At 37.6% G+C, this 60721-nt stretch overlaps 2 protein-coding genes across 3 annotated transcripts; one reads left to right on the top strand and one right to left on the bottom strand.

Annotated features, from left to right (window-relative positions):
* Window positions 1-8153: 8153 nt before the first annotated feature.
* LOC129761797 (microtubule-associated protein futsch-like) lies at window positions 8154-47007 on the bottom strand. 2 transcript variants are annotated; one of them, XM_055759569.1, is made up of 5 exons: window positions 46706-47007; window positions 46442-46609; window positions 44677-46385; window positions 33943-37019; window positions 8154-8518 (listed from the first exon to the last, which is right to left on the bottom strand). In XM_055759569.1, exons 1-5 carry the CDS (start codon window positions 46746-46748, stop codon window positions 8455-8457), a joined length of 5061 nt encoding a protein of 1686 aa, XP_055615544.1. In that variant the 5' UTR covers window positions 46749-47007; the 3' UTR covers window positions 8154-8454. The 2 variants fall into 2 exon arrangements, with proteins under 2 accessions (XP_055615544.1, XP_055615543.1); XM_055759568.1 differs by lacking the exon at window positions 8154-8518 and adding an exon at window positions 13591-14303 and having other exon boundaries at window positions 46706-47006.
* Window positions 47008-50620: 3613 nt separating this feature from the next.
* On the top strand, window positions 50621-52591 carry LOC129763240 (nuclear pore complex protein Nup98-Nup96-like). Its single transcript, XM_055762113.1, has 3 exons — window positions 50621-50765; window positions 51895-52007; window positions 52062-52591. Exons 1-3 carry the CDS (start codon window positions 50627-50629, stop codon window positions 52149-52151), a joined length of 342 nt encoding a protein of 113 aa, XP_055618088.1. The 5' UTR covers window positions 50621-50626; the 3' UTR covers window positions 52152-52591.
* Window positions 52592-60721: the final 8130 nt, after the last annotated feature.

The following is a 60721-nucleotide window of genomic DNA, read 5'->3' as shown; positions in this document are numbered from 1 at the left end:
GCGGTAACGTTTGAGTATGGTATTTACAGTTGATTTTGGAAATTTGAGGAATTTTGCAATCTTTCCTCCCGTCGGGTTCTCAATGTGATTCTGCGAATTTTTTTCGCCTTTGGCGTTCTGTCGTCGATAACTTTTGGGTGTATCCTTCAATCTTGACGAATTCTGTACTACTGAATAAACAAACCACCGGATCAAAACGCTGTCAATAGTTTCTCGATGTTACTTGGGCTGAAGTGCATAAAAATAAGCGACTGAATTCCAACTGAAACACACTTTATTTCTTAAGCTGCATTATTAGAACGCATACTTCTAAATAATGTCTGTGTGTTATTGAAAGGCAATCTATAAGCAATTTTTGTGCTGGAATGAAAGAGCTTGCTAGTCTGGTTTACACTAAAATAAAAATGGCACAGACTGCGCATCGTGCGAACACACTTTCAGCAATCGAAAATTGATTGAAAATTATCTGCGTTCTCAAATGAACCAAGACCGACTCAATGGCTTGGCATTTTTTTCCGATCGAAAATGAATCGCTAGCAGAAATGCAATTGAGGATCATTTTGCTTCAGTTAAAGCACGCAAGATGAAGATTTGACTAGAGAATAAGCGAAGCTGGTAATGACTTTTTCTATCCTTCTGATACGGATAAACAACTCAATGTTAACTTTGGTATAAGTGAGTAGCTTTCTCAAAATATCAGAAACTCAAAATTGGGGCGCCATTTTCATAGTTTTCCGGGGGCGCTGTCTACCCTCACTACGTCGCTGTTCTCATGCGTCCTAAAAATGCTTGAATCATTAAAAAATACATGTATATGAGAAACACTCATTGTCATGATACTACTTTATAAATTGAATCAATTATATAACTATTTTAGACAATTGATAATCCCTTAATGATGCTGAATGATACCTACCTGATGATGATCAAAAGCACATAAATGCATCAGTGTTATTTGAAGCATAAATAGGACAATTTTTTGTGATGTGTTACAATTTAAAAAACAACACATTTACGTGCATTCAATCGATGGTCTCAAAATTATACCTTTGTTTCTTTACCTATCACTACATGAACTGAGTGGGGAGTAATAACCTGTTATTTTACTTACTTTGTGCGGGAATGAACTGTCAAAATACACAGTGGAGCCGTGTTAAGCAGGTTCAACCGGAATACATTTGATAAACAAAGAAACTGAACCGCCTCACATTTCTAATGCAAGAATTGGAATTAAACATTCATCAAATCGAATTTAATCTTAAGCGGACCTTACACCAGGGGATAGTAACTTCAAGCAAAAAAGTGGGACCGAATCGAGATTGGTTTTATGTAAACAGTGAACTTTTTTTACACTCTAAAAATTGGACCGACTTGCACTGACAACTGAATGATATTGTCAATTTGTGTGAGATGGCTCAGAACAGCTGGGAATAAATATTGTTTATATACAGTAAGTTACATTTAATGCGACGTTTAGATTATTGGACAGACCTGTAATGTGACACGTTTAATTAGACATTTTTGTAAACATCGAGTTCGGGGCCTAAATTATGGCGCCACATTAAAGTTGCCACCAGACGTCGACACTGTACCACTCACATCGCCAATTTTCAATTACAGGCCAAAATCGCCTCTAAAGCGACACTGAGTGGTGCCTCGGCATGTCGTATTAAATTTAAATTACTGTATTATTTTGTTATTTATTTTCGCATCATAAGTAACGAACACACATTTATTTTCCACTTGCAACAGTATTCACGATGATTGGATGGATGAATATACGACTCCTACATGCATCTAGTACGACTATTGTCATGCTTATACCAAACAACAGACAACCAAAAAACGAATGGCGGAAAACGTTTTTGATAATAATGATAATTATTATAGATTTTTGTAAATACATGTATGTTTGGAATATTACGTTAAAAATTATTTTTAAGTCAGAATATTTCCGGTTTCAAGAAAAGTGAAAGTTAAAGTTGCTTTTTTTATTTTTAACTTTTAAGAACGAAAGATTATCTGTTTGCCGGTCTTTTGAGTTCTGATAAACAAGGTGACAAAAATAAATTAGTTAAACTTCGTCATTCAATTGCACTTAACTCAAAACTGTAAACATGAGATTATGAACTTGACGAATTAAGCTGTCCAGTATGCCATTAAATCGTATAACTGTCGTATATAGAGCATCGAATAGCTGATATTTTTGGCAGTATATAATGCGCCCAAATAGCATATACAGTAAGTTACCTCTAATCCTCGACATACCGAGGCACTAACTCAGTGTCGCATTAGAGATGATTGGCCTGTAATTGGACATTAACGATGATAGTGGTACAATGTCGACGTCTGGTGGCGACTTTCAATCTGGGGCCATACTTTGGGTACCAAACTCGATGTTTACAAAATATCCAATTAGAGATGAAAATGTCCAATTATTTGTGTTCCATTACAGGTCTGTCCAATTAACTAAATCTCAAATTAGAGGTAACATACTGTACATGCAAGGTTATTAGGCAATACCTAATAACATCATAAGTCTGTTGTCATACGAATATACGATTCATCACTGCCATAAAAAAAAATGGCGGAAAATATTAAAGTAAAATGTTCGGCCCGGGGAATCACCATTTTTGTATGTATATAGAACCTTTATAAACATTTATGTTTGTAGAAATAGGAATCAATCAATTCACTTTTAGTGACATAAATGTTTGATATTAGTGGTGGCGACGGTTATAAAATTGCTTTTATGGGATTTGAACTCCGGTTGTTTGCATTATCAAGCCGCAGCTATCTCGTACGGCTATCTGAAATATGATTCTAGGGCAATTAAAGCTCTTACATATGATACGAAAGAGTTGCTTTAGTGGAAATATCGCAAAGTTTATATAGAAATGATTAAATAAAGTTCAGTACTACATGTTTCAAGTAATCAATAACATGAAGTAAAAAATTTCATTCAAATTTTAACAATTTAAAACTTCCTTCGGGCCTGCCCAGCAAACATTAAATCGTAAAAAAAATTCGAGGGGTTGTATCCGAGACACGACCGCTTGGAACGTAGGACTAAGGAATCTTTTTTCTTTTGAAATTTGATGATTTATCGTTTCGAATATTATTTGCGAATACGTCGAAATTTCATAAATAACTCTTTAGTAAAAAGTTCCGGGAACCCTGAAAAGGTTTAATGGCTTGCGTAGTTTTGTAGAATCATTTCGAGAAGCAACGATAATTTTTTGCCTTTGCGAGAACAATACACTAATTGGTCATATGTCACAATTCGTTTCTTTCAATCAATGCACGCATTGCACTGAATGAACGAGAGGCATCTTCCGTGCATCGCCATCAAAGACGAATGAACTCTCTGAGTTTCAAGTATCTATAATTCAAAAGAAGAAGAAGAAGAAGTGCATCGCCATTCAACAGGCATCAAATACGCGTCTAACAGATGCACACAGTTGCAGTGCTAAAAATGAAACATCGCGAGAATGACCGTTCATGAAAAATCGTTTCTCGACTCTCGGTCAAAACCGTCAACAAAGTTTCTAAGCTCTAAGTTTTGCGCAATGAAAACAAGCTACACACAAAAACCAAACACTGATGTTTAGAAGCGACCTATAATCATTTGTACTCTTCTCTTTTTTCGCCTGCTTTGCCATGATTCGGATGGTTGTGTTAATTGCAATGCCAGATGCACTTCAAGTGAAATATTCACTAGCGTTCACAGCTCGAGGGGAAACATTAAACACACAACGAGCAGAATAAGCGACCTTTGTTGTTTCGGCACAGAAATATTCTGAGAATTTTCCTCAGAGGAGATGCAATACTTATACAATACTTATTCGATTGGTATACAAAACGTTTAAATCCGTTCGTAGCAACGTGAACTGTTTTCTAATTCGGCACCCTTAATGTAAGACGTAGTCCTACGTCAAAAATCTAAATTTGGAGGCGATATACATACATCTAAGACACATTACTTGTATGATGTGTATAACTGTAATCGGTTACATATTACTAACATAGATAATAAGAAAAATTGTCAAAGTATTGGACTCCATATGAGCCATATGAGCCTTGATAAAAATATATATTTTGGAAAAAAATGTGTATAACTGGCATATGCATATGAAATTGGAGGCCATATACATGTATATGGGGTATATGATGTAATATAAACGATAATTATACGTTTTTTGTTTTCTAGGATGTATGTATATCGCCTCCACGTTTGCATGTCATATACATGCTAGGCGCATCATATACATGCAATTTATATTGATCATACTTGCATGTTTGAGAATATAATCCTCAAAATAAAATCATTACACTAAATCTTCGTTTCAAACAACTTATACAGCTACCAAATCACGCATTAAACATAAAGAATTGCTGGGAATCTCTTATCAATATTTGTTCAAATTTAAAAATGTGCTTAACTCCAGTTTTGTTGGTAACTTTTATGCATTCAATTAAATCGTACGATAAATCATATATAAACATAAACATTCCCACCTTTCATCCTACATTAAACACCTCGTAGTAGAAATCTGTCAGTATGCATACACTCTCCCAAGGCGCGTAGAAGTATATCCTAAGGTGGGCCAACTTGCTAAAACCACTCTTCAGCCATCTTGGAAATCTACTGTGTTTTGTTTGTAAACAAAACACAATACGCTAGTGCCGAAGCTCGCTCCTGATCAGTCTGTCTCTTTCACGCTTCAAGGAAATAATTCCCCTTCTGCTTTCTTCCGTACTGTTTTCATATACCGCTCCCCTAACCAACTTAGTGACGAAACGGCCTCACCTAGTACCATAGACCCGTCTTGCACTCTCCTACAAAACATAGTGGAAAAAAATATATTCGTCGATGTAAACAAGCGGTGAAAAGGAGACACTTTTCGACGAGTGATTTGTATGAAGTTCCACTGCCGTGCTTACACGGTCAACTTTATTGACAATATGATGACATTTGAGAGCATAATGACAGCTGAACATGGCCGACAACGCAGAAATCTGGATTTTCTGATTTTCGGGCATCAATATCGTGACATTTCACATGGATGCATGATGTTGACGTTTTACCTCACGGACTTCGAGACTGAGTTGCCAGATTTGGAAGCGGACATTTTATTTTTGTTAGTCTTTTTTGCGATTGCAATTAAAATTTATAAACTTCTGAAATTGTAGGAATCAGAAATGAAAGCATTACAGGTCTGTCCAATTAGAAAAACATCGCATTAAATGTACTTTAAATAGCAAAATACGGCACTTTTCACGATACAAATCAAAAACTCAAAGTAAGCTGACAATGTGATGGTGAGAGAGTGAATGAAAATTAACAACCTCTTAGGAATTTTTTAACGTTGAACTCGGTCATTCTTTGCGCTAGCGAATGCACTTCAGTCTAAGTTGTGTGAATGAAAATGAGAAGATCTGGGAAAATCACAGGTGAAAAAACATTACGTGTTAATTAAAGTTACAGCAGAATCCCGAATATCCGTGGAATAGTCGGGTAAACTCACCGCGAATAACGAAAATCGCGGATGACCCTTTAAAGAACCAAAAAAGAAATGTAAACACGAAAAAAGATGTTTCAACATAAAAACTATGTTTAATCAATACAGAAATCATTAAACTATTCATCTATAAGGTCGTGTATGTCAGTGGCTAAATAATGTGAAAGCCATGACCACAACAAATGATTATGAGTCTACCACTCACTAACAAATTCCGGAAAGGCCTTTTGTTTTACTATGGAACTCGCGAAGTCGCGAATAATCCGCACGGCGGAACACCCGCTCGCGGATAATCGGGGTTCTACTGTCATAGTCTTATGAATGGAAATTAACTTTCAAATTAGTGTTCTAAGTGAATACAAACCACTTTTTTTTCTCCAAGTGGTGAGAAAATCCCATACAAAAATTGTGTCCGAAATTGACGTTATATTATAATATTAAATTTTAGTAGAAATATCTGAAAATTCAGAGGAAATAGGTTAAGTTAGGGTTAGGACTACGCGCTTCAACTAATCAAATAATATCAAGTAGATATTTTCATTCAAATTTTACCAATTTAAAATTGCCTTTTAGCCTTCTAATCTGATGGAGAATAGTTTGGATCCCAAACTCGAATGTCACCACTAGCCATCGCGGATATTTTCGTTGTCTCCTGTTGAGGGCGATATTGACCGTGTAAGGTGGCAAAATATTGATTGAGGTTAGATCGGATGTCGAGAGCCTAGCTGTCACGATATTGAAGACACTTATTGTCAATAATTTTGATCGTGTAAGGTGTCCATTATGCGAGCTGCATTTTTCGCAGAATATTACCATCCAATTCAATATTCAAACATCAACTGGATTACTTCAAAATGATACAAATAAAGAGGATTCATTATAAATCAAGAGAACAGATTGATACATACAAGGTAGTTCGTATCAATGTACAATTGGAAAATTGAACAAATTATAGGGTAGAGCGGTCCCGGACAGACCCGCTTAATTGTGAAGGCCATAAAGTCTCTAAAATATTTATTTTTATGCGTTGAATTGCATAGTAGGACTCTTATACTATATTTTCTACCCGTTGGTGTAGCTCATGGAAGAAAAATGCAGACCAAATCCGAAGTGCCTTTTTCGACATTTTCGATAAGTTTGGTTCTAACAGAGCATTGATACTCAAAAGGAAAGACGAATTTTAACCCTATTTTATTCATTTTATGTTTCCATTGCTTCAATTGACGAACGGAATACCGCCGGATCTCTTTCTGTTGGTTTTCATTTGAATGTTCGTCAAAGCAGTCGAAATTGCCTACCTTCGGTTCATTTTTCACAATCTTGGAATACATTCGACTCAACCTCCAAACAGACCAAAGATCAGTGTCTTAGTTGAATCACCAGAATTAGAAGATAGCGCTAAAACTCTAGATGTTGCTTTTGTTAATCAGCAAATAACCCCAGTTGCCTGCGTTGTACACAGAAGTTGTCTCCATTCACTTCGGTCCATAGTTGTTTGTCGCCATCCGCAAGTCGGCTTCTACTCGGTCGAGCCATCTTGTCCGCTGCGCACCTTTTTTCCCTCGTCCCTGTCGGGTCGTTGTCGAGAATTATTTTCACTGGGGTGTCGTCCGACATTTTTACGACGTGCCCAGCTCACTGCAGCCGGCCGATTTTCGCTGTATGATGGGTGGTTCTCCCAGCAACTGGTGCAACTCATGGTTTGCCGTAGATGGTGCGCAACACCTTCCGTTCGAACACAGTAAGGGCGCGCTGGTCCTCCGCGAGCATAACCCACATCTCGTGGCCGCAGAGGACTACCGGTCTTATCAGTGCTTTATAGATGATTGACTTCGTAATGCGACGAATTGTACTCGACCGCAGTGTCTTCCGGAGTCCAAATTAAGCACGATTTCCTGCCATAAGGCGTCTTTGAGTCTCTCTGCTGGTATCATTATCGACGGTCCCCAGTGAGCTCAAGTACACGAACTCGTCTACCACTTCAATTTCGTCACCGCCAATCTGAATTCTTGATTGGAGGCTAACACTTGTCTCAGTCTTCAGTCTGATGTAAGTCTCCGTCATCGTCTCAAAGTTTCGTGTCACAATGTCGATGTCGTCTGCGAAGCCATAGAGCTGGACTGACTTTCAGAAAATCGCACCACTCGTATCTATCCCCGCTCTTCTCATCACACCATCTAGGGCGATATTAAACAGCAAGCAGGAAAGTCCATCATCTTGCCGTAGCTCACTCTGAAATGCGAAGGGACTCGAGTGGATCTCCGATACTCAAACCACACACATTACTCGGTCCATCGTCGTTTGACAGCGTCAACGGAAAGGAGCCACTCCTTCGACATAACAAATTCGTTCAGTTCGTTTCCTGAAAATGGCTTCAAGGCCGTTGTGAATGGTTCATTATGGTTCAGAGAGTTTGTTTTTTGCATTGAACCAAGAGAGAGCTGAACTGCTGAAAAGCTTAATTGGGAAGAATGGCTTCATCGTTGCAGGGATTGAGATTTCAGCTCAATTTCCTTCAAAATCGCGCAATTTCTTCAAAATGAAATTATAAAATTACTTGGAAGACGTGAAAAATAAGTGATCAGCAATGGACAACGCTCGTTGAAATTTTAACAAAAAAAAAATAACGAATAGAGTGAAGTATATGGCAATATTATCAATGAGTTTATAAAATATATATGCTTGGAAGTACTTCAGTAACGAACACATTGGTTCCGGTTTGCGGCATGAAAACTTTGTCTAAAGTTGTCTACCTATCGTGCGTTGCATAATCTTCTCACAGTGGTCGATCTAGTTCATGTGGAATTCCAGCCCGCGAAAAATTGTTCGGTTCATTTAGATCACATTAGTAGACAGTTGTATTACTCTCCGTTCTGTGCCAAATTTTGCTCTTTTTGGCATCTTCCTGGTAGTTACCTGATAGCTTTCTTGCTCAGAAATCCTCCTGAAATCTCTGACAGCAGATACTGATTCGCCTCTTCGCAAGAGTTTTTTGCCTGAAAAAAAGATTTTAAAAATTGGAATAATAATCCGAGAAAATCATTTGTAAAATGAAGAGTATATAATCTGCAGAGTGGAAATCAAAAGACAGGTTTATGGTTGAAAAGTTTACTTTATTTATCAGTATATGCTTCCATTACAATTCTGCCAGTAATAACTCAATTAATGTATCCCCTTCCAATAGCGATTTTTAGGAAGACCTTCAAAATGCAGAAGGCCTTCATTTGATAAAAAAGGGTCTACGCGTAGATTTTTTATTTTTAGTTTTGGGAACAGATAAAAGTCGGAGAGAGACAATTCTGGTCAATGTGATAGATAATCAAAGCGTTCACTCTTTATTTCAACCAATTGCGCCTTTACAAAATCACTGATATGGGGAGGAGCACTGTCTCATTAATAAATGATTTTTTCTCTACAAAAATCTCACTAACTATGATACCGTCGACCAGATCAGAAAACATCTATACAAAATGCCCATGTTTTTGAAATGTAAATTGCAAACTATGGTATGATGACGGTCCCTACACCTGCCTCACTTCTACTTCAAATAATAATGCCTTCGCAATGATGGAGCGAGTGATAACCTGGCTGTACCATGATCTGCACACTGGTTCTTCAATTTTCGGACCGTGTTGCCGCTGACCATAACTGATGGGCGATTTTGTCTAAATGAACTTTCCAGTTAGCTTTCAGTTAATGAATCCAGAATTCGAACAATTCGTTAGAGGATTCGAGTAAATCATTCAAGTTGTTCTGATACCTGGTAACCGAATAGTCAACCTAATCTCCGCGCGTCAGTGTATTGATGGGTGCTGTAATTATACGTATCAGCAAAAGATCTTTGTCTTCGGCCGATTGTATGATCTGGTCCAGTATGTGGGTCCTCTGCTTCCGAAGAATATATTTATTTATTTATTCATTTTCGTTAAACAAATGTAGAGTACATACTTATATGTTAATGTTATAATTTTTTCGAATGCTAAATATTCTCCCTACGGTACATGTTTCTTTTTAGCTGTTTTTTGCTTTACTGAAGTCAGTGTAAAGAGCTTTTATGTGTTTGCCATTTCCAATTGCATTCAAAATAAAAGTCACAAATATGTCGGTATTTCATTTGGATATTCCGGTAAAAATGAAAAGTAGTCCCGATAGCGATTTTCTTCGAAAAATGCGGTATATATTGAAGGAAATTTGCAAAGAGATTACATATTTCGTTCGAAGAATTCCCCATATCTTCAGCGAGATGCATCTGCGATGGGAAGTTATTGATTTTGAGCTTACACTTTACGTAAATAAAGAAATTTATTCAGACATGATTTGACTTCAGTTTCGACCATTCTATTGTACTCTTCGTGTGCACTTTTGATGGCATGGGAAATATTCTAACAATCCAGCAAATTTTGATGACCTTTGTCTATTTTGTGTGCCGTTTGTTTTCTATTCTTTGAATTTCTTATTTGGTGGTTAAGCCAAATAGGATGTTTGCTGGTTGAATTTCTACGTCTTCTTTTCTTCGGCACAAATTTTGATATTATGTTATTCAGAATTTCTTGAAGAATATGTACGGATAAGTTGACATCTCGTTCGCTGTTTGATAAAGTTTGCCTTTCTTTGGCTTGTATCCGGTACTTCTTCACACTACCAGTCGATGGGCAAGTGTCTGTTACAGTGTTTGCCAAATGATCCACTCATTGAAAAAATATGATCTTTCAGGAAACATTTCCCCCATCGGTATTGCACACCAGCATGCAAGCAAAGCTATCATATACGCTTTTGGTCAGAAAGCTTATTTTCTTCTTTGCCTCTAACATATGCATATCGACCTCTCCATGCATCATGAAACAGCAGGATCGTACGGACCACGCAAAGCGAAAGATTAATATTCAGCTAATGTAGCAGATCCTGATCTTTAAGTCTCGGAGAGTGCAAACTATATGATTATTTAGCTCGATAGAGGCTAAGGGAGGGTAGCCAGATTATATTTTCCATTTTTAACGCCGCTATCCCTTGAAATATGTATATTCATATAGATCGCATAGTTTTACTAGCAACACCGCTCCAGTGAGAAGCAAAAACTCTCGCGTTTTATCTCTTTTCCCATTCGCTGCTCTCCGCAAATGGTGACTGAATGATGACGTAATTTTTCTTGTATCATTTATTGCTTTGCACTTTTCTGTGCAGTGGGTTTCGCTATAGTAAAATGGGACGATATATGCGGTTCAAACTTGTATGCAGGCTTCGAAAATGGTATGCGATGTTTGATACAGATCGGATATGCAATCAACAGTCTTCGTTCCTCTCTTAGTTTAATCACTAAATGTTACACAAGTGATTACTGACATTCATACAAGTATCTGAATGATCCTCTCATATTTGGTTATATGTTCGTGAGAGTTCACTTGCATGACACATTGTGTATCATTCGATTTTGATCGAAATCCAAACACTGGTCTGTTATGTATGAAGATTGTGTATTCAATTGCTGTGTGAAATTTTTCATTTTTCCAAAGGGGAGTCACGGACTCATTCACACAAAAGTCGTCGGTGTGGTTAGTGAATAATAGGTCTAAATAATAATTTTAGGATTTTGTCACGTGATTTATTTGATTAAAACCGAAATGTACAATTTCGTCCAATATATAATGAAGGGTTTCATTTTTCCCGATGACTGGAAGTAGAATACATTCATTATCGTTATCGGGAATGAAGTCTACTTTATTTTGATTGAAGTCGTCATAGATATGCAATTTCACTTCTGGTTCTAGTTTTTCTGCAGTTCGATTTGTCGTCTGAAAAAATAATTCATACCACTTTTTATTTGCATGTGGGAAATACGTGGAAGCAAATATGTGTACTTCGCCAACTATAGATAATTTTGCCCAAACATGTTCAAATTCTTTATGCTTTTCGGTTATAAGTTCTTCAGTAGTGAAATTTGCATTAATGACAATGAGGACCCCTCCTCCAGACTTCGTCTGAGGTAACGATAAGTTGCGGTCGTGCCGGAATACGTTAAAATTATTTCCAAAAATTTCTTCGCTTCTTACGCTTTCGTCCCAGCTAGTTTCAGTTGCAAGAATTACATTGAAATAAGTGGGTAAAAGATTTCGATAAATTTCATTCATGCTGGGCGTTTCATGCGAATGAAATTTTGATAATATTAGGCTGTCAAAAAAGTCCTGCGGTATTTCGCGAAGTGTCGTTGTAAGCGCGTAGTTCTAGTTGTATTCATTGTATCGAGTCATACTATAGCTTGTTGGAAAGGTATTTTTGACAGTGTTTTTTTTTGGTTAAATCGTTCGTGAGTTATAGTGTCGCAAATATGGAGCAAAATAAAGAGAAAATCCGACATATTTTACAGTACTACTATGACAAAGGCAAAAATGCATCTCAAGCTGCCAATAAAATTTGTGCAGTTTATGGACCCGATACAGTTTCCATTTCCACCGCACAACGATGGTTTCAACGTTTGATTTGATGAAACTAGGTCTCCATAGGCATCACACAGTATTCCATGTCTTTCTGTTGCTCTTTTGTTCAAATGGATACAAAAAAAGTTAAAAGAATGCCCCAAAAGGTAGTTTAATGAGACAAATTTCCCATAAAATATATTTTTATTGACCATGTTACAAAAATATGTCGACGCCCTGCCGGCAGTTAGCCGGAACATTCGCTATTGCTTTCGAAAACTTACTTTTTAGCATGTTTCTCAGTTCTTTCCTTGCTTTATATATTAATTCCTTCTCCGTGTTTGTCACGAAATTGTTGGAGTAGACCCTTCGCTTCAGGTTTGCCCAGAAATTCTCGATGGGACGCAGCTGAGGGATGTTCGGCGGGTTGGCGGACTTCGAAACAACATCCATCTTCAAGCGGTTCATCTCCTTCAGTGACTTTTTCGCGTAATGAGCAGAGGTCATTACCGCAAGTATCGAACGGAAAAAGAGCGGCTTTGACCACCCCTTTTTCGCTGATGGTTAGCCACAGAAGCACCTTCTTTGGGAACTTGTTGTGGGAGACGTACTTCACGTCGGAACTTACCTCCTTTTTGGGGGACGTGAAGTAGCTGGTTTCCTGCTAGTCATTGCCATTTAGCGTTAAATACGTTTCGTTGAAAATTGTTTTCCATCACTTTTGGTTTCTGGTTCACAGCTTGCTGCTCCAACACGGCCGTTCTTGACTTACATTTCCGCATGATGATATCCATCTCTGCTAGGTATTTTTCACTGGTCCGTTGCTCCGGCTTCCCGACCCAAAGCCCGGAGCGATGGTAGCCTCCTTTCCCTCCATCTTCTGCTTCGGTTTCAGCTGCAGTTTACGATCGCGTAGCACCGTCGGACGACCGGAATCAGACTTCCGTTCAATGGTGAGACATTATTCCGTTCAATGCTAGGGATACCATAGATACCAGAACGGGTGTATCCGGCGGACTCAAAGTCCACTTTCTTCGCAGCGAAATGAAGCTCCCAGTACGCGTAAACCATGAAGCGCAGTGTTTTACTGTTTTCGCCATAAATACCGCAGCTCAATTGATAGCGCTGTCAAATTTTGTTCGAACACTCATAGGTTACTATGATTGACGATGTACAAATGGTCTCATCACCAGATGTTAAGGTGCACGCATGAAAAATTTAGTTGATATGTTACCTTCAAACATTGACAAAAGTATTGATTGCAATCTCAAAGTCAAGTATGTAGTTTATTAGTCCCTATTTAAGTTCCAATTCGCTCCGTCAAATTAATCACAGATGTTGAATTGATGGGATTAGTACTGCACTTAATTTATACGGCCTTGGTAAACATTTCGTCCCGGGTGTTCGGACCTTTCGAGCGCAATAACACAAATGGCACATTGTACAATGTTTTGCAGGTTAGATGTCATGAATAGAATGTCATGAATATAATAAATCATTCCTTTTTGAACGTTTTTAGTGAGAGTCATCTTCAAGGCATGAACAAACACGTTAACCCAATGCATTCACCGTATTTAGTTGTGAATTTTCAGGATTCGTTGAGTGAAAGATATTCTCATATTTTTTTGGATGTTTGATTTCATTATCGGACTTGTGATATTAATAATTCTCTATGATGGGTCGTATCAGTAGTATCAGGCAAATTCAAGGATTTCTCTAGTATTCAAACTAGTCAATCATCGTGCAATAGTTGATATTTATAAGTCCCTACTTAGATACATGGTATTGATCTCGTATTTGGTTGATCATCTAACGTAAGCATGAATTTGTTTGAAAAAATATCCTGCGGTTTTATTTTTCCTAATACTCTCATGACGAAATGAATAACGATCGAATGGATGAGTTGTTTGAATTATTTTAAATAAAGTACACAATATCGGGAATTGACCAACAGCAACAAAAAAAAAACAATTTAAATCAACCGAGAGATAACAGTGAGAAATGGGTGTATCATTGCGTTTCCAATTATGCGACTTGGAAAACCTACTCTATCGACACTATTTACAATGCTTTCGCGAAACCTTTCCCCGGGGAACGTGGAATCCCTTTTTACGATCCATGAAGATGCGTCAGAACCGCCGCGATGTCGTCCTCCTGGATGTCTTCCTTCTTCTTCGGTGATGACTCTCCCTTCGAACGCTTCGAAGGCTCTACCGAAGCAACTGGCGTCAGTGGCAGGAGTCGTGGTGGCGGCTGCTGCTCTCGGGATGACTTCTCGGGAGATACGACGCGGCTGCTACTTGTTGTAGACGACATGGTCTGCTTGCTCCTCTTCATATTGAGCTTGAGCGGCATCTTCGGAACAGGTGACCTGTGGATGGGGGGACATTCCGATGAGATCCTGGAACTGCTTTCGGCCATTTGCGTTGAAAATAACAAAGGATTATACAAAAACGGGCGAACTGATATGAATGAGAATCAAACCGAATTTCATCTACCTGGATATACTTCAACCCTTAGATTCAGTCTTTTTTTTTCATTCATCTGTAAAACTAAGTAAGAGAATTTTGTCGCTTGACGGCGGAAGTCGAAGATATTTTGGACGATGGTTTTTCGTTTTTTCTTCGATCCGTTTGAGAAGAATAATATTGTCTCAATGAAAAGAAATACCAGGGGAAGACCCCTCAGTCAAGTTAGTAGGTCTATCCAGAAGATGCACCTGGAACTGGCTTTTGGATTGTTTTCTTCAGGCATAACCCCAATGGAAAATCTCTGAAGGTCATTGCAGGTCGCGAAAGATCTGACAAGGTGTATCTCCGTGGCTAGACTAAACATTTTACGAGTTGTGATAACCGAAATGGGTCTGACGTGCGAAAACCTTACTAGTAATGGCGTTGGCCATTCGAAAAAAAACTACCGTCGATGACTGTCAAGATTTTGGACTACCGCAGCTATATTCCCATCAACATTTTACGATAGACGGGCAGTGGCAACTATAATGCCACCAATTTTTCAATGTTTTTTTTTACTATTTTGCGTATTGAAATTTTCTGTGTATTTTTGCAAGTAAACATGTCGTTGTATTGTAGTTTGCGTTGATCACATGCCTAGTTCTCACGTCCCGTTAAAGAGTTAATGCATTGTCAACTTAGAATCCGTATGCGATGTATATTTAGAAGCGGCGCGCTACGGCTAATTTTTGGACGGCGGTTTGTTTATAAAGTAGCCATCTTCCGGATGGCGAAAGTTATAGCCAGGCCCCGGCTAAGAAAATATGATCCGCGTGTCAAGATTGTGCCGTCAATTTTGCTGTCATCGCCATCGGTGAAGTCGAGACGACTATATGGTTCATGGTGCGAGTGTTTAGTTGAAAAGTGTATTGAACAGAGTTCACAAAACCGTGTACAATCGTATTGTGTTTTGTGTACCAAAAATTCTCTATTTTGACGTAGGATTACGTCTTTCGGGAACATATTGGGGTACAAATTGAAAATCGAACAAATCGTGAAAATTGTCCAATTTCAAACGCTTATTGCTTAGTCATTTCATGATGGATTGATGAAATTTTTGCGTCAACCGATTTCGGCACTCCATAACAATTTTTTATATTGAATAAAATAATATATGTCATGAAACTAACTATCGAACAATTGAAAAATCTCAACCCCTATCCTAACGAAATATCCACTTCTAATTGGTCGAAATTGACGAGGCATGCGGCGGTTCCCTAACAGAGACATCAAAGCCAAGCTGCCTGGGGGAAATCGGCATTGCAAATATATGTAAGTCGGGGGCGTTCTTATAATGCAAGTAGCGTGAGTGATACAATTAGTTCTAGCAAATAGAATTTAAACTTGGAACTTTAATGTAGATTGCTTCGTGAAATTTCATATCAATGACCGATCGTGTATTGTGAAAAAATTAGCACAAGTTTAATTGTAAAATTGTATATTGTGTGTTAAAAATCACTTGATATATGAAACGATTTATTTCAATTTTCATAAATGAAAACCATGGTGTGTTTCCGTTTGCGAACGGGTCGTTCGGTTTAAGCTGTCTGTTCTGTTGTGTTCATTTTCACCCAAGAAAAGTTCATGCGACGAGAAAAAATTGGAAAAGTGAAGAAATATTCGAATAAGTGATTTTCCATATGCTATACATATAGTATTAGTTGTTGTTAGTCTTATTAAAATTCGCAGTGTTTATTCAACTCAGATAGTAAAAATTATGAAAGAAACATAGCTTGTCCATTTCAAATATGTTTTCTCTATATTAAAGTAACATGTTTTGACGTAGGACTACGTCTTTCATTTCTATACCGGGGTGTAAAATCAAAGTTTCGAAAACGAAAGCGTTACGCCGGAGACCGAGATTTTGAGCGTTAATAGCTCCTAAACAACTGAACGAAATGGTATGATAAACACTTCATTCGAAAGATAAAATGTCTACGCGTTCTATACTTGTTACTTTTTGATCCAAAAACTTGTTTCAATAGTCTTAAAATTGCTTTCAAAACAGGCTATTGAAATCACCAATCGGTATATAAGCGAGCGCCGCTCGGAAATCCACTCAGTTCTAATAGAACAGCGATTGGAACATGTTGTCGCTGTTGTGGTGAAGCTCTTCGTTTATCATGAAAGCGCTGATGAACGGTGTCACCAAGAGCCTGTTTGTGCACCCTAGGCCAGAAGGGAATCCATCAGGAGGAGAGTGATGCCACAAACGGTTCCCCGGGAAGACATCGCTACACACACATACACGCGCGGAATTGTTTCCGTTTGGATGCCATTCAGCATCGAGAAAGTTCCGGAAAGATCTAATCATTTCTGGAAAATAATCTGCCAGTTCCTCTGGGAATTTAAAAATACATTCATGTGAAAGAGTTTATTTGAATGTTTTCTATCCATGTAACACTGTGACCAAATACATTTGGTTTTGTGATTTTTAAATCAATCGCAATTAACAGGATAGCTTCTGAAGATTATTCTTCCCCATCAGTAGGATACTTCCGTATCCAATATTGTATGCGCCCGCAATCGATTATTGCTCAGTCGCCGAAAGTTCCGAGCTCAGAGAGTTCATTCCCCTCTAGTTTGCCTTCCAAATTGCCATCGTAAACCACACCTTCTCTCGATTCAATCACACACAAAAAGCATACTTAAGCGATATTCTGGTGGTGAGACACATTCATTTTTCGTGAGGATATCGACAAGCCAACATCGTTGCCTAACGTGCTGGAGGAGGTGGACGGCGAAGGATCGACACATACATGCGCAGAATTCTTTCCGTTTGGATGCCATTCAGCATCGAGAAAGTTCCGGAAAGATCTAATCATTGCTGGAAAATAATCTGCCAGTTCCTCTGGGAATTTAAAAATACATTCATGTGAAAGAGTTTATTTGAATGTTTTCTATCCATGTAACACTGTGACCAAATATTTTTCAATCAAGTACTATTAACAGGTGTTATCGAGTTAGTATTAACCACTGGTGGGCTTCCAGTATCGAGGAAAATGTGGAAATATCTAATCGTTGCTGGAAAATAATCTGCCAGTTCCCCTTGGAATTGAAAATAACATTCAAGCGAAAGAGTTTATTTTAATGTTTTCTATCCCTAAAATATCCATATAATACATTTGGGTTTGTGATTTGTCAATCAAGTACAGTTAGCAGGTTAGCTTCTGAAGATTATTCTTCAGAGCAAGGTTTTTCGTATCCTATATTGGATGCATAAAACCTTGTGCCTCCAGCGTAACGCTCTCGTTTTCGAAGTCCCCCAAATATTCATTTATTCATTCATTCAGAATGGATTTAGATTCAACTTCAAACAAATGATCTCTAAATCAACGATAGTCCTACGTCACCCTTGCGGTTATACCATAGATATAACCCACTTCCTGTTTTTACTGATGAGAAAAATTGATAATTGTGTTCGGTATTGGTAATTAACTTATATTACATTGGTGAGTTTTCTAACACAGGAGGCATCTGGTCTAGGATCATAGAGGGCAGTTTTCATCATATCTCGTTCCACTTTGGTATCTTTTATCTGATACGCACCATCCAACGACTGTTTACCGTCCTTCTATCATCATCACTCGGTAAACATGATCCGGACATGTCCGGACACGGGTTCAAACTCGGGTTCACCAACACAACTATAAGGGTGCTCATACACTGTTTGACCGAAGCCAAATATTTGACTTCTTTTGACAGATAAAATTTGGTCAACGTGTACTGATCAAATATATTCTACACAAAACACGACAAGCAAATATTCAATTATTGGATGCCTAAAACATTTTTTCAGTCTGTTCTTCGAACCTGTCGGTACAAGGTTAGGTTAACTTGAATATTTCAGTTGATTTTTTCCATGTTCGGTGTTTGATATTGTTTACTACTGTTGAAAATTGAAGAGTGGCAAACAAAAAAGTGTTTGTACAAACATCAAATCAAACCTTATCTGTCAAAAAATAACAAATATTTGACCTCCGGGCAAACAGTGTACGGCCACCTTAATGAACTGTCAACCCAGCAAACATTGCATCGTAGAAAATCGAGATGAAGAATAGAAGGTGGGAAGATTCACGGGTTTTGGTTGTGTTGAACTTTGATTGTGTTAGTAGCCAAGAAGATAGGAAGTTCACATACCAGGCATACCAGTCAGTTACTCAAATGGTACAAAATTGAATGTGTCAACGAATAACGATGAAAGAGGATATACAAAAGCTAATTACAGATTTCCAAATCATATTTTTCGCATTATGAAAAAAAACAGAACATATCACGAACTAAAATGTTTAATTTTTTCTTCGATTTCAGAAATAGTATTCTAATATCTACTATGTTTGGATTCTAGAGCAACTTCATGGTTAAATTTATTTTTCAAGTTCATTTTACATGAAAACAACTTGCAACCTTTTTCCCATGCACTGTCAAATGTTTATCCGTCAAAGGAACAAAAGATTGTGTGACTCTGACTTTATTCGTTAACGTTTTTGGTCGACGTAACGAGAAGTAAAATTGAATTGAAATCAAGTTTAGAACACTTCAAAAATACTGAAATTTCAGTTTCTTTTAAAATGTCGGGCCCTTATGATTTTGAACGCTAGCATTGATTTCGGAAGAAAAAAAAACTAGTTCGTTCATTTCATTTGCTTATTTTTACTTTTAATAACAACACTTATCCTATGTAGTGGACTATTATAAGAAAAGTAACATACATAAACAAAATCTGTGACGTCACAGATTTGAAAAATCTTCCCACCTTTCATTTTCCATCTCGGTATAAAATGCCATTATTGGAGACAATATACATACACCCAAGTCAAATTTGAGTAATATATGATGAGTATAACCGGTACATACATGCAAAAGTGGAGGCAATATACGAATATGTCATATTATATTTGTATATAAGGCCACACATAATGACATACGATGCTAGTAACATTCATATGCAATATGCAATTCATATTGACCTGACAATCTTATATAAAATGAATAGAAGGTACAGTAGGACGTGGTGACTCCGCCAGATTATTCCGCGGATAATCGGGGTTCTACTGTACGTATATAACACCACATATCGCGATTTTAGGAAGATTGTTATACCAATATACGACTTGATCTATCAATGATACACATGATGCATCCCTTGATTGATATTTCGTTCGATTGTAATTTGATACGAATTCATATGCGACCTAGCCTATGTAAACGTTATACGATTTAATGTTCGCTGGGAAGTTACGAGTATTGTTTTGGAAAATCTAAAAATAAAGACTATGAAAACAAAGCTGTTACTTTTGCTATCGTATTATTGCAATCGGAATCCAATTCGGATTATGATGTTGAAGAGTATATTCGAGTAGACGGGTTTATGCTTCGCGTGCTTCCACTGGGAGGCGAAAATGATTATGGATTTTCAGGGGGAATAAACATGCTTATACAATAAAAATCATGAATGATGAATGAAATAAGAGTTTTTTTTCGAAATTGCAAAAACATATTAAACGAAAGTTGTGTCTGATGATGATTTTAAATTATAATGATAAGTGTTTGTGGAACAGACAGGAAATGGGTAATCAAACAACATGAAGTAGAAAGCGGAACAGCGTAATTAGGGCGGCCCTAACTAAGCATCGTAGTGGAACTTGCGTTCGTCAGTTGGTCACTAGAATGTGTTTAGAAGCATCAAAGCACAAGTCGCATAATGAGATTGCATTAAAATGCAATGTCGCTTCCAAAAATCCTCTGCGACTGGATTTTGTTATTAAGGCTGGATTAGAGCTACCGTGGACGTGAACAGGTGGTGTAATAGTACGATAATTTCACGGTAAACAACACTGCGAACAAACAACATAGAAAATCGTGGGGAATAGAATGTTCTTGTTCTCGAGCTTCAGGAAATTAATTCGGATAAAATATACAGTTGTTCACGAAGCAACCCGAAGCAACGAAGTTGTTCGACCCGTGCAGAGATCCAGGTGGATGAAATTGCATCCTTATGAAAATTTTCGTTGAAAATATCACGGCTAAGTTCAGTACAGTTCACGGCGAAATAATGCTCAGAATGCCTTGGGACCAGCACTGTCCTAGGCGGCCATGTTTTTGGTGCCATAATCTCGAGAACAAAACAGCTGAGATGTATGCGGTTTTGAACCCGTTTTGTACAGGGGTACGCCTAAAACGTCAAATCCCTCATATTGCCAGTGTACCCAATATTGCTGCGGTTTACTGACATTTAAGTTCAATCAATTACTGTTGTGTACAACTCGGTGCGGTTATATAGTCGAATAGTGGCTAACTTTAAACTCCATGTTAAATGTGAACACCTCCATGTGAAACCGGAATATGAAAATCGCTCATGCAGTTAGAATAAAGCAGCGCATTTTTCGATTTCAATCCTCGTAAATGATATGTTGATAAACAAATGACGCCATATTGATTTTGATTTTGGGTAGCCTATATTCAATTGATGTCTAACCCCTGGTTTTGTATCCTACTGACAGATCTGTCAGCTCAAGTGTAGACACTATTAAAGTTTTGAGCCATGAGATGTTGGCACCATCCGAGTACATAGGAAGAGATAGGCGGTAGCATGACCTTGCTTGGGACATTCGAACGTGAACATGAATGGGGAAATATTTTGACGTCTATATTCACCACTGTTTTCGCGTTTACGTCCACCAAAGTGGGTGAACTAGGGTGAATTCACCAACATTTCGATTCCACGGCGGAAATCCAGAATCGTAGTGAAATATTGAAATATTGAAACCTGTGCATCATCGTAATGTGCGTTCGGCCGAAAATATTGCTGCTGTTGCTGCCAGTGTGGAGGATGACCCGAATGTTTCGATTCCACGGCGTGCTCAGCAATTGGGCTTGTCAAACACATCATTGTGGCGAATTTTGCATTTGGACTTGCGCCTACATCTATATAAAGTCCAACTGGTACAAAAATTAGAGCATGGTGACCATGGAATGCGTCGGGCATACGTCGTTTGGGTGAACGAACAACAGCAGCAAAATGCTGAATTTTCGCATCAAATTTTCTTCAGCGATGAGGCACATTTCGAGCTCGGTGGCTATGTGAACACCCAAAATTTCCGTATATGGGGCTCAGAAAATTCACATGTGATTGTTGAGAGGCCATTGCATCCGCCAAAAGTCACTGTTTGGTGCGCATGATGGTCTGGTGGAGTCATCGGACCGTATTTCTTTGAAAATGAGGACGGCGAGACGGTAACTGTGAATGGTGAGCGCTATGGCCGCATGTTAACCGATTTTTCTTTGCCACAAATTGAAGATATGGATACGGATGACATGTGGTTTCAGCAGGACGGCGCCACGTGCCACACAACACGACCGAACATGGCCATATTGCGAACGAAATTTGAGGGACGCATCGCGTTTTGGTGATGCAAATTGGCCGTCCAGATCATGCGATTTGAACTCGCTAGACTTTTTTTTGTGGGGTTATGCGAAAGACCGTGTCTATCCGCTCTCCGCAAACTCTTGAACATTTGAAAGACAACATTCGTGAAGTTATGACCGAAATACCGCCACATATGTGCCGAAAAGTCATCGAAAATTACCTGTTCCGGAACAAGGTTTGCGAGGAAGCCCTAGGTGGACATTTGAATGATGTTGTATTTCACACATAATGGCACAAACCAAACTTTAATTTGAAATAAAAGTTTCATCGAAATTCGAATTCTAAGTGTGTTTTATTTCAATTTACTTTCGTAAATTTAAAGTTGGAAAACCCTGTACAAGGTATGACAGATGACTTTTGACAAAAAATAGGGATTCACACTGGATGTTTTGAAAAATATCAATTTAAAAAAAAAATAGGTTGAGCAATCATATGCATTGTATCAACTTGTCACGTTGAGTGGGGTAAGTTGGAATGCGGAACTATCATGAGTTTAATTTTGCTTCTCCAACTACCCACAGCTGATTTATGAAACACTAAATTGAAAGAAGTACATATAAACATTTGGAAATAAGGGTTTTGGTACACGTGAGATATGGGGGAGAAGTCTGATACACACAAAATGGATTCTACATACTAGAATTAATATTCGAAACAATAGCATCAAGAATACTATTTTTGACACTTTGATGTCAGAGTGGAATCACTAAAGAGGTTTATGGAATCAAATAATATTAAAACATTACGCAACGTAAAAAAATTCAGTAAAAAAATTGCACGTACACTCTGTCCAACTTCTATAAGACCAGGCTTAGAATAAAGTATGTTTAAGGTCAATGTCGTTCAAAAGAGTCATTTGTTTATTTAGTGTGCTTAAATTGTTGCACTGAATCTCGTCCAAACCATGCACGAGCCTCCTCCAACATTTCTGGTTGAAAAATAGTGTTCCTCATTCTGTAAATCACGCCAGTACCAGGGTTGCCATAGTAAAATCTGTGTATTTGGTCTCAAAAAATCTTTTTATCTGAGTTTTTTCTCAGAAAATATGTATAGAATTAACCCTTTGCGGTCGTTTGTCTGATCTCTGCCACCACAGCAAAGAAGTATACAGTAGTATCCGTTTATTATAACTTCGTTTATATTGATCAGCCGCTCATTATGACATAATTACACAACGAAGTTTGGTTTCTTTTACAGGTTTTTTTACAGAGGCAAGTCGCCTATTATGATCCATTTTTAATAAATTATGTTATATTAAAACGCTTTGCATGACGTCTGCTTATTACGACGCGTTTGCCAATTCCCTCCGATGTCATTATAAACGGATTTCACTGTACTAATATTATAATTTAAGTAACAATCTATCAGTTCACACTTCTTCTAAACGAATTTTAATGTATTGTGAACTTATTCACCAACCAAAACGGTGCTACTATGAATAATAGATAACGGTTCTCACTATAAACAAAAGTTGTCATCCGTGCTAGAGGAAAAGATTAATGGAAAACTCCATGTATTGCGGCAATGTGTAGATGTAAAGAGCATATTTGTTAGACATAAACATAAAAACATTGATTAGTATATACTTAACCTGTAAACTTCTAAGTTTACAAAAAATGAAGGAATCTTGTTCATCTTCCATGATCTCACAAAGTAGCAGTGATATATTGCTTTTTCAAGTAAAAATTATTGCTACCAGTGCGACACACATGTCGAAATTTAAAACGACCGCAAAGGGTTAAATTTATAAGTTCAATTGAAGCATAATCTTAGCTTTAGTACCATTGGTTGGCATAGTTATTATGAATTTAGACTCGCCGATGACGCAGACTTTTGCATCTTTTCGCCTTAGATTTAACATGAGAAAGCAGTGTGGTATCCACCTCAAAATTCGCATCCATTGTGCTTTAGTACAAAACAGACAAAGTGTTATTTATTTATTGTAAAACTCGCCGATGACGCAGACTTTTGCATCTTTTCGCCTTAGATTTAACATGAGAAAGCAGTGTGGTATCCACCTCAAAATTCGCATCCATTGTGCTTTAGTACAAAACAGACAAAGTGTTATTTATTTATTGTAAAACTCGCCGATGACGCAGACTTTTGCATATTTTCGCCTTAGATTTAACATGAGAAAGCAGTGTTACACGCTACATATGAATACCAGAATTACTCTCATTCAGACTGATTCGAATGCTATCTGAATAAAATTGGTGAGTTGGGGAAAAATATTATTGAGATCGAGTCATGGCTAATACAGTAATCGTTCGCTAACTGGTCCTGGTTTAACTGGTCTACTTTTCAACTGGGCGAACGTTAACTGATCCTTGGCCAGTTGAAAAGCAGAATTTCGTAAACAATCGACGCAATATTCAAATGAAAGATTGGCTGTGAGGGGCATTCGAATGTAATTTGAAATCTTATGAATATTGTCATTACTTTCGCATGACAAAAACATTGATCAAATTACAGAAAAATGATTTCCTCAAATTATATTTCATACCTGTTGTCTCACTCAAAGCGAAACTTCCATTTGAATCCTTTTATTTATCCAGTTTCATGATCAACACGAATCAAACAATTCATTGAAGTTTCACTTGATTTTATTTGACGTTTAACATGCCGGACCAGTTAAAACGCGAATGTCGATAACTGGTCTTCCCTTTTCGCCCAGTTAGTGAATGTTTACTGTATTGGCTCGTTATTTAGAGAAATCTGTAATTCTGTATGAAAACCAGAAAAAAAACCTGTAATCTGTATCTGCAGACTCTTAGTTTCAAAGAGTTTGAAAAATCTGTATAAATACAGATTATTCTATAGATGACCAGTCCGTTCCAGTCCGTTAAAACCATCAGGACCATCCAAATTGAACTTATTTCCGTATCTGAAGATAACCTATACTTTGAATAACTTTTCTTTATTATATATAGCAAAATGCATTGTTTTGAATACATTTTTTGTCATAACATACCATGTCCCACTGTCGGTTCATGTGAGCTTTGACAAAACTCAGACATCTTTCGATGTGAGATGGTGTAAGATTAGGGGCTTTAACCTGTACGGACTTTTTACCAAAACTTGACGAATTGTCATCCGAAGGACATTTAAGTTCAAAGATTGCTTTATTTGCATAACCGATTTGGAGGTTCTAACTATTTCCCGCTTATTTCGGTCAGAGAGCTTCGACGTACGTGAAGATCTCTTCTTCTTACCGTAACCTTGAGGATTCGCCAAATAATTGAGCTTGCCTTGATGAGATTGTTCAATCCGACAAGCAATTACTCTGATACCAACATTTTGTTGGTGAAATGCATCGATTTGTCTTTCTTCTTTCTCCGTGAGTACTTTTCCCTTCGGAATTTTTCAGATTTTTTGATCAAAACAACTAAAACAACGGAAAATGTAACTGGTCTTATAGAAACAGTTGAAAAATACGAAAACATTCGTTTACGCTCAGCGCTTGCACGCACCCATGTGAAATTCATGCAGTGTATGGTAGTCACCAATATCTATACACTAGAATACAATGTCCTGGAAAAAAGGTAATGAAGATGGTCGAGTTTCGAGCGACATAGCATGCGCTGCCATAACTATTTCGCAAATAGTGACGTCAGTCGTTGTGTTTATCTTTGATTGTCCACCGCATCTATGTAAAAATGCTAATTTCAAGAAGTAATTTATCAATTAAAAACGTACATTTTTGTAGAGCCCCCCTTTAAATATGAGGCTAATGTGATAGTGTGAAGTGAATATTTGTGAAATGACGTCGAAAAAGACGGATAAAAGTGATATTTCCATGTGCCTTTTTCACTCCCCCACGTTCATAGAAACAAATGAAGTTTCAATATCTTACCGTTATGAAGTTGATGTTTCGAAGGCTCTCAGTGTCGGTGTGTATGTTGTGAGATAATAATCGCCAATTAATCAAAATTTCACCGAAAATGTTACTGCTTTCGAGAACTAAGCATACGACTGCTCTCTGGACCTTTTTACCACATGAATAATCGAAATAAGCCACGATATAATTGTCATCTGTTAAAAAAACAACCAGTTGAATGATTTCATGATAATTTTGGCTCAAATTATCATGCAACCGTGAGTGTTTTCAACATTGTTTTGTTTCTTCCATATATATTCCATATTGAATGCAAATAATTACGACACGATATTTGGCTTGCCAATACAGATATACTTCGCCTACTGCTCCACCTCTATATGTACCTCATTGACTAGAATATAAATTGAAGCATTGTTTGTTTACAATGACACAAAGCAGCAAGATTATCACCTGGTCTTATAGAAGTTGGACAGAGTGTACTCAACTGTCTCGCTTCGTTAAAACAACCCCGAGATAGAGCTGATTTTTGAATACCGAGTTCTCATTGAATCGAACCCTGAACACATGGGCATGCCCAACCCACGTCTTGATACTAAATAGGGTATACACCAGTGATTTTCAACCGGTGGGGAATTTGGTCATCAAAAGGGGGGGGGGGGGGATTGTGCAAGGGAATCTTGCATATTTACTTCGCTTTTAAGATGACAATGATTAGCAAAAATTGCTACAAGACCATCTTTAATATGGTAAAATTTGCGATCCTCGGCAAACATTTCCAAATTTGAAATGTAATGTTCAATTGAACAGTTTCACAATGTTTGAAAGAATTTCTTCAGTGAATGATGATGGAACAGACGACGAAACAGTACAGAAGACCATTATTAGTAAATTGTACAGCATTTGCCCAGCCCAGATTTTTAACAACAAGTTAAACTTGAAACATATTTTTCTTATATAAAAGAACGCCGATTCGGACAAGGTTTGAAATCCCTTCCGACTGGCAGTGACCAAAGTTTCGGACCGAATTCAGAACAAACTCATCGATCTACAAATGGTCGACCTTCATCCTTATATGCGGAATAACGCTTATTCCGCGTTACGAGTGTTGTTGTCTTTTGCGTAGTATTTATGTGGATTTTCTACAATGCTGCTGATGGAAACATCATAACAGAGTGGATATCGAAGACAACATGAGATGTACTTTTCGACAACGCTCTCAAGAATTAGTTTTTGGCGGAAATCGTTCAGGCGCAGTTCAGGTGCCATAGCTTCTCTATATACCTTTTTTGTAATCAGATACAAGTACAAAATCAAATTTGTCGGGAATATAACATGAAAACCGTCTATATTCTATTATTTTACTGAGCATAAAGACTTTCTTACAAAATACTGATAAAGGGGATGCACTGGGATTAACTTTCGTAAAGGGGGGAACGGAGCAAAAAAGGCTGAAAACCACTGGTATACACAATCTACTCACACGATAAGTCTTGAAGCTCAACGATTTTATCATCGCCGATCCGGCTCCACCCACATACATTGGAGATCGAAAACTGTGAGAGATTTATCGATTTGAACCACCCACTCGTAAAAAAGGTAACAATTAAAAACCCTGAACTAGAACACTGTCCACTCAGAATCCGAACGCATTGCATGTTTTACACCGGCACGCTCAGTGATCGCCACTCGAATTTTTCGACAGCGGTTCATTTATAAAGTAGCCCTCTTACGGGTGGTGAAAGTTTCAATCCGTTTTCGTGCTGCGAGTCAGAAGTTCTTCCAACTGGAAGACGAGTGATGAACATGGTCTCTAGACTCTGGACTGTCAGATAATTAAATCGCAATGAAATATGGTGCCGCTCGTAGTACCAGTCGGTGAATCCGTCTTGTTGTGCGAGCAAAAAACCGAACAGGACGTTAGAGCAACATCCAGTGACCAATACTTGCGTTCGGAATTTTTATGATTATGTTCTGATGATGCACCAAGGATGCCTGCTCGTTGACGATGAAACTTTTATGAGAATAGCAGCTTCCTGGTAAAAAAAATACCTAACCTCGGTAGGGGAAGTCCGGGCAAAACGCCCCTGTTTAGCAAAATAGGATGAAACATGTATTTTTACTACATATTTCAACGTTTCTTCTTCACATCCACAACGTAGCCACGTTTGTTTTCTTTGTAATGAAATGAGCAATAACGATTACGAATAGACAAACCAACAGAAACAAAGAGAATTCTGAACGCATTCATTTTACACCATTCTCAAATAAGCAAGGTAAGACGCCCATATGCGTGTCCAAAACGGACCACAACAACAATGATTCAATATTTTTATAATTTTATTTTGGATAACTCTTGATTCGCTGCTTGTATCTTCCGCTTCCGTTATGTTTCTACCAGTTAGAATCATCAAATGATCTCGAGGCATTTTCGTTACCAAAAGGCCGAAAACGCCAAAGGATTCTGAATCCTATATTTTTGTTTACAATATGTGCCGCTGTCCATAAATAAATTGCTACGTACCGCTGTTCACAAATGTGCTGCCAGACTTTTGGCCTTTGTATTTATGAGTTTTTATTTTGATTCTATGGTTTGCATTATTCTTAATAATGGATGGATTTTAGTAGTCAGAATCATTGAAATAATTTTGTTCGTTCTGGTTCTTATGAAATAATACAAGAAAAGATATGTAGAAATGGTTCCATGCTTTTCAGAAACCATCTGGGTATAAAACAATAACAGGAAATATCTGAGTGAATTGGTAGCACTGGAACTGACTAACTCTTTATTAATCTCCATATTGGAGCGATGTGCCCCATTATGAGATGGATTATAAAATTGCATTTTGATAAAAAAAAAAATGAATTTTCAACATGTTTTTATTCAAACTCAATTGATAGCTCTGGTAACATTTGAGAATGTATTGGAGTTTGTAAAATTTAAATAAGTTTTTAATGCTCCAAAAGTCTTATGACAGAAGCGGTCAAAGTTGCATGAAATCATGCAGTTTTTATTATATTATTATTTTGTGAAGACAGACGTGGTTTTTGGTGCTACAATAAATTTAATTGTATTTGGTCCGTGTTAAGTCAGACCGGACCATGTGACATTTTTATGATTTCGAGAAAAACGAACATAAAGTTTAATACTCTGCAATTTTTAAAGCATTCAATTTCTTCGTTCAGTATTGTTTCTCAGAAATGTTAGCTACTCTCTGGCAATACTTTGACGTATGATAGTTGTAAAAAAATATCAAGTATCATGCCATAAAAGGCAGTTATTTGGTTGCCTATACGTACATGGTCCACTCTGACTGAACCAAATGAAGCATTTTGAGGAGTTGGCTCACTATGACTGAACAATTTCGAAATATTTCTTAATCAGTCAACAGTTGTGAGTCAAAGTGTGCCATTCTGTTATAAAAACAGGAAGTGGGTTATATCTATGGTATAACCGCAAGGGTGACGTAGGACTATCGTTGATTTAGAGATAATTTGTTTGAAGTTGAATCTAAATCTATTCTGAATGAATGAATAAATGAATATTTGGGGAACTTCGAAAACGAGAGCGTTACGTTGAAAGCTCAAGGTTTTATGCATCCAATATTGGATACAAAAAATCTTGTTCTGAAGAATAATCTTCAGAAGCTTTCCTGCTAACTGCACTTGGTTGACAAATCACGAAACCAAATGTATGTGGTCGCATTATTATATGGATAGAAAACATTAAAATAAACTCGCATGAATGTATTTTTCAATTCCCAGGGGAACTGGCAGATTATTTTTCAGCAACTATTAGATTTTTCCAGATTTTCCTCGATACTCGAAGCCCTCCAGTGGTTAATGCTAACTCGATAACCACCTGTTAATAGCACTTGATTGAAAAATATTTGGTCACAGTGTTTCATGGATAGAAGACATTAAAATAAACTCTTTCGCATGAATGTATTTTTCAATTACCAGGGGAACCGGCAGATTATTTTTCAGCAAAGATTAGATCTTTCTGGAATTTTCTCGATGCTGAATGGCATCCAAACGAAAATGCTCCTTTCAGTTTGGCCTGCAAAAAACTTTTCTGAACTCTAATCCATCAAATTTGAAGCCCTGAAAAGGGCCGTTGATTATATGCTAAGCTAATATAGCGCGGTCCTCGGATTCGACGGGCCAGCTGAATGTCCATGATGTGATGCGTTTTGCGCGGATAGCACACAAATTGGTATCTTCGAATAGGCCTCCTGCAGCGTCATAACCGCGGAACTTTGGAAGCGCAAGTCGGTTTTGAAGTCCTAAGCAATTCCACGAACCAAATGCTGCAAAGGTAGCTTACGGATCAGTAATTCGGTCGACTTCTGATAGCGACGAATTTCACGCAAAGTTCCCGGTCGATAGCGATGTGGCATATTCACGCTTCCTGCGGCTGGTGCGCATATCCGAGCTGCCTTCGTGGTGCCTCACCACCGAAATACTAACGAGATGTCTGCTTGGTCCCAAACAAACGAGTCCTCACGGTGCGAGAGTAGAGTAAGAAATGAATGAAAGCAAAGGAAGCGTCATTTTATAAACCATAAATGCATAGAATGTAAACCCCACCCTTATTATATTCGTTGCTTACTCTGAGAGAGAAAAGAATAACATCGAAGTAAGTATACAGTAAGCTTGTATAATAAAGAGGGTGGGGTTTACATTCTGTACTTTTATGGTTTATAAAATGACGCTTCCTTTGCTTTCATTCACGGTGGTAAGGCACCACGGTGGATATGGATAATATAAAATATATGACATTATGTAGTGAATATATCCCCATACCGAAGAAATCACTTTGATGAAACTGCATTATGAAATTATTTGTGTACAAATGCCGCAATCGATAGTCGACTCAAATTTGCGCTGGGTAATTTCCTCGGAGGACTCGATTCCTCCTTTGAGCATTGATAATCTCTTTCTGGCAAGACGAAGTTTTCGAAAGATAAAATGAAGATGTTTTCTGCCAATTTCCTTCAACCTCCAAACATTTCTTTCTTTCGTTTGTCGTTTTTGCGTTCGCTAATCCTTTCTCACAATACCCATTTCTCGTTTGAGAAATTGTTGAGTAAACATCGTTTGCCAGTGCGCGTAAAGCGGGAATTCCTTAAGATTCATTGCACCTCTAATAAATTCCCGAAAGACGTGGTCTTACGTTGATCGCACTTGATTGAAAAATCCAAAACGAAATGTATTTGGTCGCAGCATTATATGAGTAAGAAGCAAATAATCGCTCGGAAATTACATGATTTTCGCGATGTGAAACATTTTCCGTTTTTCATGTTATGCATCCAATATTGGATACGAAAATTTTCTACTGATGGGGAAAAATTATATTCAGAAGCTTTCCTGTTAATTGCGATTGATTGAAAAATCACAAAACCAAATGTATTTGGTTGCAGTGTTATATGGATAGAAAACATTAAAATAAACTCTTTCGCATGAATGTATTTTTCAATTCCCAGGGGAACTAGCAGATTATTTTTCATCAACAAGAGTTTCGCGCGTGTAGGTGTGTGTGTGGCGGCTGCTCCGATGTTTCAAACGGAACCGTGGCATCACTCTCCTCCTGATGGATTCCCTTCTGGCCTAAGGTACACAAACAGGCTCTTGGTGACACCGTTCATCAGCGCTTTCAAGATAAACGAAGTTAGCTTCATCACAACAGCGACAACATGCTCCAATCGCTGTTCAATTATAACTGAGTGGGTTTCCGAGCGGCGCTTATATACCGATTGGTGATTTTAATAGCCTGTTTTGACAGCAATTTTAAGGCTATTGAAACAAGTTTCTGGATGAAAAAGTAACAAGTATATAACGCGTAGACATTTTATCTTTCGAATGAAGTGTTTATCATACCATTTCGTTCAGTTGTTTAGGAGCTATTAACGCTCAAAATCTCGGTCTCCGGCGTAACGCTTGCGATTTCGAAACTTTGATTTTACACCCCGGTATAGAAATGAAAGACGTAGTCCTACGTCAAAATTATTGGAAGAAGGATTGTGAGGAACTGCATAAACATTTGTTTGCGTTCAACATAATAGTCTCTGCCATCTACTGCTGGCATGAATATGTTCGCACGGCAAACATGTTAAGCATAAACTTCCCAATTTCAATCATCTTACACAGTATTCGTCAATAGAATCGTCAAATTTGAATTCATTGTCATCGGTACAGCCTAAATCGCACTCTTAAAAATAGTATATTTTGCGATCATTCACACTGAAGACCAGCATTTTTCACTAATCCGTTCAGTCAGAATGGACAAAGTTTATTTTCTATTATACTCAGAATGTGCACATTTTACACCAACGGGTTCAAGCACACTTCAACAAGGTACCTATTAGATTCAAGGTTTTGTAGGTTTGAATTCGACGCTTGGATATTGTTTAAATTCAATATACAAATGATTGTCACATGGTCCACTCTGTCTGAACATGATATAGAACCATTTCGCCATGGTAAATAGTACATGGTCTGCTCTGACTGCGTACTATAAGGGGTTTTCATTGATCAATCATAACAATTTCGATCCTTTATTCCTGCTGTATGCGTGATTTTCCAAATCTGATAAATGTGGTATGTAGCTTACATAATGCTTAACCAAATGTAATCAATAACTCGAAATTTTCAATTTTGCGACTTGGTCCCCTCTGACTTTACATCGACCATTTATAATGAAAAAAGGAAGTTGTAAGCACAGAAAAATCCTGCGATTACTGCGTTTTCCATGATCGGTGCGTCTTACCCAAAGTTCCCCTACGATATGTGTCTGGCAGATTAAAGTTCGTGTTCGTCGCTGAATTTTCTCGAAAATTCATGAAAACCATTTTTTGACGTAGGATTACGTCTTTCGGGAACATATTGGGGTACAAATTGAAAATCGAAAATCGATTACATCGTGAAAATTGTCCAATTTCAAACTTATTGCTCAGTCAAACCAAAGTTTGTTTCCGCTCGAGACGGGTCGTTCGATTTAAGCTGTCCGTTTTGTTGTGTTCATTTTCACCCAAGGAAAGTTCATGCGGCGAGAAAAAAAATGGAAAAGTGAAGAAGTATTCGAAAAAGTGATTTCCCATATGTTCTACATATAGTATTAGGTGTTGTTAGTCCAATTAAAATTCGCATTGGGTTGAATAAACACTCAGAAAGTAAAAATTATAAAACAAAATTAATATTTCCATTTCAGATATGTTTTCTTTATATTAAAGTAACATGTTTTCACTGATGAGAAAAATTGATAATTGTGTTCGGTATTGGTAATTATATTATATTACATTGGTGAGTCTTTTTTTCTTTATTTCATCCATACATAACACAGGAGGCATCTCGTACATGGTCACAGAGGGCGGTTTTCATCATATCTCATTCCACTTCGGCTTCTTCTATCTGATACGCACCACCCAACGACTGTTTACCATCCTTCTGTCATCATCACTAAACACTGGTGGAGTGAACAAACAATACCCAACAACCAAACAAAATTGCCCTTTTCAGGGTCACCAAATCATTAACAATGAGTATAACGGTGTAATTCTTCTAACATATCCAAAATCATCAGATAGCCCAACGGAATCCTACGTCAACTTTGCGATCGTGTCTCGGACACAACCCTCCTGTGACTTTTTTTGTTAGAAACTAGACGATTGGCTCGAATATGTACAAAGAAGAGTGCTTCAGAAAACGAGTTTTTCACAAAAGCACACAAATGACCTATGAAGCTTCGGGCTGATTTGGTGGATTTCATTGAGAAGAACCCAAATCCACCCAACTGTCCCGATTCCGTCCGATAGGAAAAAAAATACTGAATGAATGGACATATTTCTATGAAAGTGCAATAAAATATCTTTGTCCTTATTGGTTATCCAGAAATATTTTTCGTACACATTCTTAGTGGACAATGCTTTACATACTACAAAAAAAAGGCCATCTATCACTAAAAATGTTTTTCGAACTTCCGCAGACCTTATTTTAACCTTTGAGGTATGAATTTCATGGAATGCTAGATAATCTCCGATCAACCGATCAATTCCTCTATTGTTATCCTCAAAGCGCAATCATTTCAATGGAACAGAAACCCACTGCCTCGGTCCTTCTCTTTTTTCTCTTCTCCATATGAACTTGTCAATTTTCCACTTACTGAACAGAACATGAAGTACACATCAAATGCAAAAAATGAAAAAAAAAAAACACAGGAAAAGGGGGTCATACTCACGTCCTGTTTCTGTCTTCAACCGTCTCGGTCTGCGGTGGTACCGTTTTCACCGCTTTCGCCTCATCTTTTTTCTCTTCGCATTTGCTGGCCACCGTTCCTAAGCGGGACTGTTGGACCGCCCCTCGATGTGACTGCTGAGATTGTTGGGCCACTTTTTTCGCCGAATGCGACGAATGTACGGATTCCCGCACCGCCGAGACAATATTGAGCTTGGCTCTGACTGCACCTGCTGCTGGTACGGGCTGCAGCTCACCTTTCTTCTCGTGTTCCGTCTTTGTCGACGCAGGAGGAACCGGTGGGGTGACAGAGGTGCCACTTTTACCGGCTCCCTTTTTCGAGGTGCTTTTAGCGGTGGTTTTGCTGTCCTTCTTGGAGATGGTGCCACTGCTGCCACCGGATACCGTCTTCGACGGAGCCAGCTCGAACAGGGTAAACGGCTCCTGAGGTTGCAAGCAGACCTTACGATCTTCGATCACCACATTGAGCTTCCCAATTACGTGACATCCGCTGCAAGTGGAAGTCGGATCGGTGTCAGACCTCTGGTCGGCGTACACAAAGTGGAAGCCGGCATCTTCGTCGGCTTTTCTCAGCGAGCACGTGTCGTAATCGTCTTCGTCTTCTTCCTCCTCGGAGGAGGAGGAGGAGGAGTCATCATCGCCATCATTATTGCCATTAACGTTGTTGTTGATCCGTTGATTTTCTTTGTCGCAGTCCGGTGAGACCTCATTTGCTGTCTTCAACCCAATGTCCTTCGATTTCTCATCGTCCAACGACGATTCCAGGGGCAGATCGGGTGTGCAGCACAGCCGGGAGAGATTCTCACTCTCGTACGTTCCCTCAATCAGTTGGTCCTTTCGCGGCGTAATGATTTTGGGTAAATCTTCATCGGTAATCACTAACGAAGCGCGGGGTGTCCGCTGCACGGGTACCTTCCGCTTGGGGGAGTTTCTCATTCTCACCGGCTGGGGAATCAGCCGTTCCACCATCACCACCTTTCGGGGGGTTGGATTCTTGCGCTTCGAAGAAGTCGTTGATGTCACCACCATAGCTTTGGCTATGGCGGCCTTTCCGGGGGGATTTTTGGGCCTTGGCACGAGCGGAGCTCTGGCGATCGGTGGTTTTACGATTTGTTTCTCCCGCTGGGCGGCGGCCAGAATGGCAGTGCGCGTTTTGGCCGCGGTGAGGAGCTTCCGATCGGTCGGCTTTTTCGGCGTGGGTGCTTTCGAGCACTTCATTCGGGCTATGGTGCGGTTCCGTTTGGCTTCCAGTTCGAATATCTGTCGGCGGCGGGCTTCGGCGAGGCTGTTTTGGAATTTACTAGGCGTTTGGCGGAGTTGAGATTTGGGGGCTGGGGCCGGCGCTTTCTCCGGAGAACTTTCGCTACTGCTTGAATCCGACGAAGAATCGGAACTGCTGGAGGAGGATTCACCACTCGAGTTGCTTGCGGCGGCTGATTTCGCCGGAGAAGGTGGCTGATCCTCAGGCTCGTCATCCTTCGGTGGTGCCACGGCTGACGGTTCCACTGTTGGGGCCACTGACTTTGCTGCCATGCGTTTCTTCCGCTCGGCTAGCTGCATAGCTTCCAAGTTTTGATCCAAATCCTCGGACTCGTCCGGTCTGTAGTATGATCCTCCGGATGAGTAATCGGTCCGACGGGAGGCACCACCTGCGTGGCTCTGGGGACTGACCGAGCTGATGGATATGGGTGTGCTGATCAAACCCGGAGTGATAGGGAAGCTTGGCGTTTGGATATCACAGCCTTTGGTGAGGGAAGAGGCCCCATCACAGCCACTGCTGGTGTCGCGATTTGTTTTCGTCATCGGTGTGATCGGCATAGGAGAAGGCACTAGGAAACGTGGCGTGACAGGACAGCTTGGCAGATCTATTTTGAAGGGAGTTTGCAGCAGTTGGGAAGCGTTGAATGAGAATTCGCTCAACTTCGAAGAGTTCGCTGGTTCTTCGGTTTCCTTATCCTCTTGCTGCTGCTGTTCTTGAGACTGGGGCTGGAGCTGCTCTTTTTGGGAAACGTTGTGCGAGGGTTCACCCGACTTTGAGGGGTTCGCCGGCTCCTGGTTTTCTTCAGGGTCTTGTTTCTCCTCTTGCTGAGGCGGTTGCTCTATTTCGGGAGTTCTATCCAACGGCACGTCTGGACTTTCACCATCACCATCAGCTGGTGGAACTAGCGATTCCGATGATGTGACGACCACGACTTCGTTAGGAGTCTCTTCCAATATCACGTCCTCCATCTCCGCAGTCTCCGCAGGTTCATCAGTTTGGGGTTTGGGCTCCTCTTTCACGCTCTTCCGGGGGCTGCTGACTCGTTTCTTTTTGGCGGACTGTCCACTCCGGGACATCCTCCGCTTCGGGCTCAACTTCCCAGGGGTCCGCTTCTTGGGTGTGGTAATCTTCACGTAGATTTTATCCTGGCGCAACTCCTCGATGACCTTCGAGGCCTTCGTTTTTGCCGGCGTCTTAGCGCTAGCTTTCGTGTCATCTTTCTTTGCCGACGCAAGAGCATCCTCCAGCATCTGGGCGTGTTCCTCGGTCAACGAGCTGTGCTCCACAGGGGTCGTTTCAAGGGAATCATTTTGCTCGACGACGGGCACCGACTTTCTTCGTGTGGGTTTCTTCTTTTTCTTTTTGGGCTGTGGCCGAGGAATCTGCAACTGTCTCTGTTCCTCCACCTGCCGCAAGTGTTGATCAAAGTTGGCCTTGGACACGGAACGGATCCGACGCCACTCTTCCAGGTCTATGTTGGAGGTTGACGCAAGTTTTTTGCGCGAAACTTCCGACGCCGGAATTTCGACCATTGGTTTTGGAGCGGGATTAGCCAGTGGTTGTGGAGATGGTGCGACTGCTGCCGTTGCTGCTGTAGCGGGATTTACCGTTGCCTCCACTATTTCGGGCTTACGCTCGGGACACTCGTCAGGCTCGTCACCGCCTTCGCTCGCAGATCGGGAAAGAACACGCACGCAAGTTCGTGGATCTTTGGCAACTCTGGGAGTTCCTGAAGTGGAGGGTCCGGGCGCGTTCGAGCTCTGCGCCAGAGTAGGGTATTCGTTTTCCGTTATCGGAACCTGCGAGGCGACGAAAGATTCGGTTGTGTTAGGCTTATAATGAAAATTCACAAGATTGGAAAAGTGAAAGAGTGGAAAAAAATCAGAAATTGACAGATTAACACATTGACTGCCATTGTTGAATCTCCATAGCCCATTTTTCTCCCACCACACCTTCTGAACTTAGTGGTAGCCGAGTTCACCGGTGAACTCAAGGCAGTCAATGTGTCAATGTGTAAAATTTAAGCATCTTGAAGTTTTAATATCTTGATATAGCTTCCATAGCTAGAAATTTAAAAAACGAAAAATTGACAACAGAAGAAATTGAGAAAGTAAAAAAACATAAATTCGAAATTTGAAAAATAGAGAAATAAAAGCATAAAATGTACGAAAACGAAAAAAAAATGGAGAAAGCTTATTAAAAAATGAAAAAAATAGAGAAGTAAAAATAGGGAATGATATAAAAAACTCTAAGAATCGACAGGTAAAAATATAAAAAGAATAAAAACAAAAAACTAGAGAAAAAAAAATGAAGGGAAAAATTTTAAAAGCGAGAAATCTAAAAACGAATTTAAAAAATATAAAAATTAAGAAAGCGACAAATTTGAAAGGTTGTGAAATTTAGAAAAGATCGTAACATTGGAAAACAAAAAATTACAAAATTTAAATGGCAAAGAATTTGCAAATGGAAAGAAACACTAAAAACTAAAAAACGAACAATGAAAAGTGTAAAATTAAAAACAAAAGATAACAAAAATGAAAAAAGTGAAAGAAATTCAAAAAAGATAAAATTTAAAAGCAAAAATTCCTAAAGCTAAAAATTAAACAAGCGAAAACTACGCAAAGCAACACATTGAAGTGCAAAAAATTGTAAACCGATGAAATCAGAAAAGTGAAAAAAAATCAAAAAGTCAAAAAAGCGAAAAATGTCAAAAATAGAAGGGAAAGAAAATTGCCGAACAAAAAGTTAAAAAGGGAAAGAATTCACTAAAAAGACTACAAATTAAAAAACTTGAAAAGCAAACAAGGAAATAGAAATTATTAAAAAAATCTTTATTTATACTTATTTATCAAGCGAAAATTTGGTACATTGAATAGTGAACTTGAAATGCAAAAAAAATTAAAAAAAGATAGATAAATGGGAGCCGAAGAATAAAAAAAGGGAGAATTTGGAATAGCAAAAACAAGTATAGGGCGAAGAATTTGAAAAACGAAAAAAAGCATAGATTTAATCAAAATTTGAAAACCAAACAATTTTGAAAGTGAAAATTTTGAAAAGTTCAATATAAAAAAGGTAAAAATTAAAAAGTGAAAAAAAATCAAAAATCAAAAAATCTAGGAAGCGAAACATTTTTAAAACTTGAAATTCCGGAAGTGAAAATTTTTGGAAAGTTAGAAGGCAAGACATTTAGAGGGCTGAATATTGAAATGCGGAAAATTGGTGGATTTAAGTTACTTTTCCATTTTTTTTGGCCATTTAATTTTTTTTTGCTGATTCAATTTTTCTTTTTTTCATTTCTAGATTTGTTTTAATACTTTTTAAATTTACGCTTTTTTATTTTTAAATTCCTCTTTTTTCTAATATCCGCTAGCTATTCGCTTGCTTTCCAAATTTCAAGCTTTCAAAATTTTTCGCTTCCTAGATTTTTGGATCTATTTTTTCACTCAATTTTTCTTATTTTTCTCTTTTTTATTTTAAATTTTTCAAAATTTTCACATTTTTAATTGTTTGCTTTTTATATTTTTCACTTTTCATATCTTCATCTATATATTTTTTTCTTTCTAAATTTCTCTTTTCTTTCATTCTTCACCTTTTTTTATTTTTATCGTCTTCTTTTATTCTTTTTTACCAGTAGATTTTCGCCATTTTTATTTGTTCCTTTTTTTAATTTTGGATTTTTTCGGAAACACATAAAAATGGCAGTGTCTGCTGGAAAAAAATTTAAAAAAAACGGTAAAATTAGAAAAGCCAAAAATTTAAAACCCAAAAACAAGCAAAAAAAATAAAAAGCGAAAATTTTAAAAATTGGAAAAGGAAAAAAAAATGCAGAACGAAAAAATTAAAAGTAAAACAATTCACTAAAAAACAGCAAATTCGAAACGTGACAAAAAACATAGGGCGAAGTAAAAAGGAAAGTTCAAGTGAAAAAATTTAAATAAACTAGAAAAATTATCGAAAAAGTTAAAAAATGGAAAGAATTTATGACGCAAGACATTTAAAGAATTAAAAATTTAACAAGCGAAAGTTCAAAAATGAAAAAAGGGGCAAACAAAAATTGAAAAAAAAACCCCAAACAAAACAAAATTGTGTGAAGTTCTCTTCAGCGCTTTCTCATTCATGTCTGTAGATTATACACGATGGAATGCAAAAAGCACACAACCCCCCCCCCCCCCCAAAAAAATTGAAAAGTAAAAAATTTAATGCTTAATCTTTTGCAAAAAAAAAAACAAAACATGCCAGAAAATAAAAGACAAAGAATTGATAAACGAAAAAAATAATTAAACGTAAAAAATTGAAAAAGTGAAGATAATTTATAAAGCGAAAAATTGAAAAAGTGAAAGAAGGAAAAGGTAAAAACTTTGAAAAGCTGAAAATTTAAAAAGCGAAAAAAATGTCAAAACCGAAGATTGAAAATTAAAATTTTGTAAAAACGTTAAATTTCAAAAGCGAAAAAAATGAAAAAAAAAAGAAATATTTAACAAGCAAAATATTTTGAAAGCAAAAGATTTAGAAAGGGAAGAACATAAAAATAAAAAATATTAAAAAGTAAAAACCGAAGATATAATGTGAAAGGAAAAGCTGTACAAATTTTTACTTATAATTTTTTGCTTCACGAGATTTTTCTCGCCTCTGAAGTGATTATGTGTACTTTTTTCTTATTTTTAAAGTATTCTCTGTCCGCATTTTTCCGCCTTTGATAACAAGAAAATTTATAAAGTAATAAACTAAAAAAGCGTAAATATGGAGGAAATTTATAAAGCAAAAAATTTCCACAAAGTTTAAAAAGCAAAAAAAGGGGAAGAACAGAAACTGAAAAATGAAAAATTTAACGCTTACGCTTTTGCAAAACAAAATGCAAGAACATAGAAGACAGGCAATTTAAAAATAAAAAAATTGAAAAAGCGAAAATGAGAATGCAGTTCATAAAGCGAAAAATTTCAATCGTGGAAATTTCAAAAAAGGCAAAAAATGTATAGACAACGAAAAATAGATCCAAAATCTAGGTTTAAAAAGCAAAGCGAAGTAAAAATATTAATGAGTAATAAAATTAAAAAGTGAAAATTTTCAAAAACAAAAAAATTAAAATGCAAAAAAAGGATTAAAAAATTAAAAAAAACCAACAAAATTGAAAAAATTAAAATTAAAAAAAAACAATACAGTAAAACCTGTTTTTGTGCGGTGTATGAAAAGAAGCATATTTGACGAAGTTATCGTCCGTTTAGTTTTTTTCGATGGTTTTTATGCATTTCAGTGCGAAAAAAGAATATTTGCGTCTCAATTATCCACTTCTGAAATCATTCCCCTCCTCTCATCAAATGCTCTAAGTTTTTTCTAAATTTTTGCATGACATGATTTCTAACAGCAACACGTTTCGACATGCAATTAAAAGCACAAAACAGCCACGCGCAACCGAAAAGACAAAGTGTCCCATCGCAAAGCAGGGAAACAAAAGGTAATTGAACGGTGAATGGCGTGGATTTGAGTTATTTTCTTGGAGGAAACTTTTTTTATGCGGTCCCTATCTACCGCACAAAAAAAGTTTATTTCAAAATGTGTACCGAACACGATGTTTTAAAGCTGCTGGTGAAGTTTTGCACGATTTTTTGTGCGGTCCCTATCCCCCGCACAAAAACAGGTTTGCCTGTACTTAAAAAGCAAAAAAATAAGAGGCGAATATTTCAAAATGCAAAAAAAAAGTAGAATCTAAGAAATTCAATAAAAAACACGACTTAGAAAAGCAAAAGTTTCGATAAACAAAAAAAGTTATAAGAAATAAAAAATTAAATTTGAAAAGCGAAGAGCTTTTTAAATTTTCGCTTGAATTTTTTGCCTATCGAGAACTTTTTATGCTTTTGAAGTGATTGTGTGTTTTTTGCTTTTTAAGTTTTTTGTATCTACAATTTTCCGGATAGGTGATATTTATAAACTAAAAATTTGAATAGTTCAAAATGTAGCAATCGAAAGTTTAAACAGCGGGAATAAACAAAAATTTAAAAATTTAACGCTTACGCTTTCGCAGAAAAAATATACAAGAAAATAAAAGGACAGGAATTTAAAAACAAAAAAAAAATAAAAATGCGAAAAAGAGAATGAAATTTATAGAACAACAAATCGAAACGTTGTAAATTGTAAAAAAAAAATGTGAAAAACAAGTTTAAAAAGCAAAACAAATGCGAAAAAGTGAAAAAAAGTGAAAAGGTGAAAAAAAATGAGAAGGTGAAAGTTTTGAAAAACCAAAAATAAATTAAAAAGCGAAAAAAAACAAAAGCAAAAAAAAATTAAAAAGCGAAAATTGGAAAGTGAAACTTTGAAAAATCAATAAATTTCTGAACCCAAAAATTTAAAAAAAAATTAACGTTTAAAAACAAAAAAAAAATAAAAATGCGAAAAAGAGAATGAAATTTATAGAACAAAAAATCGAAACGTTGAAATGGGTAAAAAAAATGTGAAAAACAAGTTTAAAAAGCAAAACAAATGCGAAAAAGTGAAAAAAAAAGTGAAAAGGTGAAAAAAATGAGAAGGTGAAAGTTTTGAAAAACCAAAAATAAATTAAAAAGCGAAAAAAAAACAAAAGCAAAAAAAAATTAAAAAGCGAAAATTGGAAAGTGAAACTTTGAAAAATCAATAAATTTCTGAACCCAAAAATTAAAAAAAAATTAACGTTTAAAAACAAAAAAATAAAATAAAAATGCGAAAAAGAGAATGAAATTTATAGAACAAAAAATCGAAACGTTGAAATGTGTAAAAAAAATGTGAAAAACAAGTTTAAAAAGCAAAACAAATGCGAAAAAGTGAAAAAAAAGTGAAAAGGTAAAAAAAAATGAGAAGGTGAAAGTTTTGAAAAACCAAAAACAAATTAAAAAGCGAAAAAAAAACAAAAGCAAAAAAAAATTAAAAAGCGAAAATTGGAAAGTGAAACTTTGAAAAATCAATAAATTTCTGAACCCAAAAATTAAAAAAAAATTAACGTTTAAAAACAAAAAAATAAAATAAAAATGCGAAAAAGAGAATGAAATTTATAGAACAAAAAATCGAAACGTTGAAATGTGTAAAAAAAATGTGAAAAACAAGTTTAAAAAGCAAAACAAATGCGAAAAAGTGAAAAAAAAGTGAAAAGGTAAAAAAAATGAGAAGGTGAAAGTTTTGAAAAACCAAAAACAAATTAAAAAGCGAAAAAAACTAAAGCAAAAAAAAATTAAAAAGCGAAAATTGGAAAGTGAAACTTTGAAAAATTAATAAATTTCTGAACCCAAAAATTTAAAAAAAAAATTAACGTTTAAAAAGCAATAGTTTAAAAAGACGAAGAACTGATAAACCAAAAATATCGAAAAGTAAAAAAGTAAACACCAATGATAAAAAAATGTAATTGAAAATTGTAGAAGTGAAAAATTAAACAACCACTGACTTTGAAAAAATAAAAATTAACAAAGCGGCAAATTCCTAAAAGTGAGAAAAGCGAAAAATTGAAATGTTTTTATTTTGGAATACAACTCTAAAGGATGAAGATTTCAAAACAAAAAAATCGAAAAGAAATTCAAGAAAAGTTAAAAATATAAAAAAGAGGCAAAAAATGTTCAAAAATTTATTTGAAAAACATAAATAGAAAAAGCAAAAATAATCGAAGGGCGAATGATGGGAAAAGTGATCAATTGAAATGCGCTAAATTGAAAAACATATTCATAAATTTTTCAACCAGAAAATATTTTTTTTTTGCTTTTCGAAATCCATTAAAAATAGAAAAAGGAGAAATTAAAAAAAAACAATACTTAAAACCAACAGGTTTAATATGTGAACATTCAAAAATTAACAAAAATGAAGAAAAGTAAAAAAACAACAAAAAAATGAAAAAAAAACAAAAAATTGTAAATATCAAAAGCGAAGAGTTTTCAAAATTTCTCTTATAACTTTTTGTTTTTTATTTTTCCAGTTTTTGTTTATTTTTAAGTGGTTATGTGTTTTTTTCTAATTTTTGCTTTTTATGTTTTTTCATCTGCAAAAGCCAACAAGGCTTTTAAAAGTAAGCGAAAACAAAACAAGAGAATTTAAAAAGCAAAAAAAAAAAATAAAATGCGAAAAGAGAATTAAATATATAAAGCAAAAAATTTTAAAGGTTGTAAAAAATTGGGAAAAGTGAACAAAATATTAAAAAAAAAGCTGACAATAAAAATGCCAAAATTTTCAAGAGTGAAGAAATATATCAAAGTAAAAAAAAATAAAAAGCAAAACTTTAAAAATATATATTTTTTTAAAGCGCTAAATTTTCAAATAAAATATAATTTGAAAGCCGAAAAACTTAACATTTAAAATACTAAGAAGAAAAAAAATTAAAACTTAAGATAGTAAAAAACGTGAAAGAAATTTCAAAGAAAAACAAAATTTCAAGACCAAAAAAATTAAAATGCAAAAAAATAATTAAAGTGTGAAAATTAGAAGAAACAAAACAGAAGAAAATTGAAATCTTTGCCATTTGAAATTGTAATGTGAAAAAGGGAAAATACCAAAAATTTGGAAGTAAATTTGAAAAGCAAAGGAATATTTAAGAAACAAAAATCGAGAAGGCAATAATAATCAAATATTTAAAAAGCTAAAAATTAATTAAATTTAAATTGAGAAATTCAAAAAAGTAAAGGTACTGGAAAGGTGAAAATGGAACAAAAACAAGAAAATTTATATATTTATGTGTTCTTGAATGGCGTTAACGTTCCCTTGTGGAACTTTTGCCGTCTCAACGTATGCATTAACTAGCGTCATTTATTAATACTTGGTCGAGATTTCTTAAGCCAAATAACACGCCTTGAATGTATTCCGAGGGGCAAGCTCTTGAATACGCATGACCACAGTGCAAGTCGAAGGAAATTTCTTTGACGAAAAATCCCCCGGCCAGAACGGGAATCGAACCCGAACACCCGGCATGATAATGTGAGACGCTAACCACTCGGCCACGGGTGCTACTATATATTTATGTATAAAATTTAAAAAGCGATAAACTGAAGAAAATTAAAACGCAAAAATATTAGGGGTTAAAAATTTAACAACAAATGTTTAAAAAACAAAAAAAGAGAGAAATAAGAAAAATTTAAAAGCGAAAAATTCAACGCTTTACTTTTGCAAAAAAGCGAAAAAGAAAATGAAATTTGAAAAAGCGAAAAATTTGAAACGTTAAAGGCAAAGAATTTAAAACCCATAAATATAATATAAAAAAAAACAATAAAGTAAAAATGTAATAGTAAAATGTGAAAGGAATTAAAAAAACAAATTTTCAAAAGTAAAAAACAGAAGAAATAAAACAGATGAAAAGAAACGAAAATTTGGGAAAAAACATGAACTCTTAATAAGCAAAGTTTTTAAAATGTAAAAAAATTAAAAGGCAAAAAAAATAAAAAGTCATAGTTTGAAAAACCAAAGAATTCGATAGGCAAGAGTGAACAAAATATTAATATTCTCGAATAAGCTTACCAGCGGCGGCGGTTTCGGAGCGATGGCTGGTAAGCGATGATTTTTGCGGTGATCAACCGAGGCTGGGGCCGATGTGGGCGTTGCAATGTGTGGCCTTTGATCGACCGGCTTTGCGGGTGTGTGGAAGTTTAAAAATCGAATGTGAGCTGCCTTGCGGCTCGGAGTTGACGCACATTTTGCTTTAGGATTGGATACGACGTAGCTCTGGGGGGTTCCGGTGGCGGGGGCCGCGGTGGCGGCAGGTTCGATCTTTGGCAGAATTGAACAGACGATACTGCTGGTGGTCGCTGTGGTTGTCGTTGTGCCAGTGCTTATGGCAGCCGTTGTTGTGCAGGCGATCGTAACACTATCGGATGAGGGGTTTGAAACAGCGGATGAGGATGAGACCGGAAAGATAAGAAACTTGTCCGGACTTGGAAGGATTTCCGGCTGACTTGGTACCAGTGAATTACTGACCGTCGGTTCCGTAAATCCAGTCGGATAGTTAGCCGGTATCATCGGAAGCTGAGATCCTGTCTCAATGAAGTAGCTGAGGTAGTAGGTGGGTTCCTGGAAGCCACTGTTGGGAATCGAAATCAACGTTGGAGGCACTTGCGCTATCGCTGATGTTTCCGGAATACTTATTTGCTGGGTGGGGAATTGAAGCTGATTGATATCCATCAATTTGGTGCTATTATCCGGTTGGATAACATAGAATTGCGTCGCCCCACTTATCGGTGCGACTTGAGGATTTTCCGTTGACGACACTTCTGGTTGCACAACGGAGGTGTCCGGGTCTACCACCGCCGAAATCGTTCCATAGAAGGGAACATCCGATATTACCTTAACTTTCTTCGCCGATTTCCTCACTGAAGCCGGATTATAATTCTTTTTACAAGTTTTCCGCAGTCTATCCTTCAAAGGTGTTTCCGGTGGAGGAGTAACATCCTCTTTTTCACCCTCCTTGGTATTTTGTGTTTTGATTGCTTTGCTTGTGATATCTTCCATAATCCCATCGAACACTGGATCCTGTACCGCACTGTTTACGATATTCGAAATAATCTCTTCAAGATTGATATTAAACGACTGATTGTCGTTTGGCTGATCTCTCGGCGCTTCACTGGCTGGCTCGACATATGCGGATGACGGCCCTTCTCTGGGATCAACCTGAGTATTCGTTGAAGTTTCCAAACCCTTGTTGATTAAATCCGCTATCTTCACCGAATAATTCGCGTTCTCCAGCAAAGTCTGCGAAAATAATTCCATCGAGGGAAACTTATTCAACTCTTCGCCCCCATCCCCGGAAGGCTCTGTGGCCTCTCGCTCTTCCTCCTCCTTACTCTCTGCTGTTTGGGCTCCCTCCCCCGCCACTGAATCCTGTGTGCTGTCCCCATCCGTGATGGCGGAAATATGCGACAAGTTCGACAAGTTCCTCCCACTTCCGGTCTCATTCAGCACGATGTAAGAGTTATCCAACCGAACCCGCTTCTGCTTCGGTTCGCCCACCTCCGGTGTGCTGCTCGAGAGCGAAGGATGTGGCGATGCCCGAGCACGGAATCGCTTGCTTCCCGCCGACTGGGGCACCTTCGGGTGCTCCCCCTTGTCAGCGCCGCCAGCCGACGACCGACGAGCTTTCCTAATCACCCACAGCAAAAAGTCCACCTTCCGCACTAGCGATGCATCGCTCGGAATCTTTAACTCATCGCCGTATTTTTCCACAAAGTTATTCACTGCGTAAGAGAAAAAAAATAACACACATCCAAAACAAGAACACCAAAACACTAACCTTTGATCTGAATCTCGCCATATTGCCGAAATAAATCCACCAGCTTGGCATGGAATATCATAGACGGGCGGGATCCATGTTTGAGGAACTGCTTCTCCTCCCTCAGATAGGGACTTGATTTGCAGAATTCCTCCGCTGCCCGGGTCAGTTTCTGCTCGTAGAGGTACGCTGCAAAACGAAATTCCCCCACAAGAAGCACAAAATCCAATTAGCCACCATCCTCGAACTTATGGGAATTTTTTCCACCAACACTCTCTTTCTCACCTAACACTACGCGTGCGATGTGCGATTTCGGGATAACATCCATCTTTTCCGGATCGATCGGTGGAACAATCAATGCCCTGCTTTGCAAACACCTCTAGCGTCTCTATTCGGAACTGCAAAACACTGGGAACATTTCGATTTCACTGCAGGATGCGAAACAAAAACAAATTCAGAGCTAAAAAAGCAAAACCCTGTTGTTTACCAACTAGCGGATTGTGTGAGCGATCGTCTCTGGCTTTTTGTTTGTGTTTTATGTGTGGACGCAGAAGGAATGGAAGAAAACAACAGCTGTCATTGGGAGTTTAGGCGCGAAAGTGGAAGTTTGCCGCTTCAGCTCGTGTGAGGGGTAGGAAACTAAACATACTACGCGGCTAGCGGACATCATTGATGTTCCGGATTTTTTGAAGATTAGTTAAAAGTTATACTTTTCTTTATATTTTTCATGGCGTCAAATTTGACTTATAATCTTATTATCTCGAGATACTATTGCTTACGAGACACCCGAACGCGGTCTCCCCGGGCGTCAAATAAATTCTTCAAGTTTTGAATGGACTTCAACGCGTCAATGATTTATGATATTATTTATAGCCTGATATAGTTTATAGCAGTTTATAGCGAATTCGTTTTTAAAACTGAGTTCGTTCCAAACTGACTCTGCCATAAAAAACGTTTTCGGGTTCACGAATGATGCGGTTTGGAGGTGTGCGTTATATAGTCTGATTTGTTCACATTTGCGATGACAAATGTACAGTGTCGATTAGAGATGGGCAAATCAGCTCATCATGGTGAGCGGCTCAGAGCCGTTCAGCTCATACAAGTGAGCTGCTCATTTGGAACAGCTCTTCAGCTCAGTTGAATTTTGCAGTTGTCCACACAATTGCATATGAAACGTAATCACCATGGGACATTGCATAGTGTGCATTTTTTTGAAATCCAACATAGAAGATGCTTAGGATATGCTGAACTTAAACAACAGAAAAACCAACCGAGACAACGTTTTTTGAAAAAAAAAAACAATCGAGATTTTTTTTTTGCATCCGAGAATATAAAAATTAATCCACTAATAGGTGCAACGAGAAATAATTATTCGCGATCACAAAGGTAACAAAAGGACCAGTATCAATCATCAACATTAATGCCGGGTGGTTTTCTGAATTGTTTTGATTCAGCACGCGGAAATAAATGTATGTGTTTCCATAGGGTGCTCATACACTGTTTGATCGAAGCCAAATATTTGACTCTTTTTGACAGATAAAATTTGGTCAACGTGTACTGATCAAATATATTCTACACAAAACACGACAAGCAAATATTCAATTATTGGATGCCTAAAATATTTTTTCAGTCTGTTCTTCGAACCTGTCGGTACAGGTCGGTACATGGTTAGGTTACCTTGAATATTTCAGTTGATTTTTTCCATGTTCGGTGTTTGATATTGTTCACTACTGTTGAAAATTGAAGAGTGGCAAACAAAATAGTGTTTGTACAAATATCAAATCAAACCTTATCTGTCAAAAAAATAACAAATATTTGACCTCCGGGCAAACAGTGTACGGCCACCTATAGTATTGTTTAAATAACAATGTAATATATTAAATTTATTTTCCAAGCATATAATAATGTGTATTATTTTATTTGGCCATATAAGAAAAATTTAATGAAGTAACGAACGATTGAATATCTTCAAAACAAAAACCTTTTTTCCTATCTGGCATCTCTGCTAAAGCTAAAGTGCCAAGAGAGATACACGAAAACAAACTGACGTCATGCCATGAAGCGCGGGAGACGAAAAATCCTTTCGCGTCTCGCAATTCACACTCTCTGTAGCTTTTGCGCTCCACAGTTATGCAGCTCAAAAAAGTAAATTGTCATTCATAATTTTTAATTTAAAAGCATTTTTATTCCACCTGAAAATCCATAATTATTTTCGCCTCCCAATAAAAGCACACGAAGCTTAATGCCGACTACGCGAATACTCTTCAAAACCAGAATCCGAATTGGATTACGATTCCAATAATATAAAATCAAAAGCAACAGGTTTTCCATTTTCATAATATTTATATGTTTTTTTTCCAAAACAATACTCGGAACTTGACAGTTCAGTATAGTTGTATTGGTGAACCCGAGTGCGAACCCGTGAAACATCTCAGTGCGAACCCAACAGCTTTTGGGTTTAACCTAGTGCGAAATTAGGTTGAAACTGAGTGAATAAAAAAACGTTTCGACGGCAGTTAGGCCGATTACACATTATCCGGTTTCCGCCGGACCGGTCTGAAACTCAAATGGCAAATTTCGACCGTACCAACCTCTTTACGGCGCCGTGATGCAGCCGTCTACTGCGACTGCAATGTCCGGTGATCGGACAAGCATTATACGCGATGACAGTAGTATTGTGTCGACATCTGGTGGAGAAATCAGTTTGGGAAAGCAAATCATTCTCTATAACTTTCTCAGACCATTAGTTGTTCAAACTTTGAATGAAAATTTTTACTTCATATTATGTGACTGCTCAAATAACGTAGAACTGACTCTTACTTAATTATTTTTGTATAACTTTCCTGATGTTTTCACCAAAACCAAATCATTATAATACGAAATCATTATCAAACACAATTCTTGTTCAGGATTTATCCACTACTTGCGGAAGAACGTATTGCTCTATTATATAAAAACATATTTGTTAAAAAAATGTTTATTCTCATTCATAATTTTTATTTTGTATACGAGTTTACTGCACCTGAAAATCCATTATCATTATCATTTCCCAAAAGCTGAGCACGAAGCTCCGTGCCATCAACGTGTATTGACAGTTGTTTGTCATGTGTGTTAGTATGAGTACAATAGGGCTCTTGCTACACATACATGCAGAGCATGTGTTGGGCACACATTAGCTTGTTTACATTCGTAGTGTCTATGCAGCAGAAGCGGATTTTTATCAATCGGCGTTCTTGTAGATGATTTAAATAGAGTTACGGTCATTCTAATAGTGCATAGAGCTAACATGAACTTTGTGAAACAGTTAGGCAAGCTATTTTATGAACAAGAGTTTTTGTGTAACGCATATTATTTAGTTTACTAGCACCTATTTCGCGATGTTCATTGAGCGACTCTCCCATTAGATTGGAATCGAAAAATTGGCAGAAAAAGGATTATCAACATTTTCGCACCTAGATCAAAGTCACAGAGTCTCGAGCTCACGTTTGAATGCTTCCTTGTATTTCCATGAATTGGTCAATCGATGGATTTTTTCCGTTTCCGATAAATTTTCTTATAAACGTATTTAGCTTCTCCGCAGAGCATTCGGGTACTCGGAAATCATATCTGAGAGTTGGTTGATATTTCAGGCTGAAAATGTCCTTAATTTCAACATAATCAACTGCTTTTTTGGCGGAACTAGCCGCCGATTAAGGATATCTGCACACGAATATTCATTATAGTTTATTCTTTCACGAGACCAGCAAAAAGCTTAAAACCTAAATGGGAGCACACTTCACCTAATCCGGCTATACAATCGCAATGTGCAGTTTGCACTATTTCTGTGAAAATTTTTGAATAATCAATCTGCTTCCATTGATATGAATCATGGCCAAAACAGAAATTTCTATTTTTCCCCGTGTGTATGGCTTTGACGCTAAAAGTAAATATTTTTATGTGAAGAAACATATATTCGCATGTTATTCATATAGATTAGCGCGTAATCTTTATAACTATTTCGCTAAAATAATTATTTAAACAAAGCTCAATCTTGTCGCTCCATATAATTCCTATGGAGCGATCACTTTTGCCTGCCCAACAGATCACTAATACATATGCACGCTGCAAGCGCCCTATTCAGGAAATTTATCGTCCCATGGATTAATATGTGTGAGCTATTGACGTTTGTTTGTTGTTTTTGAAATCAATTCAGAAGTCGGATGTTATATGGATGCCGAAATTTTGCTTCTTTATTTCGCTGCTGTGGAACAAATTCAAGGATGCAAGTTTCTGCTCAAAGTGAAGCAATGGTCACAGGCGTACGAGATTATCATGGAGCATATTGCCACGGACTGTGTTATCAACGGTGGGTGATGTCTTTCGATATATTGATCGAGTTATTTAAGGTGAAGGTGGAAGCTAGCCATTGTAGTAGTATAGGTAAAACCACGTGTGGGTAATAGTGTTTGTGAGAGAAGAGCAAAGCACATGTAAATAGATCAATTCACTTATCAGACTGTGTGGCGCTTCATTGACACGAGTCTTTGAATACATTTGAAAAAAAAATAACAATTCAATACTGAAGTTAAATGTATGAACGATATGTTCCGATGAACCATGCAAATTGCAAACATAAATATATAGAAGGGGTATTTTTGCATATGAAGTAAAATTCTGATTATACGCGAGCGTAACATGTGCAAATTTATAACACATGCGAATTGGGGCTCTTTTGATATTAACAAGTTCTACCGCATAGTAACTCGATGCTGATAATTCCTCAATATTTTCCTTCGTTGGTCGTATTGTTTTCACATATTCACGTTGGAGAACCTTAACCCTTCTCTTCGTTGACTGAGACATTTTGATTGAATGTAATACTTTTCCGTTTATTGTTTTTGAAAGCATAGGCAGCCGTGGCAGTGTTCCGAGCTCTGCAATACAATTTTATTACCCAATATTAAAGTTGCTAAAACTTACATTATAGACCCATTAAACGTAAAAATAATGATTGTATTGATATCAACACTATTTTATTCTATTGATTTTCATGACATGAAAGGCTATGACTCAGGAATAACATTTTATTGAGTGGTTTAGATAGCTGTTTCGATGATGTTGTCTGGCATCAGTGTCGAAATAATAACGATGCTTTCACCAATACAAACAAAACCATTGTCGAAGATTGAAAAATGAAAATTTAACTTTCAGAGCACTTGCTCGAGTTTTCCGACGTTTTTCACTATACAGTGCGACAGCAGATGAAAATTTAATATCTTGTGAGTAATCGATTAGATTTTTATTTTATTTATTAGATATTACTTCATGGGAAGTGTGCGAAAACGATCATTTTCTTCACATAGTTTCGCGCAATTATTGATTTTCAGGCGAGGGGTGAGGGACGGAGATGAAAGAAATGAGCGCCATTGTGGCAGCCATTTGTGGCTAGCTTCCACCTTCACCTTAATTAACTTCTGCTTTTGCTTTGTTCACAGTCAACTTCCCTTATTTGGAATCACTACTGAACGAGTTCAAGGATGTCAAACATATCTCCAAAAAGTTCATCAAAGGGCAGATTTTGAGCGACTTTATCGAGCTAAATGTGAAGGTTAGTTTTTGTTAATTTGACACACCAAAAATAGCTCTCTCTCCTAATACACAGTTTGACCTGCTCGGGATGCTCTCGACGACGAGGTGGCCGAGGCTCTGTTCGAAGAACTCAAGCCCAAACTATCCGATCTGTGCTCCGTGATCAAGAAGTTTCCCTGTCCGACGCCGAAGCATCGGCTCTGTCAGAGCGAAACCACCCAGCGGTTGGCATGTCTCATTCGGCACTCTCCGCTCAGGATCTGCGTATTAACAGCTGTGCGTTCATGCGAAATGCGCTCGAAAAGCAGCCTTTTCCCCGGGAGTATGTGCTCGAGGAATTGCTGCTTATGCTAAGCGCGTTTCTGGACGAGGATTCAACGAGTATCAATGAGATAGTGTTTGAAGGAAAATTTTAATGTTATTTTTAGTTTAGTTTAGATTATTACTGCAATAGGGAAATAAAAAGACACTCAAGAATGAATGAATGGACACACATTCTCTCGTAGGCAAAAAAAACTATTGAAAAAATATATGGCAACAGAGCGTGTGAAATGAATCATGATATTTATGTATGTTTGGAAATAAAATAATTTGGCATATGGATAAGTATAGTGCAACTGGACTAGAGTTAGTTTTTATAATGCTGTTTACGACAACCAAGTTTTTCTGTTAAGTAGGTTTTTTATATTTGTTTATCATTGCAAATTTACATCCCGCGGAAAGATTAGACCTTATTCACAAAAAAGATATTGTTTCGTGAACACGCCCGGTATATGGTTGAATTTCTCCAAGAATGCCATAAAAAATGTCGGGAAGTCTGCATAAATCCTCCATCAATCCTCCTAAAACGGTTGTATATTCAGCACAAACAAAAATCAAAATCGAAAACAGCTTGCATGTAGCAGGAATATTTGTAGCAATGTTTACCTGTCAATCCATTGTATAGCTAAATGCACATATGTGTATGTGAGAGTGTAGCGCGAGGTCTCTTTCACAGTGTTATCCGGTTATCCGTCCAAACCCAGCGGCGCTTTTTGAAACCGGTTCGGCAGAAACCGGATAATGTGTAATCGCCCTTAGGTTGGAGCTGGTGTTGAAACTGAACAAAAACGAATTCGCTATATATCTTCGCAATTCTCATTGGCAGCAGCTTGATATACCGATTTGTGAACCGAAAATGTTAGCGCATTTTCAGGTGCAATAATCATGCTTTAAAAATCAAATTTTTTAATTGATGATCTTTTTCGTTTCGAATATGTATGCTTCTTTTCCAGTGATGAAAGAATTTTGAACGAAAATGTCTGATAACGATTTTATATTATAATAATAAGTAATATGAGTCATATGAAATCATAATATGAAGAAATATCAGAAAATTTAAAGAAAAATGGTTAAGTAAGGGACAGGACCATGTGTTTCAAGTAGTCACAAATAACATTGAAACGAGCATACTTATCAGATATCTGAGAAATTTACCTCACAAATACTTGATCTCCACTTAATATAGACATTCTATCTTCGAGGATGCGAATTAGGAATGCAAAGTATCTATTTCAGATATCCCGACACGGCATGTGGAAGTGTCTTCTTATTTCTTAACTCATGAATGGTATATATTCTTGTTTTCAAGAAAAATATTTCAAAAAGAAGGTGTGTCACACTAGCGTGCAAAAGCGAAATAACCACGACTTCGTTTAGAAAACATATGGTAATTATTATGATAAAACATTATGCTTTTATTAGTTTTTCCTATAATTTTCGAAAGTATGTTAATATTTCGCATATTTGTTACTCTTTACTTCTGGCATCCCTGATGCGAACGCCAAATGCTGTTGGTTGCGAGTGCGAGTGGAATCAAAAAACTTTGTACATAGTACGCCGGATCACGCATGATACTAACTGGCATGATGTGTTCACACGGTGTGAGTAGCTGCACTGCAGTAACCGACTAGGCCGACTCTTATGTTCAGTCGCACCTATAAACTAGGCTTAAAGCCGGATTTAGACGTCCAAATCCGGCTTAAGGGAGTATTCTAGTCTAGAAATTTGAAAAAAAAAATCCTTCATATTTCTGTAGTTTAGGCATCTAAGAATATACCCTAGAAAGGACTTATCGAAAATCCTATTATTCACCGAGTTAGAGCCATTTTAGTTATGCGGTATGTAACCTGGTACGGCCATAACAATGAACTTCAAACTCGTTTTTCTCGAAACAAACTGGCGTACATGATATCTCAAGTTCTACTGAACCGATTCATGTCGAATTTATATAGATACAATCTGCAGGCATTTCTCTATCGCATGAACCTCTAAAAAAAAAATAATTTTTTAAATTTTACTATTTTTAAAAATTGTGAAACGTTTTAAACCGCATTTTGTTTTTCAAACGGCCGCCATTTTGTCAAAAAAGATGTTTTGGACTTGTCCGAGGTTCATGCGATAGCAGCATCTTTACTGATTCAGAATCTGTTCGATTTTTTTTTTTGTTTCAGATAACCAGAAGGGCTGGAATCGTGTACGCCATGACACAACTTTATTTTGAGGCCTCTCATTCATCAACTCTGAACTATTCTAGGTATGAATATTTTTTCTCCGTTCAGTTTTTGTTTTATTGTAAAAAGATAGATGAACAAATAATGATATAATGGATTGTAAAAATATTCTTTGTTTTATTTTTACGGAGCTCGAAAAAACGCCCGGAATTCGTGTCTATACGTCTCTCGTGAATACCCCCTTAAGAGTCTGTGCCTGAGTGTACGAACAAAAGTTGAACGTAGGACTGTGATTGTTCAAAGTATGTTTTTGAACTTTGAACTTGATTGGTATTGAAGTGAATTGAGTTGAAGATGAAGTGGTATAAAAAATTCGGAACCAATGGACAAATAAATTTGATGAAATTGAGCGGAAATGAAGACGTAATCCTGCATCCAACATTCCACCATGGTCCATGTAAAAGTCTTGAGTTTTTTCGTTTTTGATGGAAAAAGGCTGCTGATTTTAGTAACGATCCTTCATTAACTGGAGAGTTGTAACGTTTTGGGCATCTGGATCAGACGCTAAAATATGCCCATGCATGCAGTACACCCCTGCACGATCGAATATACAAAGAGGAATGGAAAAAGCGCTCTCTTGGTTGCCGTCCGTCGTCCGAGACGGAACGGAAACGGAAGGAAACCAATGTTGAGTGCAGGGTGATCTATTTTGTTCTTTGCATGCATACATGTGGTGATTAGCGCAAGAAGCGCACATCAGCAGATCTTTTGTTACAGAGTAACGGTTGAGACTCCATGAAGAGCCTTTCACAATCATTTCACAGCGTTTCAACGGTGTCAAGATCGAATGAAGCAGCTCAATTTTGTCAAGAAAGTAAAATATAAAGCCGTATTCATCGAGTTTATAGACCACTTTTTGAACATATGTGGATAAAATTTTTTTTGCTGAGAATCCACAGTATGTGACATTGTTGGAACTGTTTACTCATTTTTCGCAGTTTTAACGCATCGCTGGGATGCTTCTGACCCAATGCAACGGAGAGTTATGCGCACTACGATGATCCCACCGAAATCTTAAATAAAATATCGAGTGCACGAGTTCCTTCTACTAGCAGATCGTTTAAGTGCGCTACACATATGCCGTCCCGTCACCCGGAAGTCAACGTAAAGGAATGAAATGTCAAATATTCTCCCATGGAAATCGCATGGTAGCATTCACATACACCATCACCGGCAACTTTGACGTCGGCAAAATAAGTCCAAGAGAATAGTTGATGGGACGGTGACGGTGACGCTATATGTGTAGCGCATTTTATTCTCGTACATTCGACATTTCTATCAGAACTATCCAGAGGACTATTTCTGGATAACGTTGCGACTAGGCTCAATGTCCAGGTATTTTTTGTGCTAAAAAAGCAGTCTAATCGAAAAAATGTGGATCTGACCATTGATGGGAATAGCGGATCCTTAGGCTGAAGGAGACCTCGATAGTCTAATAATTGCTCAAGAATTGGATAAATCTGGTACATTGGTCTTGAGAAAGACCATTTGGATACAGAAAAAAGACACTTTAGAAAATTAAAACACACTGGACTTCTAAATAAATAACGGATGGTCATACATAAATTGAATGTGGAATGATTAATAGAAAGGGGATTGTGGGACTGCCAAGAAACGCTTAGAAATCTTTAAGTTAGTTTGAAGCTGTTACTAACTGTTTGTGCCTGTTTTGTGGCATCTCCTGAAAGCGTTGAAATTCATCAAAAATTATCTGCAGTCAGCGATGGGTTTGATATGTTCACATGTTGAGCTCTGACCGAGCTAAGGATCCGACAATGAATTTTCTGTTTGGCTCACAAAAGCTCGAAAGATAGGTCCAACGTAACGATATACTTTCTAAAACATAATTTCCTAACTGTCGGCGACCGGTGCGAATCAGATGGAAAATTCAGTGTCAATCACCGCAATCCGAGACAAGGGTCAATGTGGTAAATGAATTGTAGTCAATTGAAAATGAATGTGCTAATACATTGCGTTTCATACCTATAGAACCACTCCATTTTTCTGAATTTCCAGAGATATGTAAGAAGTCTGTTGAATTGAAGTATATATTGTTGGTTATAATAACTATCTTTATGTATAAGACTAGCCATTTGAACTTTATTGTTGTATCCAGGCACGAAACATTAAAAGAAAACAGGAAGTGGGTTGTATCTATGGTATAACCGCAAGGGTGACGTAGGACTATCGTTGATTTAGAGATCATTTGTTCGAAGTTGAATCTGAATTCATTCTGAATGAATGAATATTTGGAGAACTTCGAAAACGAGAGCGTTACGTTGGAGGCACAAGGTTTTATGCATCCAATATTGGATACGGAAATATCCTACTGATGAGGAAGAATAATCTTCAGAAGCTATCCTGTTAATTGCGATTGATTGAAAAATCACAAAACCAAATGTATTTGGTCACAGTGTTACATGGATAGAAAACATTAAAATAAACTCTTTCACATGAATGTAATTTTAAATTCCCAGAGGAACTGGCAGATTATTTTCAGTAACGATTAGATATTTCCACATTTTCCTCGATACTGGAAGTCCACCAGTGGTTAATGCTAACTCGATAACCACCTGTTAATAGCACTTGATTGAAACATATTTGGTCACAGTGTTACATGGATAGAAAACATTCAAATAAACTCTTTCACATGAATGTATTTTTAAATTCCTAGAGGAACTGGCAGATTATTTTCCGGATCTTTCTCGATGCTGAACGGCATCCAAACGGAAAGAATTCCGTGCGTGTATGTGTGTGTGTAGCGGCTGCTTCGATGGTCACCTTCTCTTCTCCTGAAGGATCGGCTTCTCTGTGCTCCCTCACAGTTTCAAACAAACTGCTTGCGTTTCAGGACAGATCTCGATCCTTCGTCGTCCAGCACCCTCAGCAACGATGCTGTCTTGTCGATGTCCTCACGAAAAATGAGTGCGTCTCACCACCAGAATATCGCTTAAGTATACTTTTTGTGCGTGATTGAATCGAGAGAAGGCGTGGTTTACGATGGCAATTTGGAAGGTAAACTAGAGGGGAATGAACTCTCTGAGCTCGGAACTTTCGGCGACTGAGCAATAATCGATTGCGGGCGCATACAATATTGGATACGGAAATATCCTACTGATGGAGAAGAATAATCTTCAGAAGCTATCCTGTTATTTGCGATTGTTTGAAAAATCACAAAACCAAATGTATTTGGTCACAGTGTTACATGGATAGAAAACATTAAAATAAACTCTTTCACATGAATGTATTTTTAAATTCCCAGAGGAACTGGCAGATTATTTTCAGCAACGATTAGATATTTCCACATTTTCCTCGATACTGGAAGCCCACCAGTGGTTTATGAGAACTCGATAACCACCTGTTAATAGCACTTGGTTGAAACATATTTGGTCACAGTGTTATATGGATAGAAAACATTCAAAAAAACTCTTTCACATGAATGTATTTTTGACGTAGGATTACGTCTTTCGGGAACATATTGGGGTACAAATGGAAAAACGAAAATCGATCACGTCGTGAAAAATGGCCAATTTCAAACGCTTATTACTCATTCATTTCATGATGGATTGGTGAGATTTTTGCATCAAACGATTCCGGCACTCCATAACAATTTTTCACATTGAATAAAATAGTATTTATCATGTAACTAACTATCGAACAATTGAAAAATCTCAACCCCTATCCGAACAGAGATACCCAGTCCTGATTGGTCGAAATTGACGTCATTTATTTTCGCGTCCGATTCGTTCGTTCACCGGCAAGCTGCATGGAAATCGAGTAGGAGGCGCCTACTTCACACATACCAAATGATATAAAAAAGGAGTATACGTGGATCTCATCCATTCTTACATCGGACGTGGAACGGACAACAACAAGTGGATAACAGCAGCAGTGGAAGCGGCTTTTCTTAAGGCGAGCATCGAAGTTGAGCGGTCAAAATGTGAGCTGCGCCTCACATAGAGCTTCTATGGCAGCATAGAAAGCGGCAAACAGTAGCAACGATTGCTGAAACCGGTTTAGTACTTGTGGCAACAGCAAGCATCACGAGCGAAGCGTTTCAGGCACGTTCTCTTCGTCAGAAGTACGAGAACGTGTTCTTGGCATCATGAAGGGTATCAAACACGCTACCCGTCGTTCAGCTCGCCGTGGTGGTGTCAACGAAACCCCACGCAAACCGACGCACAGAAGCCGAAGATGCCAAAGCCAAAGAAAGCAGCAACGGCTTTGGAGAAAACTACCGCTGCTAAAAAGTAAACAACTGCCTACATCCGACTAACCAGTCCTTTTCAGGACTATCGATATTGCTTTGAACGAAAGAGTTTAATTTATTGTTTTCCACTAATCATAAAAATGATGTAAAACTATGATCAAAAATATTGTTAAGTTTTGCTTTTTCTTTGACCAGGTGCAATTAACAGGGAACCGTCGTATAACGGCTAGAAATGTCTAAAATTTTCGTTCAATTCATCATGGAACATTCGTTGTTTTTAAGTATTCGATCAATTGAGCGACTAATTGTTGAAAAAGCATCGATGATGAAAAGGGTTATGATATCATACTTTTAAAAGCTATATTAAAACTTCGCTTTGCTTTTTCGCGCCCGATAAGCCAAATATTTGTATCGCAAGCAAGTAGGAGGCGCGTAGTTCACACATACCAAATGATATAAAACGAGGAAACACTCGTAGATATCATTCATTCTCACAATGGACGTGGAACGGACAACAAGTAGCAGCAGCAATAGTGGAAGCAGCTTATATCAAGGCGAGCATCGAAGCTGAGTGGTCAATAGGCGAGCTGTGCCTCACATTGAGTTTCTATGGCAGTAGAAGCAGCGGCAAACTACTACTACTACTACTTACTACTAGTGGCAGCAGCAAGTATCACGAGCGGAGCGTTTCGGGCACGCTCTCTCCGTCAGAAGTGCGAGAACGTGCTTCTTGACATGGTGAAGGTGCAGCAGTGAAATTCAAGACGAGCATCGAATCTGAGCGGTCAACAATTGAGTTGTGTCTCACATCCCGTAAACGGGCATCGGAGCTGAAACAACTTTCTATCACTGATACCGGCCCCTTTCAGGGCCAGCAGATCATTATCAAAGAGTTTAACAATATATTTTTTCAAACATTTCCAAAATCAGCATGCGACAGACAGCCTAACGTAATCCTACGTCAACTATGCGGTCGTGTCGGACACAACCTCCTGTGACTTTTTTAAATTCCCAGAGGAACTGGCAGATTATTTTCCGGATCTTTCTCGATGCTGAATGGCATCCAAACGGAAAGAATTCCGCGCGTGTATGTGTGTGTGTGTAGCGGCTGCTTCGAGATCTTCCCGGGGAACCGTTTGTGGCATCACTCTCCTCTTGATGGATTACCTTCTGGCCTAAGGTGCACAAACAGGCTCTTGGTGACACCGTTCATCCGCGCTTTCATGATAAATGAAGAGCTTCACCGCAACAGCGACAACATGCTCCAATCGCTGATCAATTAGAACTGAGTGGATTTCCGAGCGGCGCTCGCTTATTTACCGATTAGTGATTTCAATAGCCTGTTTTGAAAGCAAATTTAAGACTATTGAAACATGTTTTTGGATCAGAAAGTAACAGGTATAGAACGCGTAGACATTTTATCTTTCGAATGAAGTGTTTATTATACCATTTCGTTCAGTTGTTTAGGAGCTATTAACACTCAAAATCTCGGTCTCCGGCGTAACGCTTTCGTTTTCGAAACTTTGATTTTAAACCCCGGTATAGAAATGAAAGACGTAGTCCTACGTCAAAACTAAAATTCCAGTGTTTCATAACTACAGAACCAGATGGAAAAACTTTCACTCCTTTACAAAAATTAACGTCAATTCCGCATGAATTACAATAAGTTTCTTTATCATCATTTTTAGTTCTCGAACAGTTCAAAGAACCCGTTTTGAACGAAAAAAATTCGAATTTTCAAGTAGATGTTGCATTTATTATTGCTTGAGTTTATATGATCCACTCATAATTTAGGCTTTCTTCAGAATATTGCCTTTTCTTGGGCATTTTGAAAGTGTTCACCTCAACACACTCAACACAGAGAAACTTTGTTTCTACTGTGCGCGGAGGACACCATAAACAAACTGCAGCGCGCCAAGCGGCTGTCATAGGAATCGTGTGGACAAAACAACATTAGTCAATCGGACAACT

Source organism: Toxorhynchites rutilus, chromosome 1, assembly GCF_029784135.1.
Source record: "Toxorhynchites rutilus septentrionalis strain SRP chromosome 1, ASM2978413v1, whole genome shotgun sequence".
NCBI lineage: Eukaryota > Metazoa > Arthropoda > Insecta > Diptera > Culicidae > Toxorhynchites > Toxorhynchites rutilus.
This window is presented reverse-complemented; position numbering and strand designations above follow the sequence as displayed.

Bases quoted from the DNA above. Each gene is read 5' to 3' on its own strand.
- LOC129763240 (XM_055762113.1), top strand. From the start codon at position 50,627: ATGGATGCCGAAATTTTGCTTCTTTATTTCGCTGCTGTGGAACAAATT. The intron at 50,766-51,894 runs GTGGGTGATGTC...CTTTGTTCACAG, and splicing joins CACGGACTGTGTTATCAACG to TCAACTTCCCTTATTTGGAA. The intron at 52,008-52,061 runs GTTAGTTTTTGT...CCTAATACACAG, and splicing joins TTATCGAGCTAAATGTGAAG to TTTGACCTGCTCGGGATGCT.
- LOC129761797 (XM_055759568.1), bottom strand. From the start codon at position 46,748: ATGGATGTTATCCCGAAATCGCACATCGCACGCGTAGTGTTAG. The intron at 46,386-46,441 runs GTTAGTGTTTTG...TCTCTTACGCAG, and splicing joins TGGCGAGATTCAGATCAAAG to TGAATAACTTTGTGGAAAAA. The intron at 37,020-44,676 runs GTAAGCTTATTC...GTCGCCTCGCAG, and splicing joins CTCCGAAACCGCCGCCGCTG to GTTCCGATAACGGAAAACGA.